General features: G+C 35.4%; 1 protein-coding gene across 1 annotated transcript; it reads right to left on the bottom strand.

The window, feature by feature from the left end:
* Positions 1 to 37,873: 37,873 nt before the first annotated feature.
* Positions 37,874 to 63,617, bottom strand: LOC106668922 (protein ABHD18). Its single transcript, XM_014398116.2, has 10 exons — positions 62,803 to 63,617; positions 58,203 to 58,287; positions 55,924 to 56,106; positions 53,733 to 53,845; positions 49,943 to 50,081; positions 47,266 to 47,355; positions 46,181 to 46,285; positions 45,695 to 45,866; positions 38,765 to 39,014; positions 37,874 to 38,037 (listed from the first exon to the last, which is right to left on the bottom strand). Exons 1-10 carry the CDS (start codon positions 62,895 to 62,897, stop codon positions 37,980 to 37,982), a joined length of 1,290 nt encoding a protein of 429 aa, XP_014253602.1. The 5' UTR covers positions 62,898 to 63,617; the 3' UTR covers positions 37,874 to 37,979.
* Between the last annotated feature and the right edge of the window lie 566 nt (positions 63,618 to 64,183).

Here is a 64,183-nt window from a genome sequence, read left to right as displayed (position 1 = left end):
TTCAATTTTGTTCTTGTAAAGAGACTAAATTATTTACTTATGGTAACTCGTTTAATTGATTAACCCCGGTCTGAACTCGCGAGTCGACTTGGACAGCTTATCACGATGAGAAGTGAAAGAGTTTATAATTGAATGTTGATGGTCCAAAAAGGGGAATGAGCCCCGTAGTGTTGGCACTGGAGGGGAATAGATGAGAGTGGATTAATTTGTTGTTATTGTTGAGTCCAGGCTCACATATGTCCAACTCTTCCTTGCCACCGCCACGTCCCTCCGAGTAACGACCCCATTCCGGCTCCCGCTGTCACAAACTACCATATGATCGTTCGCTCGATATAGTAGTCTCTTGGTGGCTTTAAATCATCTCGCGCTGAAATTTTCTCACGACTTTCACTTCATTGAAATCCAAAAATCTCACAACTATTGACCGATTGACAATACGTATCCATTTTAAGAAGAACTTTGTGCGTCACGGTCAATTTCTAACAGTAATCAATACAAATGGAAAAATATAACTATTTTTGTATAATCGTCAAGTAGTGGTTTGTTAACAGTTAATAACAAACCCAATTTTAACGAATTCTTTGATATGCCGACGATTTCTGCTCGAACGCTGTCCATTTCATTAAATAAAACGGTACTAAAGACAACATATACCATAGAAAACAATCAGAGACAATGTACATATCTAACCGGATAGACAAAAATTTTACATATGTGAATATAATACAAACAATGGTAAGTTTCGTTAAGGTTAATACAAAGTTAATTGCTTGTCCATTTCACTTCGGATTATAAATTTTATTATTATCATTTGGAGATCGTGAGATGCGGTCAGGTGTGACGTAGGTTTTAGAAAAATATTTTCTTTATCGTTCCAACGTTTCGATCTTTATTGAGATCATCTTCAGGGCCAAGGATTTATAAACATTGCTTAAATTTTAAAAATACATGTAGGATGTTGAAAATAAATGAATTTATACAATGCTAGAATTTTTAAATTCAATCAAAGTATTTGTACTCATTCAATACTTTGATTGAATTTAAAAGTATAAATGCATTTTTTTCCACATCCTATATGTTTTTGTAAAATTAAACAATGTTTATAAATCCCAGGCCCTGAAGATGATCTCAATAAAGATCAAAACGTTGGCACGATAAAGAAAATGTTTTTCTAAACCTATGTCACACGAGACCGCATCTCACGATCTCCAAATAATCATTAGCTAACGGTCACTAAACACCACACACTTATTATTATCCCTCACGTGAATATTTATTGTGGTTTTTAAAATTAAATGATATTAAAAATTTATAGCAGATATGCAATCACAGACTCAACTGTACGAGATATGAGATTTCGACATGAGGTCTGCGCGTCGATGAAGTAATTGGCATCTTGACGAGATAAACTATTGACACTCTGCGTGCATTTTAAGAATAGTTAAAATCTACGCCTATCAATAATGTATACAAATGTTAAATTTTTATTCAGTCAAAATGATAGGGTCAGTCAGTAAAAACATTTCCCTCCTCATGGAACATTATGCTAGAAAAAAATATATACACTAATAATAATAAAACAGAAAATGTTTTGGGGCCGTACAATTTCAAATTAATATAAATCCAAGAATAGACCGTTTATAATAACACAACAGTAACAAATGTTAAACTAAAATTTTAATATTTGCATTCCGCAATTTGACGTTTATTAACTCTTTTGATACGATAATCAATGGGATTGTAGGAACTAAGTAATAAACTTATATTTATATCGCCTTTATTGCTATATTGCTATATAAAATACAAACGGTTAATGCGAGCTGGAGGAGTAGTAGGTACAAGGCTCACTCTTACTTTTCCCCAAGTGCTTTTTCATATCAATCGAAGTATCGATAGTAATGAGCGGGTACAGGATAATAAAAAAATCAAACGTTAACACGTATGTACTTTATTACTGGCTGATCCAAGAGTCGATTGCAGACGTTTTCTATGAATATTTAGACAAACAATTATTCTAAAAACAACAACACCTTAGAAAAACTTTAACAGACGCTTACTTGACAAATTATTTCCTTGTTTCAGGATGGTTTGCTCTCTGTCTAGTGTCTTGCTCGTTGACTGTCCGCCCTGATTCTGAACCTTAACTCTCTGGCTGGTTGAGAAGACCTCTCTAGAAAAAAATGGTGGACGGTTATGATATCCGTTTCGATGGTGCAATTAAAATGTGACAGTGGTTAGCGGATACCTGAAAAATGAGTTGAAACGGGACATTCTACAAGAAATATCAAGTTTTAAATGATGTTAAAAAATTATGAGGAACGTATTTTGGAGTTGAAATAGGAAATGGGGAATTCTGTTCCACCACGGCCCAACAAGGGCAGCGCTGAAAAGGTCAGTAGCACCCTCTATTATTAAACCTCTTTTAAGGTAATTATTAGATCGAAAAAAAAAAATATGAACAAGAAACATTTGGATCCTCGATAATTAAAAATGGGTGTTGACGGTATGAAAAACATAGCTAATACCTTAGTGTGCTGTGATGATATCGGGACACTGTGCAACGAAATAAATAAAACATATAGCGAAAATCTAAGAACAGACAAAATAAACAAGCTATTATTTAAATTAGAAATATGTTACATTCCGGAGGAAATTACTATTGACAACGCTTTGGAAACCATTAAATCGCAAAATGAAGGAATTATATAGGATAAAAATACTTTGAACAAAAAATATATTTGGAGAAGCAAAAAGGGGATAATTTTTATTTGTAGAAACAAGTCCCAATTACTTAAACGGATGTTAGCTAGAAGAGTTGGAATAATTATAAAGTGGTTCATCATATATCCATAGTCAAGTGCTTTAATTGCAATATATTCAATCACAAAACCGCACAGTGCAAAAGCGCTACTACACGTCCCCGATGGGCTCAGTCACCAACTCAAGGATTGTAAAGCCACAAAAAATGAATTTAACTGTTCCATTCGCGTACTATTTACAGAAATGCACGGATTCAAAACATATAGTAAACATGAAGCGCGGAGTCTAACCTGCCCAAGCTATGTACGTACACTTTGTAAATAAAAAGAAAAACAATTAACCTTACGGTTCATAACAAAAGTAACACAGTGTCTGAACGGACAACAAATATTCGTTTTGTTCAACTAAATCTTCGAAGCTGTGAGACGAAGCTCATGACAGTCTCGAAAGTTTCATTAACAACAATAATATTGATGTTGCGCTCATACAGGAGCATTACCCGGCTGCTAATAAGATTGCCGCGTTCCCCCGCAATTACCAAATTTTCAAAAAAGGACAAAATAGAATTCAAGCAGCAGAGATAGTAGTAAATAGAATATTGATGCTAGGCTTTGCACCCAGGTAGTAAATTAAGACACAGTAATGGTAGAACTAAGGATTGGTAACTTCGGTTTTTTCGCTGCAAGTGTGTACATGGCTTATGATGGAAATATGGGATCATACCTGGAAGGAATAAATGAAATGCTGGTGTTTTCTTCTAACAGATTAATTATCGGAACGGATAGTAATGGAAGATCTTGAAATTGGTATGATAACACAACCAACGAATTTTATTAGCCTTATTCTGGAGGAATTTATCGCTTCTAAATGAAATTAATAATGTACCAACTTTTGAGACCATCAGAGGCTCTAGCAGCATAGATCACGAGTGGATCCTTTCTCCAGAGGAAAGCCTTTCTGATCACAAGTCTATAACATTTCATTACGTAAATGTTATAAAGGATATGCTTTATCCCCCATTACGCTGTTAAAATTTAATACGAAAAAACTAAATGGGACCTATTTGAAAAAGACATAAAACTCTGTAATTTTCTTAGTGCTACAGAGCAAACGAATCTCACAACTATTGACACCAACTTATCTGATTTCATTCATAATTGCCAAAATTTGTACACAACTATTGATAATGTGCAAATTAGATGAACAAAGCTTTTGAAAAATGTTTACCTTAAACTAAATGAAAGAGAACAAGGGCAAAAAGAACTGCCAGCAAGTGGAGTGAAGAGTTATGCATTTGAGAAAAAAGTTAATGCGAGCATTCGGCTATACCAGCGCATATTTAACATCCAAAATATGCCCCTTATGCAGAGAAAGGTTGCTCGATGTGTCCCACATAATAGAGGCGTGTCATGCCTTGGCTCCATACAGAGAGCGTGTAGGCATGCCGCCGGACTTAAGAAGAGTTCTCGAGCACGGTAGCGAGTTTCAGAGTCCCCTGTTCCGCTTTTTGGGGGAAATTGGGTTTTTTTATTGTATATAGTATGTCTTATGTGTTGTGTGTCTATATGTTTTGTCTGAGTGTATGTATTTATTAGCGTGAAGGGCGAGGGGTGAGGGTGAAATATCACGTTATCATCACCCCTCGAACAATCAGAGCGTAAGAGTGTATGTTCGGGGTCGATGGCGGAATATTTATAAAAGTACCCCATCGACCCCAGTCTAGATTAGTTTGAGTATAGGGTCGGTGGAGGAATATCAAGTACTCCACCGACCAAACGGAATGAGTGTACTGTATGGATGTATTTATGTATTATGTGTATGAATGCATTTATTTGTATGAATGTAGTGTTTGAAAGGGTAAATAGAATATAAACTTAGTTGGGGGCTGAAATGACCTAGATGTCGGAAGCCCCAGTCAAAAAAAAAACCAAAAACTTCGAAACGCCCGGAAGCAGACATATTTTGACTTAAAACGAGGTTTCCTAGATTGTTTAAGAGAATCCAAACTAGAATCGTGGAAGGCCTTCTGCAGCTGCACACCCGCCGGTAACCCCTGGAACTTAGTATGCAAGATGATCGCGGGAAAAATAAGAAAGAGCAGCATTATAGCCACATTATTAAACATGATGGAGAATCTATAGCCAGATTAGAAGAGGCGGTGGATGTGCTTTTAAAAACTTCGTGCCATATGATGATCCGGAACAGGACTTGCCAAGCCACAAGATCAAGAGGATTTTAATAGAGCAGGATCCCAAACTACGGATGATTTTCCTTTTACAAGAGAAGAGGTAGAAAGAGCCCTGAATGGAATGCGTTCAAATAAAGTCCCGGGGGATGGATTGACGAGCGAGATCATGCGAAGGATTTATCGGTTGTATCCGGCAACAGTAACTATTTGTATGTTGAGTGTTTGTTGAAAGATGTGTTCCCGAATAGGTGGAAAATGTCGTTACTTAGAGAAACTCGGAAGTTTTTCCCTCCATGAGTCATCTAGATTCAGGCCGATAAATGTGTAACCAGTGATTGCCAAGGTACTAGAAAAATTGATGATGGAAAGAAACATGCATCGTCTTCTAACCGCCTTTTGTCGGGGTCTCAATTCGGCTGTAGGCCTTAAACATCAACAGTTATCAGCACGCAGTTAAAACTGCTACTAACTTTATTGAGGAATTCTTAAATATGAAATGCAGAATGAAAACTAACCATGGCTTGTGGGGGAGTTATATGCATAGAATTGGAATAAGCACTTCCCTTAACTGCCTAACATGCGACAGTCCATCAAATCCTAGTCATCTAATACTAGAATACCCAGAGTATGATATCGAGAGGAAACAATTATTGGATGATTTGTATAGTGACCACTGTATAGTTGGCCCAATAAGTCTTGAAACGCTGTTGGCGAGTTAAGGTTTTGGATTTAATTTACAATTTCTTAAATCAATTAACATGTCTTTTTATGATCCGGGAGAAGGAAAAAAATTACTAAAATAGTGAAAATAATACTTTAAAAAAATCATATGGCAATACTTCCAAAGGAAAAAGCCAAGGAAAAGAAAAAAGTATGAAATGGGATGTGCTGTTGGTGTCCATGGATGTTCAGAGGCATTCGATGCTGCCTGGTGGCCTGGCATACAAAAAGTGTCCTAGATTCTCTATCGCCTTTCTCGTGACTATTTATCAGATAGAACAGCCAGTTTGAACCTATCTAAGTAAAGAAACACAAGCCACAAAAGGTTGTCCACAAGGATCTTGCTGCGGGCACGGTTTCTGGATTATGATATTTGATTCGCTTCTGAACTTGCTTTTTTCTGGTCGCATTGTAATCATTGCTTTTACCGATGACTTTTTAATGCTGATAGCGGGAAAGAACGGTCTAGAGTTGAGTGCGGATGATAACTCGCCTTAAAAAGCGGGCAACTTGTTAACGTGCTATCTAGGGCTGCTAAAGTTCTCTGGGGAATCAGCACTGAAGCTGTTAACCTAGTCTACAAAGGTGCCTTCTTCCCTACGCTACTTTATGCCGTGATAGTGTGGCACTCTGCATTGAACCAAAAGAAAATTGAAAGGAAACAAAGCTGATTCCTCTTCGGCTTATTAATAGATACCGAACTATCTCTTATAATGCGGCGTGTGTGACTGCGGGTGCAAAGCTGAATTATCTTTTGGCAGAAGAATTGACTCGACTCCATAAGGTACGGAGCAGGGAAGTAATCAAAGGGTTGGAGGCGTGCACACTGGACAGAACCACAAGTTTTAAAAAATGGATGCATCCAGCCTGTTACCCGGTGATCCATATGGAATTGGACGAGCTGTTCGACCTGGAAATATATACTGACGGCGGTAAGGATGAGGAATATGTGGGAGGTGGACAGCAGGTATGCCAAGATATTCGAGCAGAAATTAAAACTAAGTGGCCTTTGTTCAAATAATCAGGTCGAACAACTGGCACGACTAAAGCCCTAGAATGGAGGAACGCCATTGTCATCAGTCGATCAAGGGACGAATCGCGACTGACAGTAGGACTGGACTTCTTAGATAAATATCTATTATCTAAAATACCTCTGAATATGGTGAAATGCTGAAACTCATGTGATAAACCAAAGCAGTGACTGTTATCACCAGAATAATAGGCAAGCACAGAATAGAACCATTCAGCGAACCTTACATTTATAAAAAAAATGTTACTTTTGTTGTTCGCAATAATACTTTGTAAGGAAAATTGAATACGGATAAAACTTTGGTTATTTGTAGTTTTAAAAGACAATATCGTATTAAAAATACTTTATGATTAAAATTTGAAGGGCGTGCAAGTTTGTGACCATAGTATGGCTTTTCTTTTTCTGATTCTGAAGTTGCGACAAAAACATCACCTCGGGCCAAAAGTAAATGAAGGTTGCCATAATTGTTGGATGCCTGTAGAAGGGTCGGAATGTTAATATTTGTCTAAGGGGACAAGACTAAAGCGAGGGCCTCCAACTAAGGTTCCCCCTCTTACTGTTTGCGCCGCTAATGAGTTAAACACAAGCTCGCCAAGGGAACAAATTAGATTAGAAATGAAAATCGAACTCTCTCTCACTCTCTTTCCTACTAAATATCTCACTTCACTGTAAGCTCTTGTTCTGTTAACATGTACATTTCTTGCATGGCGATCTTAAAGAGGTATGGCCCATTTACGGGGACTCCAATGAGAATGTGGCCGTACGTATAACTCGGTAGCCATTTTGGATCGGTCTTCGTAAAATCGCCTGTCTATCGTTTTTTTTTTTTTTTTTTTTTTGAGGTTTGCAGGACTGGAAGGGAAGTTTAAAATACGGGTTCGTAATTTAAAAATAAAAATAAATCTGCTCTCAACAGTCCACAACCCAGCAGGTGCTTCGCTCGGGCCAATTCTGAACCGCATTTACACCTCAGACAACTCAACAACACCTTTGCGGATGACAAATTTGTGCTTTTAACTGAACCCGATCCTTCACTCGCTTCGGAGGAGCTCCAAGAATACGTCAAACGAATATCCGAATTCGTAAACTTTAGAGGATAAAGATTAACGAAAATAAATTCATCCACGTTAAATTTACCCTCCGAGGCAAAACCCCTGACAAAATTTAGAAAAAACAATTAATTAGTTCTCGCATACGAAGGAAAAAAGTGGAATAAATAAAATTGCTTATTTTCTTCTTCGTACCTACCTTCTTTCGTCGTATTAAAATATAAAAATAAATGGAGAAAGGAAAGGGAAAAAATCCACTCCAAACTTACGTTGTTTTTATTTATTGAAAAAATATTAAAAATTACAATGTATATGCTCTGTAAGAAAGGAAGCTGTAATAAAAACCAAACCATCTGCTCGGAAGAACTCGTCCATCTTGTGTATTTGTGCTAAGAATTTCCCTAATCGTGAATTTCGACCAACCAGGCGGACTACGGAAGAAAAATACATTACCGCTGTATCGAGCTCTCTCTCATCTCTCGTTTTTTCTTTTCCTTTTCCTTTAAATTTGACGCCTGTGTTGTACCCTTCTCTCTTGGTACAAAAACAAAAAATTGTTGGGACGAGAGAGAGAGAGAGAGAGAGAGAGAGAGAGAGAGAGAGAGAGAGAGTGAGAGAGAGAATATTCATTATTCAGTAATAATATCATTAAAAACTATTATAATTTTTCCCCTATGGTCAAAATTTTTTTTAGCATGGTGAAAAACTTTTTCCATTGATGTAAAAGTCATAGGAAGTTTACATTTTCAATTTTTAGTAGTGTTCTTGAGCACCAATTTACTAAATTGTATCCCAAGCCCTAATAATGTTATTTATTAAATTTCTTTTTTAAATAAAATAAAATAATGAAAAAGTATTTGTTTCAAAATGTTTCTTTAACCAAACTATAATAAATATTAATCTTTTTATGCAAGGTTTTGGTTGAAATGAAAAAGATAGTGCCACGAGCGGGATTCGAACCCACGACGCCGGGGGACCGCGGTAGCCGAGTGGTTAGCATGAGAGACTCTCACGCCGCGGTCGTGGGTTCGATTCCCACCGTCGCCTCTGGCCCTTTTTTTCCGATAACCCCCAATTGGAACACACAAGAATTCGTACTATGGCTAATATGCAAGATCATCGATCCACTCAGACACTCGTGGCACTAGGTTTTTCATTTCAACCAAAACCTTAAGTAGATACCTTACATAAAATTAATTAATTGTAAGAAGTAATTTTGTCAATAGACCACTAAATGTAATAGATTTAACAAGTAAAACGAATTATAGCTTCACCAACTTCCCCGTGGCCACTTCATATGTCGCCGAGAATTGAATCCTGATTAAACGACATTTTAAAAATGGCAGAAAGGAGGGAAAATTCGAAAGGAAGGTTGAGATGGGAAGTTGGTGCCGAAGAGTTCCTGCCGAGCTCTGACACCGTGCACTTCCTGTCTGTGAAACATTAATGAATTTATATATTTTAACTGTAAATTAAAAACTGAAATTTGGTATGGTGTACATTTGAAGTGATTGCGATATATCTGTGAAGTTTCGGTCATTTCTGTCGAACAGATTTGGAGTGATTTGAAAAATTGTTTCGGCGACGGAAAGAATTGATTAGGAAGAGTTGGCAGGTGTCTTGCCGACCTGGAGTGTGAGAACTCATGCACACGCTAGGCATACTGTTTACTTGTTTTTGAATGGAATCGACGGAACAACACAGTTCTCTTCCTTTGGGTATCTGTTTACGTTTTGTTCTTCTTTAAATAACAGATTACAGGTATTTCGCGTTTTTTGTTGTATAACCCATCTGCTTTATTCGATTATATGAACAGTAAAGAAAGTAAACTGGAAGATTATTTTACACCAAGGGTAAAGAGAGTGAGAAGCCAGTCGTCACAGGAAGGGCTAGAGGAAAATACTGTTAAAAAAAGAAGGAGAATTTTGAACATATGGGTGATAAATCAACAAACAAAGAAATATTAGGCGCAATAAAGTCAAGATATGAGATTTGAAAGCAAGTTGAATTCACTGGCAACCAAGGAAGATATTGAAAGTATTAATAATAATTTTGGCGAAATCCGGAAAGAAATGATATCTGTTAAGGAAAAAGTAAAGTCCCTCAAAAAGGAGAAAAATGAGCTGAGAGAGAAGATCATTGAAATAGCAAAGAGAAGCAGATTTAAGAACTTAATATTTAAAGGAATGCCTACGGGAGTGTCAGGAAAAGACAGCGAAGGAGCTGTGTAACAAAGTTTTAGAGATAGGGGAACCTATTCTCATTAGCAAGGCCTTCAACATCGGTAAGCAGAATGGTACACAAGACTATTAGTTGAGTTCGCACTTGGACATCAAGCTGAGAAAGTCCTTAGGAACGCGAATAATCTGAGGAACACTGGTGTCTCGGTACAAAGAGATTTTCCTTTAGTTATACGAAAACAATGTGTTCTGTATTAAGAAGATTTCTACTAAATAGGAAAATCTATCAAAAAGTGTCGTCAGGGAAGATAAGATGAAAATTGGTGGCTATATTTTTCAGTGGTCAGAGGAAAAGGGTCTTATCCGAAGTAATGAAGATGGGACAACAACACTAGAGGAGATAACTGGAGTGAGAATTGAAAATATTGTGGCGGATCTACTTCAAGGGAAGTATCCAGTGTTTCCGGCGGAGGGGAGAGGAAGACGGGAAACCGATCTTCAGAATGAAACAGCAACAGCATCCGGAGTCGAGGAGAGGAAAAAATAGAATGAGTCCGTCTGTCGTGTAGCTCACAGTAATATTACATTAAACAATATTAATATATTATTTTACAATAGTTGAAGCATTAAAGCAAAAGAAAACAAATTTTTTGATTTACTAAAAAATTTTGATATCTTTTTATTAGCAGAAACTTTTTTGTTAGAAGAAGATCTTTGTTTGTATAAAGATAGGTTTGCCAATTTTGAATTATTTTGTATAGGAGCAGAAAAGAAATCAGCGCTCGGTAGACCGACTGAAGGTTTTTTTTATGGTAATAATAAGAAAAAATTTAATAGAAAGAACATTAAATATGTTGAGTTGAATAGTAGAATATGTATTGAATTAAAGTTAGATAGGGATATAGTTTATTTAGTTCCTGTTTATCTGAATAATGCCACCTGGGATAATGATATAGAGGGTTTGGTTGATTTGGTAGACGGTAATAGGAATGCTGAATTTATATTGATAGGGGACTGGAATGCGCATATAGGTAACCTGCAAGTTTGTCCAACTGAGTTGTTAGAGAATACTAATTTAGTGACAGAAACAAGAAACTCCAAAGATTGTAAAATTGATAATAAAGGTCTAAGAGTAGTAGAATTCTGTGATAATTTCGGTTTGAATGTTTTAAATTGAAGATCAGCAGGAGATGAGGGGGTGAATAGACATTATCTCTCATAAGGGATTGTCGGGACTCAGGCAATTGAAAGAGTTTGTTAAAGTGATGAAATCAGCAGAATCGAAGTGGCTATTCTCTGTCACAAGGAGTGTGATAGGTATGTTAGGTCCAGATTTGAAATCTTTGAAGGAGCGGACATCACCAAATCACTCCCCGAGATAAAATGGTCCAAAATCTTGGGGTTTGTGAACAAGTCCAAGAGATTTATGCAGGATACGTGAGCCGACCAAGTCCCGGACCTTTTAGGGATGGGGTACGAGTCTACCCAGGCATTTAACCCCTCGGGTCTTGGTCGCCCACCCTGCGTAATCTATAAGGGATTGTCGGTGATTGATTTCTGCATGGCATCGTTAAATTGTTTAAAGAGAATTAAATTTTTCAAAGTAGTGTCGCAAACGTTTTCCCACCACCTACCAATTAAACTAATATTAACAGGAGCAGCAGCCGGTTTTGGCGAGGATTCTCTAATACCATTAGTGCCGAAACTACTTTAGAACCAGAATCTTAAAGAAGCATATATACAAAAGTTGAAAACATATATTAATTGGGATGATTTTAAATTAAATGATGGTGATGCGTTAATGGATAGGGTAACTAACCTAAATAAAAAGACAGCAGGTAAACGGGAACAAAAATGTAATCCAATAATTATTAGTTATGAAAAGTTGTTGGTCAGAGAATGTCATAATGCTCGGAAAATACCTTTTAAGTTCCTTAATCTATATAGAAAAACAATGTAGAAAAATTCTGAAATAATTAAGAGGTGGTACTTAAATGCGATTAAAAAATACAAAACTCTGTGCGGTTCAAAAAAGACTGCCTATTGTGATGCTGCCATTGTACGAATAGAATCTGCGAGGATAGTAAAGAATTCTGGGAAGGTGTGAATGTGTTGAAACAAAAAAAAATACATTTGTAGTTCTGGGATATCTGCCAATCAACTTGTAGATTATTTTGAACAACTTCTTAACCCGCCCATTATATCAAGGCCCATACAATACGCAGAACCGTACTTCACCGGTGTTTTGGACAGTGAAATTAATGCATCCGAAATCAGCTACATTATAAATAAAGTAAAAATAACAAAGCCCCAGGGAAGATAGGATTCCGTTTGAATTTTGGAAAAACACCCCTCCCGAGATGGTTAAATTATTAAAGGACCTATTCTATAAGATATGGGTTCAAGAATCTATACCAACAAACTTTAAAAAAAGTATTATCTTCCCTATATTTAACAAAGGGGACCCTCTGGTATTATATTGGAATATCGCTTTTTAATACAATTGCAAAACTCTTTTAAGTTATTTTAGTGGACAGAATGAAACTGGACCAACTGAACCTGAAGTGACCAAATGAAACTGGAAACAAAAAAAATGGACTAATGGACCACAAAATTATCAAAGAATTCCAGGCTGGATTTAGAGCGGGATACAGCACAATGAACAATATTTTAAATTTGTATAACATCATAAATATAAAGCTCTGCCTTGAAGAAAAAGTGTACCTCTTTTTTGTAGATTTTCGGGCAGCATTTGATCGGTAGCCGAGTGGTTAGCATGAGAGACTCTCACGCCGCGGTCGTGTGTTCGATTCCCACCGTCGCCTCTGGCCCTTTTTTCACAATAACCCCCCCAAATTTGAACACACAAATATGAATTGTCACATGGCTAATATGCAAAAAAAAAGATCAATAATATAAAAAGTTATTATGAGGTCTCACATTCCAGAGTTTGGACGAAGAAAGGTTTTACAAACAAGGAGGGAAAATTCAAAAGGTGGGGTTGAGATGGGAAGTTAGTGTCCGAGTGGATCGAGGTCACGATAGCTCAAGTGGTAGAGCAGCGGCGTATCTAGCCGAAGATCGTGGGTTCGAACCCCTCTCGTGCCATTCACTTTTTTATCTTAACTAAAAACCTTAATTATTTGTTTTACAAACAGTTTCCCTTGTGAGAGGAGAGTAAAACAAGTATGCCAACATAGCCCGTTATTGTTTTCTTTTCTGAGCTCGGAGTAAGCAACCGGCCCGATGCCGTTCCTTGAATCTAGATAGCAGATCTAAAAAAAAGAGCTGGCCAATCAGCAAGGTTTTCGTAGGTGGGAGAGGTTACTTTAAATCTCTGAAAGAGCGTAAGCCATTGGGCATACCAGGCGATCTTATTCCTGATGACTTCGATCGCAGTTATTTTTGCCAATTTTATGTAAGGGGAATTCAAAATTTTGAAAATAAATGAAAAGTGAAGTTTTAAGGTGTATATATAAATCAGGTCAGTGGACGTTTCTAAATAAATCATGTAATTTGGGGTAGGGTTAGGAAGAGCAAATAACTTACGAATAAAAAATCTTTGGAATTTCTCGACTTCTTCATATTGTTGGTAGCCCCATATCTGGCAGCCGTAACAGATGATAGACCGACGTACCGAGTTGAATACATTAAATTTCACGTGGATCGGAACCACTTCCTGTTTCATCAATGGGGCCCAGGTTTTACATATGATATTTTCTTTTTCAGATGGTGTGACCAGTGTAGTTGAGGGGCGAGCGTGACTACAAGATATTTGTATTCGTTCACCATCTCAATTCTTTCCCCCTTAAAAAGCCAGCGGTTTGTCGCCTTTATTCTCCCCCCGCTTCTGAAAATCATGATTTTGGACTTTTTGAGATTAACTGTCAGGTTCCACTGGGTGCAATATGATTCGAATATTTTAATATTATTTTGTAGCCCATGCGCGGTATCTGCCAAAATGGCAATATCGTCTGCATAAAGTAGTATTTTTATGCTAACGTTGCCTATTCGGACTCCACATTCGAGAGTCGAGGGGAGATCATCATGAAAGAGAGCGAACAGAACTGGACTGAGTAGGCAACCCTGCCTAACACCACATTTAACCTAAAAAAAATTGGATAAACCTTCACGCCCTCGGACCTCTGATGCTGTTTGTGTGAAAAGGGATTTTAGGATATTCAAAATTTTGGAAGAGAAGCGATAATTACTAATTTTGAACAAAAGTCCTCTACGATCTACACTATCAAATGCGGCTTTTAAGTCCACGAAAATACAAAAAAATTTTTGTTTAGGCCTGGCCAGTTTGATATTAATGATATTTAACAGGACAAGTGGATTATCACTTGTAGAGTAACCTTTACGGAAACCCATTTGACATTCACTCAATAAACCCTTTCTTACTACGAAGGCATCAATGCGGGATAGGACTAGAGCAGAGAAAATTTTAGCGATCGAGTCCAGGCAGGTCTCCTCTATAATTATTTACATCATTGACGTCGCCACTTTTGAATTGGTGGATAATGATTGATTTCGAAAAGGATGGAGGAGGAGTGAGGAAAATATAGAATTAAAAAATTGGAGAAGGTATTCACAAAAGACAGGGGGGGAATTTTTATAGAATTCGTAAGGAATTCTGTCAGGGCCTGGGGATTTATTGTTTTTAAGCCTGGCAAGGATAGATTCTAGCTTTGCAAAGGTAAAGGGGGCATCCAAAATAGGATCAACTATATGTGGTTCAGCGTAGGAGATGAGGGTTTTGTTAGTAATGACAGGATTCAATAGACTTAAAATGTAGCAATGATGCTTCGAGAGAGATATTATTTTCTCAAATACGTCTCTTTGTTTTGAAAGTATTTATAGCTTGCCATAACTCTTTCGAATTTCTAGACAATTTTATTTGTTCAGCTGCTGAAAGGATGTATTCTTTTTTTTTCTATCAGCGCAAAGTTTTCTGTAGGAGGTTTTTGCACGCAGATAGGCTTTTTTAACAATATCAGATCCAGAGTTGCGGAAGAGGTTTAAAAGGGCAAAGGACTTAGCTCTCTCACGGGCACATCGGCTGTTAAACCAAGGCTTTTTGCCTACCATACTGACACTAGATGTTACATGCGGACGAGCAGCTCGAATTGCATCTAGTAAGGACTCGAGAAAGGTTCCAGAAGCGTTCAGGGAAGAGGGAGGTGGATACGACTTCAAAAGCATACTGACTGTTCTTTTGTACGTCTGATTCACTTTCCACCCATTCAAATTGAGGTAAGACAGGCAAAAACGAGTAAGGTTCTGGTGGAATACCTAACGGGATAGAGACAGAATTAGGGAGGTGGTCGGAAAAAGTTTGTGGTAAAACATGAAAATCTGAGACATAATTGATTACTTCACTAGAGATGCATCCCAAATCGTTTACGGAAGTACCCACAGCACTAATAAACGTGAACTCGCCCTCCCTATCACCCGGGGGCCGTCCATTGAGTATTATAAGGTCATTATCTTCACAGAAATTTAAAAAGGCTTTACGGCTTTACCCCGTTTATTTATTTGTAAGTCCTTGGAACGTCTACACTGACTAAAATTGTTTAAATGCGGGCCCACTTCTGAGGGAAGGGATTGGAAATTACTAATCCTGACGTTAAAGTCCCCAATAATTAATAAATTATTAGATTTGTATTCGAGTAGAAAGTGATTCAAAGTTTCAAAGTCTTCATACCAGTTGGTGTTTCCTAGTAGTTTCAACGCCTGAGTAGCTGGTAAAATTAGCTTTGCAACTTAGAATTTTTTAAATCCATAAAGGCACCCCCCCCCCTTTGGGACGACCTATATGAGATTCTTTAATAGCACTTATCTAAAAAATACACTCAAAGAATCAAAACTCTCTTCTGTAACAAATGTCTCTATTAAAATAAAAATATCAACATCATTTATGAAACTAAGGAAATGCTTATTATCTTTTACTTTGGATTTTAAGCCATTGACATTATACGATAGAACATTTAAGTTATTTACAACAGACCTATTTTTATCAAACAAAACCTCACGGCAGACGGGAAATTTTCATAAGTTTGTCTTAACAAATTTTCCGAGACTTAAATTTTGAAGAAAAATCGAAAAATCATAGTCACACAATTCGTTCAGTTTCTTGACACCATCTTCATTTCTATGTTTGAGACCGCTAGCCGAGCACCGTGTGAAGACATCTTTTCCAATCCTGAGAGAGTCCGCAAATACTGCTACTTTGATATTGTCCTTCACTCTGAGAATTTCTCTGCGAAGAGCCAGGAGTTTACCCCTTCTTTCTCTCATGTTCTTAGGGAGATTCTGTTGAATGGGAGTAAAGTACTGGATGTTGCACATTTGTTGAATAATTCAGCTGTTCTAAAAATAAATGCACTGTTACATTTTCATTTTGTATTTGTTGTAAACAATTTAGAAAGAATTAACATTTCCACTTATAATAAAATCATTCAATAACAGCAAAAGGAGGAAGCAAACGAAAAGACAGAAGTACATTGATCACGCCATTGAAACGTTGAGAACTACAAGTATAAAAGTAACTATTGTAAAACAATCTACACTTGCTTTTGTAACGGTGTTCAGAGTGTTAACAAAGTAACTAAAAGCTTAGCAGTCTCCCGAGAAACGACATAAAACCTAATAACGATTTATCTATCGAGATAATCAAAATCAATTTTCACCCTCTTGGTGTTTCTTTGCAAAAGGGTGAAGCTTTTAAAATCATTAAATCTTTTCCACTTCTAATCTATCATTGTGATAATAACATTAAGTTAATTAAATATAATGTTATTAAAGTGAGAATATTTACGAGAAAATAGTATTATATGTGATGCCCATGTTAAAAAAATCAAACCAACAACGCTCTTCGCAAACTAGCAGTAGACTAGAAGTAAGTGATCGACCTAGACCGTCTCAGATTTCGCCAAGAATCGAACCAGCGGAGAAAGGTACATGGATTACACGATCAGAATTTCCTTTTCACCCAGCTTGGACACGGTAAATGTCTAAAAAAAGTCATAAAGTGCTGCAATAAGTTTCGAGGTGATGACATGCTGTATATTTGACGAGTGGTGAGACAAAGCTGAATCTTGCGGGAATGAGAAGGTTGTTGCAATATTCAGAAACTACCTAGGGAGAGAAAACTTCAATCTACTTTTTTTATTCCATCTAAGTCGTTTACTCCCTTTCTCCACACTGACACGACGCTCCTGTTTTCTTTTCCTCCGCCACTCCCACCATCAATATTCATACTTAGAGGGGGGGTCTTGATTCACTGCACCGATTCTGCACGGTTTTCTCCATACGTTAACCTCAACCGACTTGGTAAGTAATGTAATTTTTTGAAATAACATTATCAACCATTAAGCATTGGTCGATAGCGCTAAATTTATCCCACAAGCCGGAAATACCATAGCCGATAGACTCCAAAGCCTTGTCAATGAAAATGTCAAAAACTACCTTAAAATAACAATGAACGAATACATTGTACTTTGAATTTCGTCAACTAAAGCTCAACAAGAATGATAACGATAGTGTAGCATTTATTGCCAGAAAAAAGGAAAGACAAATGAATTACTAGTGCCAGAGAAAACAACATTTTTGAAGAACAGAGGACAAATTATTTATTCAAGTTTGAAGATATAATACCAGGCAACCGGAAAAGTTCATGCTTTTTTTAATGAGTCGTTTTATTACCGAGAATCAACATTTCTATTTACACGGGAAGAATAGGTGTTTACATAACGTAAGAGGATAATACACTAGTTCATAAAGAAAAAAATGTCTTGAACAGTTCACTGTAAAATATAAAATATTTTCATAATACAATATGCGCTCGTGCGTGCTTATTGTATGAAGTACTCAGTACGAGGGCAGCCGAGACAGTTCGTAAAATTTGCACTGCGTTCGGTTATGAAACAGTAAGTGAGCGCACTGCCCAAAAGTGGTTGAAAACGTTTGCTTCTGGGAATGAGGGGATTGAGGAAAAACAACGGTCAGGTCAACCTTCCGGTGGGTGGGCCAGACTCATTTGGTAGCGAATGGTACGACCTCCTGGTGTTACTGTTTCGTACCATTTGACAATGTGGTCAAAAAATTTCTCTACTTTGTACCGAGAAAGCAATGAAAGGAAAATGCTTAAACGTTGAAGCTTGTACCGTCGATCAATTTATGAGGAACCCGTTTGCCCAACTTCCACATCTTCTCAACTCGATGTGAGCTAGAGCGGATGGTTTCATCACTTCCGTAGAACCGGCAAGCTCCTGACATGTTTCACTCCAATCAAGTCGATAGCTTCCCTCAATTCCTTGTCACTCAAAACAGGTCTACCAGACCATGGTTCAGATTCAATGCCTTCCTTTCCAGAAGCAAACTTTTTGAATCACTGTTGAGCGCGCACTTACTGTTTCATCACCAAATGCTGACATGTGTGACAGGAAAAACGAGCGAGAATTTGCAGAACGGGATGACCGGAGGCAATCAAGCTAGTTAACGTTGATATAGACAATTATATTAATTTATTATTTAGAATAATTTATTGACTGAAAATTGCAAAACACCAAATTAAAACTGAAAATTACCCATTTATAAATTTTCAATTTAAACAAAGAATACTAGTTTTTTCAGCCATTACTTTACCAGTTATTCATAATTTATTTCAGCATGTTTTATTTATTTTCATTTCCTTTTAGAGTTGCACTTAAACTTTAAACAATTTTGACTAGTACTCTATTGGAAATACTAAACAATGTGAGAAACAGACCAAATTTACAGTTGGTTCATACGTAAATTAACTTTTTAAATTACTTCAATAAAAAGTAATGGTTATTCAAAGACTCGCGCTCAAATGACCCTCGGCCCCACCATAACGATTTCAAGTCAAACTGCACATGAAATAAACAACAAACAGCTCAAAGGTGGAACAATAATCATTCCTTCAGACAGCCAGGCAGCTCTGCAGACTCTCCAGGCCTACGAGATCAACACGAAAATTGTCTGGAATTGCCGAAATTCCCCGAATAAATGGGATCTTCAAATCGCCTAATGCTCAAATCCCAGGTCATGAGGGAATTACAGGCAAAGAGGTAGCAGATATACTTGCTAAAAAAAAGGAGCCTCGGAACAGCTCATAGGCCCAAATCCAAGTTATGGAATAACCAAACGCCCTTCAGACGTCAGCGGACGTCGGACGTCAGCAAAAAGTCTGGCGGGTCCAGACGGCCGGCCATCATCTTAATCAGCATTTCTTTAAACTAGTATAAAAATCCTAATCCCCAAATATCCTTGCCTTACTCTTATGATAGCCTTCTGCCCGTCACTCTGTCGGTTTAAAATTAAACATTGTACAGTTTTGACAATAAAGTTTCTTCTTTTTTTAAAAAAGTCTTCTTCGAGCGATTACTTAATTTCCATTTGTTGGCATAAATATAGTCACATTAAATTCACTAATTTCGTAATACATTACAATTAATTAAGGTTTTTAGTTGAGATGAAAAAAAGTTAATAGCACGAGCGGGATTCGAACCCACGATCTTCGGCTAGATATGCCTCTGCTCTACCACTTGAGCTATCGTGACCTCGATCCTCTCGGACATCAACTTCCTATCTCAACCCCACCTTATGAGTTTTCCCTCCTTTTTGCCATTTTTCGAATGTCGTGTAATCGGAATGGATTCTCGGCGACAAATGTTCATGTCAGGTCAAATCGAAGTCGATATAATATAACGAATGGGACTGAAACAGACAAAAAATAACTCTTAATTTAATTATAACCTTACGGAAGCTTAGTAAAAAATAAGTTAAAACATAAACCTTTACGAATACGGACATTAATAAAAAATTTCTGTAACTTTTTAGTTTCCAGTCAATATTAGCAGAACTAAGAATATTTTACTTCGTAAAATAATAAAATAAATGTATCAAATGATTTTGTACGTTGTTTGCTTAGGTTACAATAAAATCTTTGTCTCTTTCCATTGATGAAATCAAATTTACAATAGGATTAATATTTTAAGAGATCCGGCGGTTTTATGTAGAAAGGTCGTCAAAGGTTGAATTAACATGCAAAGTGAAATATATCGAATGCAAATTGAGAATCGTGAGAATCAGTCTATGGACAATGTAGACTTTTATACCATTTGACATGCAGACTAATCTCCTGAAGAATGGGCATCAGTTCACAGGACATCCTGCATATTTAGATACATCTTTACCATACTTTACAAATTCTATGTCCAGATTTTTATAATTTTCTTTCACTTTAAATCCACTGATATTTATGTTTTCCTGTATTTACTTAGTGACCTATTTATTTTTACATTGTGGTTATCTTGTCTTCGTCTTGTTAAATTAAGCAGCAAAGTATGTTAGTAATAAATAAATAAAAACTACAATTAGAAAACTGTTTATGTGATTCAGATTTATGTAGCTACTATCATTGCTACATGGATCCAAGAATGAATAGTTCAAGTGCGATAGTCACAAAAACCTCCATTCGCATGAAATCTTAAGAATTAAACTGACATATTTCTGTTTTAAAAGTTAGCGCGGAGAAAAAAGTCCGCAATAATTAATCCCTTCCAAAGTTACATTGCTGTAGAAAGGGACTGTTTATAATTATTTTTAAGATTACTTTTTAAAAAACCTGTTTCAAAGGGCTTCATTAATCAAAAGAGTATGCAATTAAATGAAACAGGAACTGTGTGATAATAAACTTAAATTGCGGCAAGTTGGTAGGCGTTAGTAAATGGACTGAAACGAGGTGGCACCTAGCGGGTGGCCTTACAACTCTTGGTATAATATTACTCTTCTCCCAACTTTACTTCCTACACTGTTTAATTAATTAAAGACTTTCCAACCGTCTTTTTCTTTTAGCTATTTGACTCTTTAATTTATTCACCCGAAGTGGAAGCTGTAGGGGAGAGAGAGAGAGGATGAGTTACCATGAGTTATTTAACCAATTTTCGGATAATTCTGCGCTTCAATCCAAGGCGGTTCCGTGTTGTTATTTCAACTTCCTTATTGGCCTTTGAATTATTACTTTTTTCGTTATTGATAATTTTATTGTATAAAAATAGTTTTAAGATCTAAAAATATGTTGTTCGTTCGAAGAAACTTAAAAAATTAATTCTTGCACCACTGCCATGGGTTTAGTACTTAAGTGTAGAAAAATCGCAAAATAAACGCTTCAAAGTTCGAAAAAATATCAGTACAATGTAAATTCAGCATTTATAATTAAAAGACTTTTTAACTCTAACTTTGGAAATTACAGTAATTTTTCATGACGGAACAAATTCACTAGGAATAATACAAGTATCGAATATGTGGCCACTTCCTTCCCCCCTCTAAATACTTGCAATTGTTATAATTTTTATTTTAATTTTCTGGGTATTTTTAAAGAAAAACATAAGATACAGCTAAATAAAAAAATTAAACTGAGTAAAACAATTTACCAAAAATGTTGCTATGGTAATAATGAAGAAGATTCAATTCAGAACGGTGTATTTCCTCCACTTTGCGTTGATCACCGCTTGCATTCGACGTGACATCGATTTTATGAAGTTTCGAATGTAGTGCCGTGGAATATTTTCATACTCCTCCAACAGCGCCATTCTTAATTCATGCAAATTCTCTGGCATCACTGGGCGACTGACCCTCTTTGACAACTCGTCCAAAAGGTGTTTTATAGGGTTTAATTCGGGACTACATCTAAAATTGAATTAAAACCCGTTCCAACAGGTCACAACGCTTCAAGCTTTGTAGGGCCGGTGACACATCTTCAATGCATTGTGCAGCTGTTAGAGAACCCTCGATGAAGATCAAGTTTGTCACATAGTTTTGTAGCAACTTCTGGAGTCCTTCAAGGGTCGCACTTGAGTCCTTTTTCTAAAATCTATATAAACGGTATCTCTGATTCTCTTCCATCCGTTATGAACCTATTTTTCCCAGATGATTCAAAAATACTCTTAAAAATTAATTCTGTTTCTGACTGCTTACAACTTCATCACGCCTTACTAAAACTTAACACTGGTGTTCTACCAATAATATTCTTCTAAATTCCGAAAAATGCTCAATTATGACTTTTTATAAAAGAAAATCTCCAATCAAATTGAACTGTGCTATATGAGACTCGCTCCTAATTAGAACTGAAACTGATAAGATCTTGGTATCATTATGCCGCTCATATAAACTTTCATATACACATTGGTAAAACTATTGGTAAAGCAAATGAAACTTTAGAATTTATTACACGACATACTAAACATTTCTATTTTCCAGATACACTTAAAAAATTTATATACTTCCAGGCCAATATTAGATTACTGTTAACTCTTTGGGCTTCCTTTCAATCCACTCATACCATTCGCATAGAAGCAGTTCAGAAAAGATTTTTCCATCTGATACATTACAGAACCAGCGGAGAGCAGAGATACTCCATACTCACAGTAAATGTCGGATCTTCAATTGACGACTGTTCTTTACAGATGGAAATTCTATGATTTAACTTTTATGTTCCACCTAATCATTTCAGAAGTCAAATAACGTTCTCCGTTCATTGCCACCGAAATAATTAACCCAAATTCAGTTTATTCCAACAATTAATAAACAACCGGTAACTAAAAAAAACGTTTAAAGAAATTTTTTAATAATTTTAAACAATGTATTATTAATTTTTTTTACGAGGGTTCGCAACAGCAGAGGATATATCAACCCTCAGGGTACCGGTGTTTTTGAAAAAACAGCCCATTTGTAAGTATGTCGGATTGTATTATTGAGGGTTTTGCGATAGTACAGACCAATTTTGATGATGTGATTTTGGAGATTTAGTTTGTTGAAATTTTTTTTTTTTTTGTGAGATTCATCATTGCAAGTGAGCTGATCATTGATGGTAAGATTAGAGGCAGTAATGTTCTTGTATTGTGAGATTGATTAATGCAAGTATCTGAGTAATGTTGGCTGAAGTCGGACCTTTTCACGATTTTTTTTGTTTATAACTCATTATGTTACTTACGTTTTCCGTTTTGTGAATGACAAGTTTTTTTACAGCGAGTATCACAAATCAGTATCACAATCGCAACGCCTCTTTTGTTCTTAATGCATTATTTTAAGCAAAACAATGAAATAAATTATTAGTTAAATTTTATGAGCACAACAATGTAATAAATTGTTAGTTAAATTTAATTATTTTAAATAAAGTTATTCCGGTGTTTTAATATTCTACTTAACCATCATAATTAATTAATTTTTATAAAAACTCATGAATTTTTGATCTCGTTTAATTTGGTTTACATTAAAATAAGCATGTTGTAATTAATATAACGACAAAATTATATATACATAGTTTGAAATAAAGTACAAAAAACATGAGTGTCCGGTTCTGACGCTACTCGACGAAAATGGTGTAATTTTATGAGCAAAACCATGTAATAAATTGTTTGTTAAATTCATTTTATCATATAATGGAACTTGTGTGTTTCGATCAATTTTGTACCAAACCTTAAAACTAATTTTTTTAAAATAAAAACTAGGAACTNTCAGAGCAATCTCGGGGGCGTTCAGGACCAGCCCCTTGGCCAGTCTGTGCTGCGAGCTGGGGGTCTTGCCTCCCGAACTTCGGAGAGAGCAACTTACCCTCGGTTACGCGGCCGGGTTCTTGGCCAAGCCGGAGCACCCCCTCGCTATGAAGATCCTCCACTGCCCGTACGGAGTAGCCTACGACAGGCTTCGCTCGCGGACGCAACCCCTCGGGATTCGCTTCGGTGAGTCCTTAGGGAGGCCGGTTCTTCGGTTGGGCCACCGGCCGACACCCCCCCTGGACCTTTCCGACCGTACTCGTCCCCGACGATCTGGCGAACTTGCCCAAATCGTGTACGCCGCCATATCTCTACAAGGCCAAGTTCCTTGAATTTAGAAATAGATACGCCGGTTTAAGTCTGATTTTTACAGATGGGTCCAAGACCGGCGATGGTGTGGCGTGTGCTGTGTATAGCGAGGAAGTGGCCACCTTCTGGTCGTTGCCCCCTCATTGCAGCATATACACGACAGAGCTGTATGCGATTTGGCACGCTCTCGAGGCGATGCGGACCGGGGAGGGCTCAGCCTTCCTCGTATGTACCGACTCTCTGAGCGCTGTCTGGGCTATGCGCGACAGGTTCTCTGTGGGCCCTCTCGTTGTGCTCTTGTTAGAGAAATACGCGGAGCTGGAGCCTCTCGGAAAAAGGGTGGTTGTTGTCTGGATTCCCGGACACGTCGGCCTGGATGGTAACGAACGCGCGGACGAGGCGGCGAAAGCCGGTACGTCCTACCCTCCGGATCGGTCCATCGCGATCAGGCCCCCTGACGCTAAACACGCAGTAAAAAATATGATAAAAGAAAGAGGGCAGCGTCAGTGGGCGGGGTCGTCGGAGAGGCTCTTGCGAGCCACGAGCACGACCGGTAGATGGCCCTCAGAGAACCTGAGCAGGAGACGAGGGATCGGCCTCACCCGACTGAGGATTTGCGATACGCAGTTGACGCAGGTGCCCCTTATGCAGAGAAAGGTTGCTCGATGTGTCCCACATAATAGAGGCGTGTCATGCCTTGGCTCCATACAGGGAGCGTGTAGGGATGCCGCCGGACTTAAGAAGAGTTCTCGAACACGGTAGCGAGTTTCAGAATCCCCTGTTCCGCTTTTTAGGGGAAATTGGGTTTTTTTTATTGTATATAATATGTCCTATGTGTTGTGTCTATACGTTTTGTCTGAGTGCATGTATTTATTAACGTGAATGGCGAGGGGTGAGACGAGTGAAATATAACGTCATCATCGCCCCTCGAACGTTGAGAGCGTAAGAGTGTGTGTTCGGGGTCGATGGCGGAATATTTATAAAAGTACTCCAACGACCCCAATCTAGATTAGTTTAAGTATAGGTCAGTGGAGGAATCAAGAACTCCACCGACCAAACGGAATGAGTGTACTGTCTGGATGTATTTATGTGTATGAATGTATTTATTTGTATGAATGTAGTGTTTGAAAGGGTAAATAGAATATAGACTTAGTTGGAGGCTGAAATGACCTAGATGTCGGAAGCCCCAGTCAAAAAATGATAATAATAATACATATAGTTTGAAATAAAAATATGAGTGTCCGGTTCTTTTGTCTTCGACTGTACCCGATGCTACTCGACGAAAATCTGGACAGTGGGGAACTTGGCTGCATCGCGTAGCATAGAGTAGGGTAGCGTTGCGTGGCATCAGGCAGATGTGCACGGGGGTAATACAATCTTATGGAAAAATGGACATTGGATTCGAATCTGGTAGCGTCGCGTAGCGTTGCATCGGATAGTGTGTCCCCCCGCTTAATGCTAAGAATAGTATATACGCTAGAAATCTGGACGTTTTACGGGTCCACAAAACGGGCCAAAATTTTGACTGGCAGCAATAGCTGTGGATTGTGATAAATATGCGAACAAAAGGCTAATTAAAGAAATGATACATATAAATAGAGGTGAAAGAGATGTAAATGGAATTGACTTTTTTTCTTTTTTTTTTTGCGAGCATGGATGCAGGGGTGTTTTTAATTGATTACATGGCTAATTGGTGCCGGACTGACAAATGCAATGAGAACAGGGCCAGGATTATCGAGATCCACCAGTGTTGTAGTGTATATAAATGTTGAAGAAATAGGGAAGTGAAGATGTAATAAAATCATACACAAAACTCATGTATAGATTTTAAATGTGCAACTATGATTCTTTCTTGAAAACAAGATAAAAATCAGCTTGTCTTGCAAAGTGTTGTTTTGATTAGGGGATTGGATTTGGAGCGGGAAAGGATGGCATAATTGATTACGCTCTCCGAAAATGAATTTTATCGGTATTTTGGAACAGAAATTGAAATGGATGATTAAGGGATAAATGATAAAATTTGGAGTGCGGCACGGTGCAAACCCCTCGGGCAATAAACAGCGGCCACCGCCGCACACCAAAGAATGACCTGGCGCTTTGAAATATAATGGAAAACAACTGCATATTTCAAAGCAACTCAATTTACGTTTGACTCATAATCAAAACAACTTCCAGGTTCAAATAACTTGCCCAAAACAGTTTGTTTTACCTCTTCCTGTCGGAAATGAATATGAGAATTCTGTACCCTCGCAAGTTTTAATTAGTTCTCGGCATGGGCGGTTGGGTTTTATTTCAGATTATTAATTCTTGTAAAAGCGCACATTCGTAACATTTTACTTTGTTTCCTCATTTATACAAACACATACACACTTTCTGAGGATGAACCCTTCCTACTTGCTCTAACTTTAATACATTTTGTTTAATCATTTCCAGCTAATTTCCTTCTTTATTAGAAACATTGTTTATAATTACGTTCATAATATGATGATTGTTGAGAGTCGTCCGGTACCGTCCAACTATTTTCAATCGTAACTGACTTCTTGAGAAGAAAAAAAGATTAGTTGTACAAAAGATTTGTAACAAATGGTGTGGTAGAAAACAAGTGGTAGAAACACTAAAAAGTTTTAACACAAAAGAATTATGTAGATTAAGTTTTTGTAAATGATGATTCTACTCACAGATTTATCCAAATTTCGAGCATTAAACGCTCATCATCAGGTCGAAGAAATTACAAACATCTAACTCGACGCGTATTTCAAGAGTAACTTGCCAATCCATCGCCAACGCGACGTCCCAACGAGAAGCTGGCTTTTAATACCGCTCAATTTTGAACGTGCAAACAGCTGGAATAGTAAAACAACTAAATATCCTAATAAATGCAAGCAACGAAAACCTAAAGGGTCACTATTTTTGGTGGGGTGACTGTGTCCGATTGTTGCTTCTTTTTCTGTTTTACTAACAACTTATCGATATACAATTCTTGATATCCGTTGTTTTTAGCTATAGTTTTAATTGTTTCTAATTCTTTTTTTTTAAATTAGTGGGTTTTGAATGGGAATTTCAACAAGCGGTCTATGAGCTGAATGAATCAATCCATCAGCTTTATGGGTACATGGATGTTACATACTCCCTTGACCCTTATCTATTGAAACCCTTCACATTCCTCCCATATCATATCTGCACGTGTTCATTACCAAGAAAGCCCCTCCTTCGTTACATCCCTCAAGCCTTGCTAATATTAATATTTTTAATAGAATCCATTCTGGACTTTCATCGAGTTAAGACCGAAGATTCCCTCATTGCTTTTATCGTAGTGTCTGTTGTCGTGGGTTTTCTATATACATTTATTTCAATTAGGTTATTTATTATGGATGTTTTAAGTCTAAAAAATTTAACAACCATATTTATTTATTTCCAATGTAAAATTTATACTAATGTGTAAAGAATTAATAAATTGGAGGAATTCTTTTAGATCCACTAGTGTTCCCGAACACAAAATTATGTTTGCACATAAGAAAATGGAAAATAAATAAATTAATAAATGTAGTGAAAACGAGAAAAGGGGAACGAAGTAGAAATTACTTAAACGCTAAGAACAAACAAAAGAAGGGAACACCTTTAAGAGAGAAAAGGGGAAAGGAAATAAAAATTCTTACCTTTTCGAATGGAGAAATAAGTGGAAGATACGTGCGTTCTCTACCAGACCGGTCAACCCAAGAAAGAAAGCTTTCCAAATCGGAATTTTCCGATCCAGACTCTTCCAAATAGCTATGAAGTACCGTAGAAAATTAAGAGGTAACAAGTCAAGAGAGCAAGATGGTAAAGAAGAGGGATGGCCTGAGTACCGTAAAAAAAAGTTTTGTTGAGCTGGCCAACAGTTGCGGGGCGAGTGAGATTTAGCGAAAAAGATGGCCGAGTAGGGTGGGACGCGTAAGGCTTAGAATAAATTCGTGCACAAACATTACCGCCCACCTAAAAATTGCATAATTTTTACATAAATCAATAAAAATCGTCTACATAGCGCTTCCAAAAAAGAAGAGGTTTAATTAATTCGTTGTTTGATTTGAACAGAATTTTGTCAAAGTGATACTTAGTGTACTACTTACTGAGTGATACTACCATGAATACTTCGGCACAATGTGGAAACCCCATTGGTAACCCTTTCATTTCATAAAATGTATTATTAATGTGTGTTTCGTAATGACCTGTTGTTTCATAATTTGTCGAAGTCTCAAGTTAAGAATGAGGTAGTTTAGAAAAATACCTTTTTCATTTTTTTTTTTTTTTTGCTGCGTTCCGACCTTTATTCGGGTCATCTTCAGGGCCTGGGTAAATGACAAAACTTTGACAAATTCCCTCATTCAATTGAATTGAAAAATTGACTGGGAAAAATGCGATTTAAACATAAATATAAATTTTGAACCAAGTATTTCATACTCACTTTCATACTCATAAAGTATGTTGCTATTCTTGTGGTGTCATATTTGTTTCGTGCGACATGTAGTGAAACGTGAATTTGTATTCTGCAGAGGTTGGGGAACGAGGTAAATCTGGGAAAATTTCTTTGATCATAGACAGTTTTCTTTAAATAAAAGGAGATCGAGAATGGGGATTTTCTGGATTGGATATGTGATTCGGCATTCAATATTCGAAAGGAAGTTAATTATTAAGGAGGATAACGAAGGAAAGGGAAATATAAAAATAAGGTTTAACAGTTTTTTTTTTAAATTTGCTTTACGATGTTGGCGTAGCTACGGCTGAGTTTGCGTGTATCTGTTCTGTAATTAATGCTGTGTATGTTTCTGTTAATATAAACCATTTTGTAGTGGCCACTTGTAGTTACCACGTTACCGCTAGATGCCACTACCACTTATGGAATGTTCTCGTCCTCCACAGCCAATCAGGGTAGATCCCTTCCTAATATAAGCAGGCGCACTGCCCTACTGAAATCAGACTCGTCTGCCCGACGAGGTCTTACAAATCACTAATAGAACACCGTCAAAAACAGCAGGGGTACTATCAGAATTAGTTTCATTCTCGCCTTCTAAACACAGCCGACTTGGCTAATTGCTGTAACGTCAGCTGCTGCTCTCGGCTAATTGCTGCATTCGAGTACCTTCGGCCTCTGTGAAACCGACTCACGGCTCCCGGACCTCAGCCAATGGTTTACTCGGTCACACACCACCACTCACACGGTCTCTACGCTACGAAACAACACCGGCCCTGACACCAGACTCGTACACGACGAGGTCTCACTCATCACTAATGGATAACGACAGCAGACTCGTCAACCCGACGAGCTCTTACAAATCAATAATGGAACACCGTCGAAGACAGCAAGGGTACTCGCAGGATTAGCTTCATTCTCGCCTTCTAAACAAACACAGCCGACCTCGGCTATAAACGTCAACTGCTGCATTCGAGGACCTTCGGCCTCTGTGAAATCAACCGACTCACGGCTCCCGGACGGCGGACCTCAGCCAACGGCACCACTCACGCGGTTTCGGCCTCGATCCATCGTCTCGACGCTACGGAACAACACCGGCCGTTTTCACTAAAATTTCTAAAAAGTTGCGTTTGTATTTGTTTTTTCCGTGTTTAGTATTTGTATTTTGTCGAATTCAAAGTTTTTCAAAGTGGTGTGTGGCCAATGCTGTGGGATTAGTTTTTGGTGTTTACAGTCATAGATGTGTTGTTTTTTCCATTTTTCTAGTTATTGCGATATAATTCCAGTATGTTGCTGGTCAGTTCATACAATTAATTTTGTAAACTACTTCGGATTTGTATGGCCCCCGAAAGGCTCGACACCCTCGAGAACGCCATCATGCTGGCTTACAAAGAAGTATCAGCTGGAGAATCACAGACTGGAACTGAAGTTCAACAAGTGCACACACAAGTGTACTATATGGTCCTAACCTGTGAGATCAAGTTAGTGCTGACTGGCTAAGAGAGAGAGACCTTCCGAACAATGAAGCCATGGGAATGCAGTCCTCGAGACTCTGGTGGGGGACGATATACCCCGACCGATTGCCACACAACCTGTATATCGGAGCCCCTAAACAAAAGGATTCTGGCTAGGCTAAAATCTTCCAGCCCAAAAAACACCCACCATGGACCATCTGGGGAAATACCCGACAGGATAAGGGTACTGTGTGGAATTTCTCCATGGACAACAACTCCTTCCCCTCAGAATGGGAAGAATGTGATTCTGTTGAAAAGGTAAGTGTGAAGAAGACAAAAGTCAAAAGAGTCAACTCACATTTACAACCACGGACGAAGAAGGAGACTCAACAAGGCTGAGGATTACACAAGCCAGCTCAAAAGGATACAAGGCCAACAACTGGTAGGGCGAAAGGAGGAAGATATCCCACATAGGGATACTCAATCAACTTCGGCCCAATGACAGAAGGACAGAGAGGAATAAGGGTTCTCCAAGTCAACCTCCACCGTGCAAAGGCCACATCGGCCACACTGTGCAGGTGGTTTGACAGGGAGTGCCTGTAAGTTGCCCTGGTCCAAGAGCCTTGGGTACTGTGAGAGGCGGAAGGAGTTGTTGGCTCCCACACAATGGGACTGTGAGAGGAATAAAATCCCAACAGACACAGTAATATACTAGAGGTCACCAACAAGGCCCCGGGTTTGTATAGTGTTCAATACAGGAATTAGCTGAACACTAATACCGGAACTACGTTCTGGTGACAGCAATCCTAACAGCAAAGACTGTGAGTGGAGAAAGAAGATGGCTAATCTGCTCAGCCTACTGCCCAAGAGGAATGACAACATAGTGAAGCACACCAGTGAATACAACATAAAACTTGTTCGGGCGCGCCTCCGTCACCGAAGCGCCCGATTTGCGACGTACATTATACCCCTCTATCTACAACCCCTATCTTTTGGAAATCCACAAATCGTAATACACTTCCCTCCTTTTTCCTCAAAAACCCAACCCCTCCAGCCCTCTCGGGCTCTCTTCTCGGAGAGAGTATAAGTCCTATCGCCCTATCTCGCCAAAGTGTTGCGTCATAGGAATTCACCTCCATGTAAGATCGCCGTTTCTTAAAGTTTCCTCGCCACGCGAATCCCCACGGATTCCCTTTCAAATCGCCATACGATCTTCACCTCTGCGTGCGTCCCTTCTCCCGACCGCATGGTCCCCAAACTTATCATCGCCATTTTCCCTTAATATCTCATCTTCCCTTTTCCATCTATCATCATTATAATCCCACGAACGAATCATCCTTCATTATCCCCCGAAGACTCCATCATCTCACTGGCTACTACCTGGATTGCATCGTCTCATTCTCATCGCCACTGGATTGCATCACCCAACATCATCAACGACGCTGCAGGAACCAGGTCGGTACACCGGCCTAATCACCGCTGAACAACGCACGATATCGCATTCTGGAGACCTTCACCACTTCCCGGTCTTCATCGCCTTCAGAGGGATTCATCGCCTTTAGACCGTCATCGCCTTCAGATCTCCAATACGATCATCCGCCATTTTGTAAGCCATAGCAATTTCATTAAACAGTGAGTCTTCAATTACTCCTTTCGTTCATTATTTATTCCTTCATTTAACCATTCCTAAACTAACATCCCCTATTCAATCGGGTATCTTCCATTCCCGTTGGTGCCAAAACAATCTTCTTATTAACTTCAACTCCTCTCTCAGGCGGTGTTCGTCAGCGCCATTTTGAATTTGGCTGCGGGTGAACAAAACTAGTCATGGGATGTGATGCAAATGCCCACCATATTACATGGAGAAGTACTGACATCAACAACCGAGGTGAGTCCTTATCAAATTACCTAACTGGTGAAGGGTTAAACATAGGCACGGAACCTAACTTCATCTCTCGATATAGGCAAGAAGTCTTAGATCTGACCAAGGGGGTGACTATTACATCTTAAATGGGAATGTATGTAGGGAACCATCAAATTCTGATCACAGGTACATCAGATTTGATTTGAACACTTCCTCTCTGATAGAAACAACATACAGGAACCCCAGGAAGACCAATTAGATAGGTTACAAAAGATCCTTCCAACAATCCTTACAAGGGCTAAATAAGAAATTTAGAGACAGGGAGAGCCTAGAAATTTCTGTGCAGGAGGTAACTAATGCCATACTAACCTCCTACAACGAAAACTGCATGGAAAAAAGAAGGCTAAATAAACATAAAACAGTCTGGTGCAACAAACATCTAGAATGACTGAGAGCTGAAACTTTATTAAACCAAGCGAAGGCCCATAATGAGTGGGATACCTCAATGTGCCTGCATACATAGGACCGTAGCCACGGATGGTACAGAGAGGCAGATAAGCTTCCTCACTAAGACACATGGAAGCTTCACACAAAAGGAAGAAGAACACTCTCTCTATTGATGGAAAATAACTTCCCAGGAGCAGAAATAATCCACAAAGAAATACTCCTTGAGTACTTAGAACAAAACAAAAACCACAAAAGAAGACTGGAAGGAGGTGGCAGCTAAAAGACACCTAAAGCCATAAGCGGGCACTTGAGAAGTATAGCACATACAAGGCGCCAGGAATAGATGGAAACTACCCAGTGCTACTACAAAAAGGTCAAGAGATTCTCATGCCTTATTTAGTAAGACTATTCAGAGCCTGACAAGTGTGGAGCTACATTTCCAAACGATGGCGAGAAATACGTGTGGTATACATACCAAAAGTAGGACGACCTGTCGACTAAAAGCCTAACTCGTACAGACCTATCAGTCTTACTGATGATGATTCATGTTAAACACATTAAAAAAGACTGGTAGAGAACCACATTCGTGAGACAGTACTGAGGAACATACCTCTCAGTGAGTGACAATTTGCATACCAACCAGGGAGATCCACAGAGCTAGTCCTGGATGACCTGTGAAAAAGCCTAACCAAGTCCATAAACGACAAGTAGATAGCTGTTATACTTTTTATAGATATAGAGGGAGGTTTTAACAAGGCATCCATACCCGACTCCTCTATGTAGAGCAATTAAAAACAGAGGAGTCTCAGAAAAGAATGGGAAGAAATGGGTGGAAGCAGGCCTAAGGAACAAGATAATCACATCCACCTTAGGCTGTGCGACCATCCGGGCTAAGACAGCTAGGGGATGCCCACAAGGGGGGTGTTCTCTCACCTTTACTGTGGATGACGCAAGTAGACAAACTCCTAAAAATGCAGGAACAAGAAGGGTTCTACTGTCTAGGCTAGGAGGAGGAGGTCGTCCTACCAGCAGTAAAGGGCCGCCGCCATACAGAGATTGTGATAGATCATATACACAGGTGCAAAAGGGAGGAGCTATTTATTAACCCCCACAAAACCATAATGATTCCATTCGCAAGGAAGAGGACAATAGGAAGCCTAAAAACTCCAAGTCTAAATGGGACCCTGATCCCATTTTCCAAGGAGGCCAAATACAGTAGACCAGCGGCTCACATGGAATCCACATTTGGCTAAAACCACCAGAGAATGGGTTTAAACCTCAAAATGACCCATTGGCTATACACCTCTGTTGTAAGACCAATGTTGACATATGGGTTCGTGATGTGGTGGACCAAGACTCTGCAGGCCAAAGCAATCAGGTTATTAAATGGTGCATAAAGACAAGCCTGTCTTAGTGTCCCTGGAGCCATGAGCGTTAAACCTCCCACCACTTCATATTTTAACCCAAGGAGAAGCGAGAGCAGCACCCCACAGGCTCGTTCATAAATGGACAACCATGTGCAAGGATAGGCCATGTAAATAAACAATGGAAACTGAGGGAGGAGATACAGGCAGATGCCATATTAGGCATGCCAATCGATGCCACTACTCCAAAACACAGTTTTATTCAAAAGTACAAGGTACTGGTACTAGAACAAGAAGAATGGGCCACCGGTAAAGGCAAACTCCTACTGTTTCAGTGACGGCTCTAAAACCAACAAAGGCATGGGACCTGGAGTCTTCGGGATAAATACAAAAACCTAGGTAAATATGCTACAGTTTTCCCATCTAAAACTATAGCAATTTGGAACACTTTGCCAGGGAAATAAAAAGGCTAGGAATACATTCCTGGAAGATAGCCATCTTCTCTGACAGCCAGGCAGCGCTAATGGCCTTAGCCTTATGTGAAGTTTTGGCAAAGATAACAAAAAGGTTGACATGTCGGCCAACATGGACTCTCTGGGTCCTGAACCCTACTGTGGCTTAGCATCCTGCTAGAAAAGAGGATACATCTTAAAATGGATCCTTAATGAATCCAAAACCTGGTGGAACAATACCACAGGTATGAGGCACACGATGAGATTCATAGAAGGACCATCTGCAAAACTTAAAAAAGAATTACTGGAAGGCAACCACAACCAAACCAAGATTCTGGTCTTTCAGGGCAATGCCACTTAAGAAATCTCATGCACAGACAGAAGAAACGCTGTGCTGATTCTGCCAGGAAGAAGAAGAGACCGCAGAACACATTTGATCTATGTAGGTGCAGGTTCTTGCAACTAGAACAAGAAAAACCGCAAGCATTATCCTACACTAATGAGCTGCTGGCAAAGCTATGGTGGCTGATTAACAACCTGAAGTTGGCCAAGGAGTTTTGAAAAACAGGGGAGCGCAATATATCAATAAATGCAAAGGGCCTAGTGGCCGCCTCTTTTATCCCTATCCCTTTCCGCTTCTTTATATTTTATATATGCATTTATTGTTTAATATGGTTTTCTGGGATTTACGTTGTAAGAGAGTTGAACAGTTCTTTTTATTTAATTCAGCAAAAATCGAATTGTGGGGTGAAGTTTAATTTCAAGCATTGGGAATTGGACCAGGTTGGTGTGTTGATTTTCGAGCCTGAAAGCCTTAATTGATAATAAAGTTTTAAAAGTTCTTGTTTACTGGTTGATTTTAAATAAGTGGAGGTAGTGTTGTTAATTGTGTTATATAATCCATTAAAAGCTTTGACTATCAAATTAATAGAAATGATGAGCGTTTAATGCTTGCATAATTGTAAACAACAAATCTGTAAGTTGAATCGTCTTTTACAAAAAGAGAAAAATTTTCTCTTTAAGGAGTCAGACTGTTCGACCCCGCCATCAAACTTGCCCCCAATGTGGTCTTCTTCCTTTGCTGCAAGCTGAACTGTGGAAGAAGTTGTGTACTATTTATATTATGATCTCTTTTATATTTTTTACTTAGTCAAATTAACTTTTCTGTACTGAGTTACTTGATAAGGCATAATAGACTTTTTCATATTTCCTACCATTCTACAAGTATAGTAAAAATACTCCTATTGACAGAATGATGTGTTCAGCCAATAACTTTCCACATCTTACAATTTTAATTCTTCTTTTTCTTAATTCTACAGTCAAGTGTGCAGACAAGTTAAACCTTGAATTATTATTAATATTTTAAGTTAAATAACCTTTCGTTATCTTTGTAACAATAAAATATTTTTCATATAAATTATTTAAATTGCACTTCTCTATGTGTGTGTATGTATGTATACATTTCTATATTTAACTTTAATTTCTAATTAAAATTTTTAACTGAATCTAATTTAATTATGCACAAAACATTCCTATTTTTACTTACTTAATCATCATATTTTTATGTAATTGTTTTCTATTTTAAAATATGTTATATTAATTTACAATGACAATTTTATATATATATATATATGTGTGTGTGTGTGTGTGTTTTTCCCTAAGGGTGATTGTTACAATGTAGGAAAATTATTAGTTACATATCATAGCAGTGTGGAAATGTGGGGTCGTTTTCCTGCCTAATGTAGATACATGCTTTTAGATGATTCTCGTGAACTATCTGCCAATTTTGACCTCATTGCTTAGGTTCGGACTTCTTAAAAATTATCCAAGAATTGATGATGGGTTTTAGTCTGCGAGATGGTTCAACTTGAAATAGTCCAAAGCTTATAAAACTTTACCTACCGGAAAACCATTAGGCGTCACCAGCTGATGACCAAAAGCCAAAAGCTGTTTGACAAAGTGTGATAGTAAATTTACCAGAGTATGGTGAAACTTTTCTATTTCCTTCCGGGTGATATTTCATTCACACCAAATAATTTTTCAAATCTCATTTATTAAAATATTTAAAATTTGTGCCCTGATCGCTCGGGATGTATTCCAGTGCTTGACAATAATTGCGGTCTCGGCTGTTCAACCTCTGCAAATTGGGGTGATTTATACAGGTTAAGGGTTATTTGATGTCGGCCTTTTTGGTGATGGGTTCTACGATATAACAATTCAAACATATGAGGGAACAAGATTCTTTCAGTGGGGCTCTGTTTTGTGGGTGATGGCCCTCCAGTGGCTTTCACATCTCGTTGCAATAGTTGCCAAAAATAAATTGCTTCTACTGGTTCTCTGGTTCACCCCCCCCCCCAATAGATTGGGGCATCAAAATACGGTTGGAACAATAGCTCTTTTAACTCCTTTTATATGCCATAGTCATCTTCTACTATGTTCTTTTATATTTGACATACCTGTTTGCAGACGGAGTCATCCCTTTGGTTTTTATTTGCGAGATCTCTCATCCACTCGTGTACACCTGAGCTATGAATTGGTGCCCACATGGGCATTCATCTTTCCCTGGCCGTCGATTTTAACTGCTATGAGTTGCTTTTTACTGGTACTGTATGTATATAGGTAACTTCCTCGTCGAATCAGGTCAGGTTTTACACCGTCTATAGCTCCAACATGACAAATACATAATAACATTTGATCCTTTGCAAATTGTCACTTTTACGTTGTCGAATCTTTGTTACCGAGCAAAAACAAAACATTTTCTTCACACAAGGGGTTCATTCATTTGACTCTCGAAGGCTTCTTGATGTTCTTGTCTCCAAGCATATTCTTCCTTCTTTTAGTTAATTCAGAGTGGGGTTGGACCATATTTTGTTTCCCTCTGTTTGTGACTTAGTGTAGTTTAGTTTTTGTGTGTGTGTTATTTTGAAGCTCGTGCCTGTGATGTACCTGTTATTGCGTTTAATGGTATTTATTAGTTTTTGTAGGGTTTGCATTTTTATTTTGTCAGTGGTACTATTTTTAATTTTTCATGTGTATTAGTGCCGTTATTTAGTCTCGGTTTGTATTATATTTCTGGTCGTTTTGTACATGCCGAATTGTTTGTGGTAAGTTTCAGTCATTGTTAGAACTAGGAAATCTCTAGTTCTCTCTTTCTTTTGTGAATTTTGTGTTTTTGTTAAGACATTCTGGTCAGTAGTAAGTGTTAGTTTGGTTACCCTAGTCCTAATCCATTTTTCAAGTTTTTTCAGTGTTTGTGTAGTGTATGTTGTATTACCTTACTGGAGTCAATTGATGTAAGTTTGTTATGTCAAATTATGTTAATTTATTGATAGTAGTTGTAATTTTTGTTTTAATATTTTTTTTGGTATAGTTGGGTTGTGTGAATTTATATCTGAGATGATATAAATATTTCTATTGCTATTGTTGATATTAATATACAGATATTGCCAGGAAGAAGAAAAGACAGCAGAGCATGTTGTTGGTGCAAAGGCTTATGTAGGCTGACATTCCAACTCTGAAAAAGTTTTGATTTCTGGTTAAAAAAAAAAGCTTATTAAGGAGCTCTAGACAGTGGATTTTGGACATAGACCAACACTGGTTGCAGTGTGCAGCAGCTGTGATGCTGTATGTGGGTGTACACGAGCCGGATGGAGTTACAGCCGATGCCAATGAGCTCATGTTTCTGGCAGCCACATTGGCTGTTGAGAGTAACGTTTAATCAAAATTTGTGCAATCGCAATATTTGGGGTTATAACTAGATTTTTTTTTTTTGGGGGGGGGTTTATTATAATGAATTTTATAACATAAGATTTCTTTTATTTCGTTTTTTTAGAACTCTCCTTTCTTTGAAATCCTTTTATAATTATGTGTTAACAGGATCATTGGTTGAGACCTGGTTCAAGCTCTCCTCTGAACCCCTTTATTAAATATAGTCTTCCTTAGGAGCTGGAGAAATGGACTATTAACATAACACATGTTCACTCATACAAATCAACAGTCAAGAGGCCACAGTACATAAATAAACAATTACTATATAAATATATGTAATTAACAATTGTTTTATGTATACGTTATTCAATCTTGTCAAAACTAATAATGAGCATTTCTTATCACAGGTATGCTTTCAGACTTGTTACATATATGAAGGGTATTTTGTTCTGCAACGTTCGAAGGCATCAATTATGGCTTCTCTGAAACACACAATTCGAACACGGATAAGTATAAGTAGATACAAGCAAATTAAATTGTTAGTAACTATGTAATAATAAGATCGATGGGGGAATATCGTGTACCTATCGGTCATAAGTAAGTGAGGGTTCAAATGATTTCACTGTTGGTAGTCCCCTATAAGTAAATATATAAAAGGGTGGTACATTATATATATATATATACAGGGTGAATTGCTACTCGTGCTACAAACTTCTCCAGTAGATTCTTCACCCTAAAATGAACAAAAAAGTTCATATTGTCCATGGTCCGATTCTCAACCATTTCAGAGTAATTTCGCTTTTTATCGATTTTGAAAGATATCACGTCCTGNTATATATATACATAATAAGGTGTTGACACGGTGCTCATCACTTGAGGTAAAGGTACCGTGGGAAAGAGAAAGGGAGGGAGGGAAACAGAGAGTGAGAGAGAGGAGAGGAGAGTGGAGAGAGAGAGAAGTGGAGGATATTTTTTTAGAGATTACAGAAAGTACTGATCTACTTTATTTATTTTTCTTAGGCACAAGCAGAAACAGCTATGAGATTTTTTTTAAATATTTGTTAAAATTGTGTATTTATAGTTATTGTCATTTGAGATTAAAAAAAAAAAATATTCCCAATCAAAATTTTAAAAAATTTCATTTGATTTTTGTCAAACAAGTCTAACTTGTACTTATAAGGTAAAAAGAGTTTTAATCCATTTTTTTACCTAAACACTTTTTGGTGTAGAATAAATGCTGATACATGGCCAGCTTCTAAGTAACGAACTTCAGCACCAGGCCAAATATCTGTTATATTCGTTACACCTTCCCTAGGTACGTAACCGTCGTCACGGGCGCAAACAATGATTATTAAAGAGGTATCAACAGGCTTCGAGAAGTTGGCTATGTGGGTGCACTCATCCATTATTCCTTTCATAAAATGAATCACTTCCAGCTGTTGATTAGGGACAGGTACATCTGAAAAACACCAAATAATGTATTTGATTATTTTTAAATAGTGAGTAAATATTGACATGAAAAAAATAGCAAATATTTTGAGAAAACCTTAAACCTTAGAATTCCCAAATTTATTTTAAAACTGTGATTTAACATTTACTGTAACCAGTGAAGAAAATAAATAGAAAGATTTCCTCTTTTTATTTAATTTAATTTCTATAATTAATAAGTAGGGAATATAATTATGGTAATTAAATTTAAACTAAAATGCATTAATTAAAGTAAAATTAATATTGATAAATTAAAAACTAGTTAAGTAAATATATGAATAAAACTAAATAAAAATATTAATCTTGGGAAATGAAAATGCCAACGAGGTGTCTAAGGCCGAGACGTCCCAACCTTTGGACGCATGACACTAAAAATGTAAGGACAATCAAAAGAAAGTAGCAGCACCAATGAACTTGATTGACAGAGAAGCTCTTATGTCTCAAGAGCACTGTCAATAGGTGGCCGTCGGAGGATCTGACCCGTAGACGAGGGATCATCCCCACCCAATTAACAATAGGCCATGTAAAGATTTAGAGACTGCATGCATTGGGAGCTGGAATGGCCTAGTTGTTGATTGACCCTGGAGCCCAGCCTTGGCGCCGGACGGATAAGACAGGTCTGATCCCGAACTGGCAAAACCGGGGTGGGTGATTCTCGAGGCCTGCCAGTAATTTATTGTAAATTACAAAAGCTGGAAGAAGTGAGAATTGATAGGCAACGCTCTGCACCCATGTGTATGTATGTACATCCATGTGCAGAGTTGGGCATAAGCAAAAACAAATTGTATTTTTTGCAATGGCATTTGTGACTGGGGTCTGAACCTGTAGTTTGATCGTTTACAATCAATCGGGTCTGCTAATCCTCGCTGATTTAACAGTAACAGACCTGAATATTGGAAAAAGCTGACAGACCAAACCAGAGAATAGGCTAAATGACTGGAAACAACCAAACTATAAGACCATAAGGGTAAAAGCACATAAGAGTTGTTCAGGTCTTATGTTCATGGCAAATGTAGGAGGAAAATCATAATTTTTACTCTTTTACTACTACTCTTACATGCTTTCAATCATGAAAATAAATCATGCTGAATGGTAGACTAATAAGAAGTTAATTTAAATTGTTAATTCATATTGGGCTGTTTAATAGGAAGTCATAAAAATATGAAACTAAAACATCACGCTTTATCAATAAATATATTAGCAATACCAAAAAGATTAATTTAGAGGGGGATTGTTTTTATTTTCAAAAAATTAAAAATGAACTATGAATGAAATTAAAGGTAGAATTGGTTTCAATCCTGATGGTCAGGCAATAAATTTGGAACTTTATTCACAAGTTTACGTTTGGAGTGTGAATAATTTTCTAAACAAAAAAAGCACCCAAATGGTAAATCATAAAAAATATTCCACTGCATCCTGGCAACCAAAGGCAAACAGTTTGTTAATCAAGTCATACCACACCTTGCTCCTTCAGAATGCCAACTCTCATTTGCAGGGCATTGGAGATTTAAGAAGTTGAGTTTCAATTTTGTGACTGTAAAGGCCCATCGTGGTACTGGAGTGGTAATAAATTACTGACACAAGCAGGTTTGGACGATTGACAATATCGATCTATATTTAGTGGAATGGGTATCATTACATTAATTTATTTTTTTTTTTTAAATAGATACAAAACACATATAATTTTTTGTACTATCTAGTATATCTGTATCAAGATGTGAATGAATGAATGAATGAAATAAGTACTCTATTAAATAAACAAAATAAAAATAACTTTTTACAGTGTAACCATAATATAATACAAAGCACATCCTGCCAATGGTTTACAACCGTCTGCCGGAGAACAGACTGTAAGGTTTAAAAACAAACAGAACACTAGAATTTGTTATTTTACAAAAATAAAAATAGAAGATGTCCAGGGTTTATGTGTATATATATATTTAACATTTAATAATTGGAATAAAAAAGTTCTTTCCTGTAGTACTTCCTTCACAAAATGTACTAATTTAAACGATGAGGGTTATTTGAAGAAGAAATTAGATGTTCTCTTGTCATCATGGGTAAGCTTACATGACGATCTCTGAATTCTGACAACACTGAACACTCTTGTAGAAATGTGTGGTGTTTAGTGACCGTTAGTTAATAATTATTTGGAGATCGTGAGATGCAGCCTGGGTGATATAGATTTTAAAAAAACATTTTCCTTGTTCCACCGTTTCAATCTTTATTGTGATCATCTTCAGGGCTCAAAGTGTCTGTTTTCTGTGTAGATGTGTCATTCTTGTGGGCCAGTGTGATATTGATGTTTTATGTTTTTATACATTGAATTTTGACGGGGTGGGGAAGGAAGTCTGTTTAGAAAGACATTTTTATGAGTAGTCAGCTTCTTTAAGGTGAAAGGACCCGACAGTGGGAAAAATGGGTAATGGTCAGCCTGATTATCCTTTCAGGATTATATAGATAATTAGGGGATAATTAGGGAAATGAAAGCCAAATTGTTGAAGAATTAGACTATGTAGAAACGTTTGATGTGTGGAATGTAATGATTGTTTTATATGTTATATGTTTTGTGTGATGTGATGATGATATATGTATGTTATTGATATTAAATTTGATTAGCTGGACACTGTTGAAAATTGAAATAAATCTTCTTTAGTTGGTCAGTTGCATAAGGAGCATAGATCGCAACATTTATCTCTTGTAGGGCTGTAGTTAAGATAAAACAACTTGCACCTAATTTTGAAAAACAGCGAGCCAACAGAATGGATTTGATTTTAGAATTTTGTGACATATGAAAAACAGCTTGGTTAATATTGGGATCTTTATACACGAAAATCTGAAGGAATTTTGAGCATGAAACGGACATCTCTCTGTGTGAGAGGTTTGGATATTGCTTACCAATTTAGAATGTAAAAATGACCAATCTTTAAAATTGTCCAGCTAAAAATGGCATTAAGATGAAATTGTTGAGCCAAGGTATTTCAGAAAGAGAGCCGCCGTGATATTTTGTTCCTAATAATCTCTAACACAGTAATACTTGGAAGGTGGTGTTTAGGAAGGTTTTGGACCTTGCAGATATAGTAGGTGTGTAAATTTAATGTAAATTAAAATATGAAGTCAATTGAGGTTTTGATGTATATCATATAAGGATGGAAAAAGGGATGTGATAAACTTTACGGATGAAATAGCATTGTAGAGATTCAATTACATCATATCGTTAAAGCTCAAAGCTTAGGAAGGGTAGCACATAGATAGAGCGGCAAACAGATAAACAGCTTGTATTTACTACAAACTAGGATGAGAGCATTAGAAAAAAGTTTGACTAAATTGAATTATCGCATATTTTGGAGTGAATTTTCCGTTTGAGATTGGCATTGAATATAGTTTAGGTATTAAAATTAAGCCTAAATATTTGTACTTGTTGACTTTAGTAATTCTAACAGACTCTAAAAAAAATATTAATGTCTTACAGACCTATTATAATAATTGGAATCTTTCAGTTAACCTAAAAAAATCCAAAATTATGGTTTTTTTGTAGGGGAGGCTGACAAGCACTGGTATTTTAAGAGTTCTTGCAGTGAAATAGTCAATGGTTCAAGATGTTTTACTGTAGTAATGCACAAATTTTCACCCTATACTGTCTAGTTCTTTGTTTATTTATTTATTTTTTTTTTTTTTGTGTGGAAGGGATTTGATTTTTGTATGTTTGAATTACTCAAAGGTGCTTGTGGAAAGTCAACATAATTGTTTTGACAATTGTCTTATTTATTTATTTCAAGAAGTGTACTCCAGCTGCAAACAACCTGATCTAATCAATGAAAATATTACGAACAAGAATGAAATAATCTCATCTAGACAGCCTTCTAGGAATACTGATTTTTGTTGACACTGCCGCCAGGGAAAGCTCACAACAGGCAAAATATGAAAAACTTTCCCTAACATGAATGGTCTTATAATACACAATTACATTGCAATTCATAATTATTATGTTTACTTGATAGGGGCGTTTCTGTGAACAACGGAATTTTGGATAAACAAATTCTTCTCTAACTTCTTTAACCAAGAACTAATTTATTTATTTATAGTGTTATTGATAGTTAATTACTTCCCTATGGTACTGGAAGAAAATTTTTGCAACAATTTCTTCAAATAACATTGATTAACAGGATGTTCAAGATGTAGCTCATGCAAGCATGATTCAGCCTTGTGCAAATTGTATTACACTTTTCCTAACTTTGCAGCACCAAAATTTTCCATGGTTCACCCAATTTCTTAAACCCGACAAACCACACCACCTCTGAATTCCTACCATCCCATCAGTATATTCTAATTCTCTAATATACTCCCAACCATCAATTTGGATTTAGGTCACCATTCCACTGTTCAACATTGCCATCCTTTGAGAAGAAAGGATGCTTCTGTAGAACAGCTTTCGATTGAGTCTGGCACAGTGGCACCTAGGTTTGCTCTGGAAACGCCGGGGCATCCTACCCTCTGCCTATGTCCTCACCCTTAAATCCTGCCAAGGTGACAGGTACTTAGTATGAGTCAGATCCTCACACTTTCCTTTGTAAAGGGTGAATGCAGGAATCCCTCAAGGTTGTGTTCTTGACCCACTACTGTACTCTATATGTGGTGATATACATTCCGATCCTGCCATCACTTCCTAACACACACTGAATGACACTATCCTCTAACTCTGACCGTGTACCTCTGTAGCTCACAGAGCCCTTCAAACACACCTATAATCTGTTAAATAATGGTTCGAAAAATGATGAATCAAACTTAACATCACAAGTCCCAAAACATAACCTTTAAGCCGGTAACACACTTACCCGATGCAATGCCATGCGACACTATTCGATGCTACCCGACGCCTTGCCCCGTTTTGGTAGGGTGTGCACATCTATGTGAAGTCAAGCATATGTCACGTACAGTCCACAGCGTTTATCACAATAATCACTATCACAATCGCAACTCCTCTTTTGTTCTTAATGCACTATTTTGAGCAAAACCTTGTAATAAATTGTTTGTTAAACTTAATTGTTTTAAATAAAGTTATTCCTGTGTTTTGATAAATTTTCTGCCTTACCATCATAATTAAATAACTTTTATAAAAACTTATGAATTTTTGATCTCGTTTTATTTGGTTTACATTAAAATAGGAATGTTGTGATTAATATAACGGCAAAATTATATATAATTAGTTTGAAATAAAGTACAAAAAATATGAGTGTCCTGTTCTGAAGCTACTCAACGACAATGGTGTAATTTTATGAGCAAAACCATGAAATAAATTGTATGAGTAAAACCGTGTAATAAATTCTTAGTCAAATTCATTATATCAAAAAATGGTATTCTGGTGTTTTGATCAATTTTCTACCAAACCATTAAAATTAAATTTTTTAAAATAAAAACTAATGAATTTTTGTTCTCGGTTAATTTGGTTTATATTAAAATAAGTAATAATACATGTAGTTGGAAAAAAATATGAGTGTCTGGTTCTTTTGTCTTTGACTGTACTTGATGCGACCCGACGAAAATCTGGACAGTGGGGATCGCAAAGCATAGAGTAGGTGTAGCATAGCATCGGGCAGATGTGCACGGGGATAATACAATCTTATGGAAAAATGGACTTTGGATTTGCATCAGGTAGCGTCACATGGCGTTGCACCGGGTAAGTGTTTTCCCTTTCATTGCATCACTCTACCTTTAAAATATTATAACCTCACCCTCTTCCCACTGAAAATGGTTACTGCTGTATCTAGACAAATGACTTACCTTGAATCCCAATACCTGAATTAAAAGGATTGAACTGAACCAACGATACAAATTAGTTAAAACGCTACTACAACAGAACTAAACTCTCCCTTTACAACAAAATACTTGAATACTTGATATTGAAACCAATATGAACATACAGCATAGAACTATGTGGTTCAACCAAATCTTCCAATCTCTGCAGAATACAGACCGTACAATCACGAATCCTTAGATCTATCATCAATGCCCGGTTCTAAGTTTCTAATAATGACCTAAATGCTCCCACCTTTTTAATGAAGCTGCAAATCCAGCTACAAAAAATTCCACACTAACCTCCAATCCCACTCTACTCCCTGTGTACAACCACTTTCCTTGTCGCCATCAGAGAGAGCAAGTGATTAAGTGATGATTTCTGCTTTAAGAGTGCAATCACTGGATAGCTTCTCCACTCATTGTATTTTTACTGCCCTCCCACTTATCTTGTTATTTATGTAAATTATTGCACTTTGGCAGATTGTTGCACAATTAATTTAAAAATATTTTAAATCTCAATTTAAAAAAAAGTTCAGCAAATAAAACATTGCAATTTCTATGCCAAAATAGGCAGGAACACACTGAACATTTTCACCATGGCCAAGCACATCATTGCTTTTAATCATGAGAAGGATGTTTAAGTCACTTTATGTAATGTGCAATCATGTTAATTTATTATACATTATTTATATAATTTTATACACTATTGCCATATTGCCAATAGAAATAGTGGAAAACTTGAAGTAAATTGAGTACTATGTGGCAATTACATCTGTATTTAATAAACTAATCTAGATTATATTATATAAAATATATAATATAAAGTAAAAACTTCCGTCCTAGTTTTGATTTTACCTTGCTTTGAGCTAGAAATCCTAGAGGAAAATGATTGGATTAAATTTTTCCTGTTAACTGTCTGGACATTAGCAATTTTACTATCATTTGAATCTTGATGGCGTTTATTCATAATGTTAGTAATACTTGTTGGGAAGGCTTTAGCAAATTGCCGTCCAGCAACAAAAGCATCCTAAAAACATAATAAATTTTTAAAATAATATCGGCTCAATGATGAAATGAAGCACCCAAATTTAACATTTAACAAATAAGGGATCTTATTAGTAAAGTTACCAAATTAAACAACAGAACACAAGGATAATAAACTATTCCTAATACACCACAATATAAACAACTCAGCAATATCATGATCGTTCAACCAATCACTCAGACCTAGCTATGTTACCGAACATTAAAATGCAATGTGTGTCAATCTTTGTTAGTAAATAAGCTGCTGAAATCTACTTTGTGCATGCATTATATTATGTAATGATGTGGAAAACTCACATGTTCCATGTAATCAACCATACTTGCAATATCGCTTCTAAGAACCTCATTTTCTGTGTACTGGGTTTCCAAAAGACTCCAATTTATTGCCTTGCTTATAACACCCTTAAAAATTAACAATTAAATGAAAATTAAAACAAAATGAAGATAAAATAAACAGATTCATAGAAATCATTTATAGTCATGATTAGAGCCGGACTTGTGTGCAATTACATATTCTTTTTTATAACACTTACAAAAGCAGTGATCATATATTAATCCAAAGCATACCTCCGTGGTATATTGGTTCAAATGTTACTCTGCATAGAATAATGCAAATTTGAATTTTTTTTATTGTTTAAAACACTAAAAATAAATTATAATCTGGTTTGGGATGTTATTGGGTATGTGGTCCTTCAATGAATCATACACTGTATTATACAGTTGCCTGATTCATTGAAGGACCACATACCCAAACATCCCAAACCAGATTATAATCAAAGTTGGTCGATAACTGAACAACCTCAAAAATAAATTAGGCAACTAAGAACATGAGAGGAAAAAACAAGTCTATAATTTGTAGTTGACATTGCAAATTCTTTTTCAAGGTACAATTATTTTTTAAGCTGCATTACATGCTGTACTTTTACAAAAACACTAACTTTGTAATGTATCTCTTCTCCAATTTTAATTCAAATAATGAATTTAATTAAGCTTAATTATTTATTTTATATTATAGAATTATGATTTTTTGTGATTTTTCTGTCATATTTCTTTACAGTATTAATAAATACTAGACCAAAAAGAAAAAAGGTCTAGGTAAAAAAAGTTAATTATTAGTCAGGTGAAGTCTTTGACATTCGTGCTAAATAATTTAACATTTTTAGTGTGAATTCTATGACATATTTGAGTATTTTTATTGCATATGAATCCTGGCTCTAGTCATCATGGTTGTAACTTGCATAGAATTATGATGTATGTGTTACAATAAACAATTAAAAACCACTTTACTTATCCAATAATTCAGAACCTAAACACATATATCCAACACTCTTCTGTAATCAACATGTGTTGGGAAAATTGTTTAAATAAGAAATATACATTACCTCTGTGAAAACACCCGATGCTGTAGACCAGGATAAACAAGGGACTAAAACTAAAGGGTATGGCCAATTTGTTGCTGCTAGTGATGCCATCTGAAAATCATTAATTGGAATATAGTTAAAAATTATCTCCGTAAATGATTTATTATTTACATTATAATATAATTACCCTTATTAGAAACTGTCAAATTCATACAGTGTACCAGTACTTTGTGCTGGTTGGCTCTAATACTAGTTGTGTTTTATTTAATCATTCAGTTAAAAAAAAATCTTACAATATAAACTAGTGTAATTTTATAGTAAAGATCTGTGATAAGGCCAATTTCAAAGAAAACCCTGATTTCATTATTTTTTCTTCAACTTTCAAGGAATGTATGTATCCACAGTGCATATCTAACCAATCATGGTATCACTTTATCCCAAAAACATAGAATTTTGACAATATTTGGTTATTTGCTATTATATTACAAGTAAGTTTTAAAGGATTACTTGCTACTTGATTACTTCTTATCTCATTTTGTCCAAGTGTAAACAACATTTTTTTTTTCTAACTCCAAATATGTTTAATTTTGTGCCAACAAAACTCAATAGTGGGTCATCGATTGCTGTGTGAGACTTATAGGGGCCATGCTCCATCAATTTGAAGTTGCGAGTACTAGTTTAGATGGTACAAAAGTGGTGATTTTGACACGAAGGAACATGTGAAAGAAAGCAAGACAACTTTCAAGATGCACAATTGGAAGCATTATTAAACAAAAACTCGTGTCAAACGCAAGAAGACCTTGCACAATTTTTGGAAATGACCCAACAAGCAATTTCATTACATCTTAAAGCCATGGATTCAAAAGTAAAGAAATTGGTTGTCTTATGAACTGAAGCCAAGAGATGTGAAAAGAAAAATTTTTAATTGTGAAAAGCTGCTCCAAAGGCAAAAACAGAATAGTTTTTTGCATCGAATCATAACTGGTGATGAAAAGTGGATTCATTGCAACAATTCAAAGCATGAGAAATGTGGGATAAGCAAGGCCATGCATCACCTTCAACAGCGAAGCCAAATATTTGTGGATCAAAGCTCATACTCTATATTTGTAGGATCAGCTGGGTGAAGTATATTATGGGCTGCTAAAATCAAATGAAACCATCAAGGGAGATAGCTACTGACAGCAATTTATGCATTTGAGCTGAGCAGCAGCTAACAAACGGCCAGAATATGAACAGAGCAAAGTGATTTAGCAGCACTACATGTTGCAGTGCCAGTCAAAAACAACTTGGAAACGCGGGATTATCCTACCCCACCCTCCCTACCCTATCTTCCAGACATTGCTTCCGATGACCATATGCTTCAATCAATGACTCATGTCCAATCTGAGTACTTCCATTCTTAATGGGTTGAATCTTTCATTGCCTCAAAAGACCAGTCGTTCTTTCAATGCGGAATTTGTACAATGCCAGAAAGATGGTGAAAAGAGTACAGCAATGGGCAATACTTTGAGTAATCCATTTGTTATCATTTTTCCACAATTAAGCCCCAATTTTCACAAAAATCCTTGAAAACTTACTAGCACTCTCAATAAGCCAACAGTCAAGAACTCTTCACGGATATTCACGGATTTGATGTGTTAATGACAAGTATTCATATTCTGTCTGACTTTTAGATTTGATTAGTTCAATTTTAAAGAAAGTTAGTAGATGTATAATTCCCCCATTTTTGTTTTTCACTCCTTAAAGATAGTACAGGTTAAGTATGCCATAAATTTATTTAGTTACTTTATTATATACAGTATAAATTGTTTATAATGAATTTCAGGAGAAAATTTTGTATGTTATAAGCGGTATTCATTATAAACAATATATCGCTTATAGTGAACAGTTCGTTATATCTGAAATTTCATCCAATTGATAGGCGTGTACATTTATATGTATATTTATTTATAAAAGAAATGATATAATTAGTCAATATATAATTCATCCAGGTTTATGAGGAAGTACAAAACACATACTAACCTAATAAAGTAATTTATTTACATAAATGTTTTTAAAACATTAATACATATATGTATGTATATGTACAAATGTGAATGGAGTTATCTCACTACACTATCATTGTAGTATGTAATCTGTTATCTTTTTTGGCAGTACTTTTTTAACTTTATGGTACTTATTAATTTATTTTAATTTTATTATTATTTATTTTATTTTATTATTATTATTATTTATTTTATTATTATTATTTTTTTATAAGGCATTTAGAGTTAAAAAAAAAGGGGGAAGAATCTTTTAATCATTAGGCAGCTTGGGGTAACTTTTGCATGCTGTCCACTATAACTGATACTGAATGGCTTCAAGGATTCCAAAATATGTTCGTTATAAATGGTTCCCTGTTTTTGTCTTATGGCATTTTACGGTATTGGTGATTGTGCATGTTATTAAAGGTCATTCCTTATAACTGGTCTCATTATAAACAGTTCTACTGTATATATATTTTTTTACCTCAGCTTTCCATAATATTTAATCCCAAAATCCTAAATAATCTCAGAAAACCAAAACTTTTTTAAAATAAGAAATTAGCCATAATTTTTAATGTTGTGTACCAAACTTAATATAGTAATAAACGTAAGTATTCACTAACCGCTTACTAAAATAAAGACTAACTATAAATAATTGAATGAAAAATTCTTACATGACCTCCCATTGACATGCCTGTAACACCAAGAGGGCCATATCCTTTTCGCCGACACCAGTGAAGGAGTACCAATGCTTCAAGGATTAGACAACCGCCCATTACGAAAATGTCAGAAACATTGTGTAAAACAGATCTTCTAAAAATGTAAAAACTATTTTAATGTTTCTATTATTTATTTAAAAAAAATTTAAATCAACAATTTATACTATAGCATAGTATCTCTCTCTTTCCTCTGTGCCACAGTACATCTCCCTCAAAGAGGTAGAGCAGTATTGTATGAGAAAATGGATTAATTTGCTCAACTTTAAGGGGTGGTTAACAAGTGTGTACACATGGCTTAAAATCTGCTTTATGTTTAAGTGTTAAGATATGTCGCGCTGGGTTGTTGATCTTGTGGGGCTCCCCTTTTGTTGATGAACTCCAACAGGTCTCAGACAATTGATCTTGTGCTAAACTGACTTCTGATAACCTTCACACTAACTTCCCGACTGACTATTGATGGACTTCTCTCTCTTCTATCCACCTTCTCTCATTCTCCACTTCTGTCCCTGATACTGACCAGCATTATATCCTGGCTCAGCCATGAGTGGCCTTGGGTTGAGCACCTTAGGTGGTAAGGCCACAGAGGCCGGAGATCCCAGATCTTAGCTGATGAGGCCTCGTGCGGTCGTGCAACAACACTATCAACTTTAATTTGGTTATTTTTACAATACATTTCATTTGTTAAAACTGGTCTAAATAACCATCTGTTAATACTACACTGGCTAATAAATATAATAATAAATACTCATTAGTGTCAATTTAACTAGCTGAGATAACCTAATTTTTTAAACACTATCTCAAAAAGCTTGGTCCTCTTCAGGACTTCAGGTTTGGGGTCTTAAAATGTGTTGAAAGTGGAGCAGGCTGCTGACCTCAGTGTTTGAGTGGCCTTAAAGACATAGAAAGTACTTATATATGTAGATGTAATACTTCGCCCTTTGAGAGCTATTGTATCCCCAGTTCTGAATGTTGGCTGTTTAAAAGCAGTGGCAATAAATAAATCCTGGCATCAACTTCAAATGTAAGAAAGTATCCCACTGAGAGGGAAATGAGGAGTATTTACTGCAGTCTGTCGCATGACAGTTATGAATGTCAGGTTTAGGGTTACCAACAATTTGATACTGTTGAAAGGTGCTTTTTTTTACCTTTTCAGGTCAAGGTCTTTTGCCTACCAGCAGCCACTCCAAATTATTTAATTTAGTTGGAAACCTCATGTGAACTTCTTTTTATTTACACCTTGAAAGTGTAAACTTTTCATTCGTTTTTAAAACCTTTACATCTTCAGTTGTAAATCTCTCCAGGTAATGGCTATCTCGATTATTAAAAAGAAATTGTATTGGTTTGCTCACTGGCATACACTGTTCTGGAAAAATGAAATAATGTTTTCTCCCTCTTTACAAAATATTTTAGAGTCATTAATAAAATTTCCAACATTCATAGTGAGAGTTGCTATTTAAATATATTTATTATAGTTTATTATTTAAAATATTTATTCAGCTACATATTTATCACTATGTAAAGAACTTAATCTTTCTGTTGCCTTATTCCATTTTTATAAAGATAATTTAAATGGTTACTCCACAAATGATTTGCATTGGCTATTTAAAATGCAGTGCGAGCTATTACATCTAAATTCAGTTCTGCGAGTTGTTCTTTCTGTAGCTCAGGTCAATGGAAAATATTACTCATTTTCTAGCTGGGTGTTAATCCTGGGCGAAATCCGTCGACTCCATTTGGGCAATTTCTATTTGCCCAGAAATACTTTTATTAATTACTTGAATGGTACAAAAAACTCAAAAGAACTGATCCAATATGCCCATCATGCCTGGAATTACAGATATGAAATAGTTCATGAACTTCATATTTCACTTAATGCTTTTTGTTTTCTGTATAGATTTCATGTTATTATTTTTTAAATAAGAATTGGTGGGTTATTTCTTAGAATTTGTTAAATTTTTCTGTTAATTTCATTTATTCTCATGTAAATCAATTTCCATATTTTTCTTATCGGTATTGTTACCCATTTTAGTCATAACGAATATTTATCTTATATCTTCTTTTTTCTATTTTTTCTTCACATTTTCCTGTTTTTTGTTTTTTTATTCCTTTATTCTCATTAATTTTTATTTTATCCTTTATTAAGTTAATTTTCATATCCAGTTTCTGTTTTCTTAATTTTATTTATTTATTTTTACATGTTTCTGTTATTAGGCCCAGTTTCAGTGGTTGAATTTCTTCTTGAATTTACTCGTACTGCAATTTCGTACTGCAGGCAAGGGTAAGCTCCGCAGTTTGTTAGAACATTTTCTGCTTCCTTGCAGAATCTATAGGTACCATGTTGGATTATACCAATCTTCTTCAAATGCCCATTCAGCCAGCAGTGTCCTGTTAAGAATCCTTCAAGGATTTGAAATTTATTCCTGCTTATTTTATGCATTCTGTTTTTTTTTTTTTTCTCTCTCTTATCATGTTTTATAGTAATTTATTTTGAAACCACTGAATTAGAGTAGTATTACATGGTTCTTTTGACACAACTCCATAATTGTGTAAACACATCCACATAGTTTTGAATATATTATTGTAAATCATGATTTTATTTTTCCACTGAAAAGAGGAGGCTATGCACGAGGGATAACCAATTTTAACAAAACATTGTTTGGTGATACATACTTTTAAAAAAATGAGTTTCTTCTATTGTAGACTATTTTTAAAAAATTAAATTCTTTAATTTTAAAAAATCATAATTCGATCAATTTTTATTTTTTAAATTAAATAAATTAAATTAAACCTTTTTCCCCAATAAAACTACTAGCAAACTTAAATTCTTTAATTTTAAAAAATCATAATTCAATCAATTTTTATTTTTTTAAATTAAATAAATTAAATTAAACCTTTTTCCCCAATAAAACTACTAGCAAACTATGGTGTACACACAGTAGTGTTTTGGGACATACAACGTAACCGTAGAAGAGAAAAGAGATTCAATCACTGAAACCCCGAGCCTACTAATCAAGTTCCTCGATGAACTAGGTCATATTGGTGTGCTTTAAGTACAGAATGCGGGATACAATAGCTCTTAAAGGGCGCAGTATAATATCCACCCTGACTAATACATCTATCTATCTAAAAAAAAAAAAAAAACAAGTAATGAAAATATAAAGAATTATAAATTATGGAAATTAAATAAAATGTGCAATTCTTTTCATGCAAATTAATGTGTTGGTTAATATCAGACAAAATTCCCTGTAGTTTGTTTTAATAATAAAGTAAAGACTTTAGTAACATTTACTTTGGATTTACACCCATTAACAGCAATCTTGTATAGTATTAGAATAATAATTAATAATTTACTATATCCATGTTGCATTTTAAGATATGGCAATCTTGCATCTGTAATTTAAAATTATTTTTATACATTTTTGTATTATTTTTAAGTAATATTTAAAAGAAATTTGACAAAACAGAACTACTTCATTGTTTAAAAAATAAAGTTCATGGAAATTTGGTCTGAAATGGAAATTAACCAATACATTTGAATAAGACTGATTAGACTTAATAATTCCCTGTTGAAAATAAAACAATAATACAGCACATTAATTAATTTCTGCTTGTTTAAAAAATAAGTCAGTCAGTGCCATATTATAAAAAGGTAGAAATTAATTATGGTTTACAAAAGTACAGACTAAAGATGATGGCTGATGAACAAATTTACTCTAATGACTGCTACCAACAAAAATACGCTTACATTTGATATTTTGGTTTACGCATTCCATAAAATGGGTTCTCAAGAAGTATCGAAGCGATTCCACCTTCTTTCAACAATGGTTTGGCCATTATATGTCTCCTCCGCCAAAAATACTGAAAAAATTATCAAAAATAATGTGAAATTTGGTATTCAAGTTATTGGGTTGTCTGGAAAATAATGTTGGTTTATAGTTATAAAATAAAAACAATTAAAGTAATTATTTTAATCATTTTTTATTAATTAAAATACCCTCCATCACTCTCACTACACTTCTCCCAATGTGATGGCAACTTCTTTATACCCTCTAAATAGAATTTTGACTCTTTATTATTAACAAATTTTGTAAACACATTTTTTTTACGATTTTTTATCAATCATTTTTTTATGTTGTAAACGTTCCAGGTATCTGAAAAAATGGTAGTCGGTAGGCGTGAGGTCTGAAGAATAAGGAGGGTAAGGCAAAACCTCATAACCAAGATCCAACAGTTTTGTGTTGTCTCATGTGAGACATGTGGCCAAGGGTTGTCGTGCAACAGAATCGGCCTTTTCCGATTGAAGGAAGATGGTTTCAATAATGCCAATTTCTGGTGCATTGTATCAATTTGAGAGCATTGATTTTTTTGCCAGGATTCAAGAAGTAAGTAAATCAGCCCACCAAAGAGTCACCATAACCTTCTTTTTATGAGCTGGGGGCTTTGGAAAATGTAGTGTTACTTCTCCTTTGTTGAATCCCTGCCCAGAACATCTGCTCTTATCGTAGAGAACAAGAGAGCTACATAGCAATATAAATAACCTCTAAAGTTATAAACCTTAAAACTGGATGGCCAAAACTCAACAAAAACTGCTAATAAAAAACTGACCAAAGCTTATAAACTATCATTATGATTGTGTCTTGAAAAAGGAAAAAGGAGAAATAATAATAAAGGCAGGCAAATTTGCTTCGTTTTTATACCTGACCAAACACCCATCCAAACCTTCAATACAAGTAATTTCAAGGCATAATTTTTGAGATCCTATCCAAAATTCACCTCCTTAAAATTAAAACAAATTAAAATGGCATGGGTTAGAGCTATCAGTATTGCCCATAATGAAAAAGGGGATGATTTGGTCAAACTATTATCATCCACAGGACAGGATTTAACGTTCCTTCTTAATTATACAGAATTAATAAAATATGTTAAAAGGAATCATATCCTGAAATGGAAATCAAGATACTTACTTACAATTGGAAAAAACAGCAAAACACTGCAGCCAACAGTGGAAATTAGTTGGTTCAAAAATCAACAAGTTAGAAAAGACCTATGTAAGAGCAGAAGTAGACTTAGATCTAACCATGCCATCTGCAAGCATTACTTGAGAAAGATAAATAGATCAGAGACCCTGTGATTGTTGTTTGGGCACAAAGTCAATGGAACATGTAATAATGATTTGTTCAAAATTCTACAACCAAAGAAAACAATTTTTCAATTAAGTAAACCATTATCTTGAACTTCCATCATTTATGGCGTGATGTTGTCCTCAAGAAATATAAACATTTATAAATTAATTTACAATTTTTTGAAAAAATTAAACATGATGCCTAATGAGTAATTTGTACTGTATTTGGGCACCCATGGCTATGACCATAGTGCTAAAAAAAAAAAAATTAAAATTAACAAAAAAATACGGTTCAGAATTACACAAAATCACTTGTTTAGTCAGCAGTTTACCAGAATCGAATAGTTTTTATCAAAATGCTGTCAATTTATTTATTTAGTTTTGCCAATTTTCTGACCTTATTATGCACACTTGTTTGAAGAGGAGGAAAATTCAAATATCAAGTTTTGTTTTCTAAATTAGACTTTAATCTAGGACATTAAAGAATAACTTATAAATCCAAATGTAAAAAAAGAAATACAGTCTAAACGAGGCTAGTATGAATGGTAAAAAATATTTGGATTTTCAATTGTTTAAAAATGTATTAGAACAAAAGATAAGAGAATATACAAGTATTCAGTTTTTGGTTGTATTCAAATAAGGATAAATGATCATAGATTTAAAAATATAGTCATTATATTGCAACAGTTGAAGAATAAGTTGTTATAAGAAAACTATTCTAAACTAAAAATTGTATATCCACAACTGAATTATATAATATAAACCTAGTAAAAGACAATATTATAAAATAGTCATAATCATAGTAAAAAATTACATGATCTCCTGTCCCAGCCATGTGTATACAAACTGGCTTGTAATATTCAGATTTCCAGGTTTTAGGTAGTATGAACTGAAAATAAGCTAGCTTGGATTCCTCTGGTAAAAGTCCTGGCAAGTAAAGTTCCAACGGTGAACGAAAAGATCCTTCAATAATTCGTTCTCCATTTGAATATGTGTCCTAGAGTAAAAGAAAACAAACATTAGAATTAATATGAAGACATGTGATGTTTACAAACATTTAAAGGTGTGCTTCATTCGTTTAATATATAGATGGATAGATAAACAGTGCTTATTGACAAATTAATATTTCACATGGCTGTCATGCTTCATTTATTACAAGGGGGAAGGGGATTCTAGCATTGGCAAGACATTCATATAGAAATGGTGAATGATGGAGTGAGTGTGGTGTTCAATCCTTTTTTAAAAAAGATAGTTCCTACTCACAATAAGTATTTATTATATATTTGGATGGGAATAAGTATTTATTGTGAGTAGGAATCCTTTTAAAAAAATTTAAAAAACATTCATATATGCTTAGATAATATTTTACTCTCTCTTTTGCAGAGGATTCAACATGATTAACACAATTCTCTGTCAGAGAAATTGTCTTTACACAATTCTCTGTCTCATCTCTAATCAGAGAAAGATTAATAAAAATCCCTCTCAAAAGTGTCAAATATGTATAAGGATGTATCTAACGCCTATCTTGTTTGTTAGGTACTCTTTGAACACAAGAAAAGCAAAAATGCCATGTTTTACATTATAGACATCTATCCTGCCAGACATACAGGCAGTATCTGATGTACTTGAGTTGCTATGGCCATGCACGGGACTGGTCGATATAAAATTAAATATGTGCACCTGACCTACTCTTTGTAATCTTAAATAGTGTGTTTGTAGGTCGTATGTTTGGATGGGAATCTTGTGAAATATGTAAGTGTGTTGGTGTTGCCTTTGAAGGATTAAGTATGGGTTTTTCAGTTTGTTCCAGCCATTGTGATCATCAGCCCTTTATGAAATTTTTCATGTACATACTGTTTTTTAAGTAGTTTTTTTTAGTTTTTTAAGTAGGTCCAATTTCCGTACGTTTATACACTATGTAGTAATATTTATTTTATTAATAATTGTTTGTCCTTTGTTATTGTTGGCTAATATTAGATAGATAGATTATTAGATGTATCAACCACTTTTTTACTTGTGAATAATCTGGTTCTCAGTATGGTCAAAAGGATTAAAAATAAATTTGATTGTTATCTGCCAGCTTTCAANATATTAGTGGGTTTGTTTTGTCATTGTTTCCTAATTTTTTTGTGGTCTTTATTGCAGATTTCTGTCAAATGTACTAAATAGATTGGCTACTGTTTACTTTTTCATTATTATGTATTTCATTTATTTCGTTTTGTATGTTTTTGTATACTAGTTTATCGGTTGTGTCTTTTTGTAGCCATTATATGTGCCAGTTTTTTTGTGTTATTTTAACACTTGTTTATACTTAGCTTTTATAATGTTGTCTGTGGCTATTGGTCTTTTGTATATGCAGAACTGGGGTTTATTATCATTTTATGTATTAATTAAGTCTAGAATGATAATACTGTTGTTATCCAGTAGAAATAATACTTGGAATGCAGACATTCTAAGAAAATAAATATACCTTCATTCTTATCTCACTGCATTGCCCACCAACCAAAATTCGAGTACGATAATAACGACAAAGGGAAAACGTATAGTGCCAAAAATCACCATAATGTCAAACTACACTAATATGAAACATTTTTTATTGGCCACACAATAATGATTTAAAACCAAAGAAGTCAACAAAAAGAACAAGAGTTCAACAAGCCACAATCAACATACCAATCTTAACCATCTCATATCATGGTAACTCACAATTTAAACACATATTATTATATTTCACAATATATTACATATATAATATTATTATATATTAGATTTAAATATATATTTTTTATGGTAATTTAATAGTATAAAGAAAAAAAAATCATTTTGAGTTACAATCAAGCACCACTGAATCAATTAATATACAACAGTTAAAATAGTATTTCACTTGGTCATTTTAGTTAGTACTTTAGCACATTTTAATTAAATTTAGAATTAACGGCACAGCTGAATTTCATCTGCTTTTTTTATTTTTAGTTTATTTGGGATGGTTATTTCCATTTTATAAATCAGAAAGTAGCCTAATACTTATTTTTAAATAGCGACTTTTTGCATAGTTTATATTTACTGTTAATTGGTTCAGTCTTTTATATTTACCTTAGTTATTTTTAGAGGGTAATCTGGGGGAACCAACTTAAAGCACTCTTCACGTCGAGATACTATCCTTCTGAATTTAAGTAACCTGAAAACATAATTTCTATGTACTTGGTTTTTTACTTTTAGATATGATGAACAATTAAAATATATCAGTTGGTAGGTTGATCCCAGCAAGGAAGAACTCGTCGATTTTTTTAAAACTTTTATGGACATTTTATGATAGAGGTTTTAATCTGGTTAGCAGGTGTTTCCCTATTAGAAAAAAATACCACCGATGGTTTATCAACAATGATCTTAAACTGAACTTTTAATACACTATCTAATCTACAATGTAATAAAATACTGGATGTTTTGTACTACATTATACAGGTCAAAGAACTAAACTATTCTAGTGAGCACCAAATTATGATTATAACATATATGTAAAGTAAAATTTATATATTGCTAACTTAAAAAATTTAATATTATTACACATTGTCGATACATAAAAATTTGCAACATTTATGTTAAAGTAGATTTCTACTTGTACTGTACCTCACGTACTATGACATGAATCTATGTCAGTACAAGACAGTTGTAAAGTGAAAGATCTCAAGTCATAATTTCGAGTATTGTTATATATGTTAAATATTTAACTCATTAGTAATAGAGCCAAATCCTCTCAATGGAACTGAGAAGGGGACAACCAGGTTGGCGTGACATGGATTTGGACCAAACTTTTTTGGTGATTCTACCCTCCAAAATATTGGACATGTATCCATCACTTCATGTGAATATGCCTGTGATTTTGCAAAAAAAAGTTTAAAAAAAGGTTTAAATTTTACATTTTTAAATATTTGTGTTTCCCTGTTCTACTTCCTCAAATCAACTATGTGATATATCATTTTACAGCAGTGATTATGTAAATTGTAATACAGATGTAGTAAAAGCTATCAAACTTTAAAAATAGCCAACAAAATTTTAAAAACCAAATATTTTACTAACTAAAAGTAAACTAGGTCATAGATTGTTTTTTCATTAAACTGATATGAAATTTCGTTTTAGCATCTCGAGAGAACCCTAAATATAAATTTTTGTTTGAATTTAAATTTATATATTTTTTTTTACTCCTAAATTTTTTCCGATTTTTAAGAAATCAAAGTCTGTAAGCAAAGTAGGTCAGAAAATAGTCAACACTTGGATTTGACCTCATTCTCGTGATTCTATAAAACCCTTAGATTATTGGTCTTTTCTTTCAAATGGTTGGTGGTACAAATGGTTCAAATGGTATGTTTGACATGTAAGAGGCGAAAAAATGAATTTATACAATGATACAAACTTTAGATTCAATCAAAGTATTTGTACACACGTGTACACATTTTGAGTGAGTACAAATACTTTTATGAATCTAAAATTTCTAAAATTGTATAAATTTATTTTTTCATATCTTTCATGTATTTGTATAATTTAAAAAAATGTTTATAAACCCAAGGGCCTGAAGATGATCTCAATAAATATCAAAACGATGGCACAATAAAGAAAATGTTTTTCTAAACCTACCTCACACCTGACCGCATCTCACAATCTCCAATACATAAATAAATACATATATTTGTGTGTGTGTGTGTGTGTGTGTGTGTGTATGTGTGTGTGTGTAACAATGTACCGTTGTCATAATCGTGTGAGAATCTGATATTGTGGAGGCAAGGTCAGATAAGATATGAAATATGAACATTACCGGAGAAAGTTAATAATGTTAAATAGTGAACAAATGTAAATAAAGTACTTAAAAAAATCTATTAATTTGCAGGTATATTTTTGTATGTAAACAACATAAGCATATATTGTATATTATAAAACTAATTCTGTAAATAAATGAACATTTTCAGGAATACATTGATTTTGTCCATATCTAAATCCAGTGACATAAGCAATCGATTTTAATTTCCAAAATGCCACTAGATGAGGATAATATGTATGGTTTTCGTCTCATATATGATAAATTTGCTCTAGATGATATTTTAATTTTTTCAAAAACATTTGAAGAACATTTAAAATATATAGATTTTTTGCTTCATGTTATCCAAGAAGAGGGTTTAAAACTAAAATTAGAGAAACATTGCTTTTCAAAGAACTTTGTACAAATATTTAGGCCTTGTATTGAAAAAAATAAAAAAATGAAATCAGTCCACTCAATAACAATCTGAAAGCTCAGAAATCAAAAAAGAATCCTTTTTAAAAAAGATGGTTCCTACTCACATTAAATTAATTAATTAAAACTTAATGTGAGTAGGAACCTTCTTTTTTAAAAAAGGATTGAACTCACACTCACCCCATCATTTATAATTTCTATCAAAAAAGAATGTATGCCAGTTCTTAGGACACATTAATTTTTATTACAAATATTTGGAAATGCAGTAAAAGTACTTGAACCATTATATGATTTATTAAGGAAAAATGTTTCTTTCTGTTGGTCAGATTCTTGTGCGAAAGCATTCCAAACTGAATAACAGATTTATGTTCTACTCTTATATTTGAAATATACAACTTTAAGAAGCCAGTATATATCTTCACTGATTCTACTGGTGAAGGATTTGGAGCTGTGTTGAACAACCAAAAGATAATAATCAAACTAAAACCTGCTCAAAATAAAAAAGGCATTCATTTAGAGCGTTTAGCCATTAAAGAAGCTATATATATTGGCAATATTGTTTGATAGGAAGAGAGTTGTGTGATTAAAGACCATAAACCTTTACAGAACCTTTAAATTAAAGCTAGAACAAATGAAGAATGAGGGGATCTTGTGCATTATCTGTCACAATACAACAAACTAATGTACCATTCAGGAAAAGAAAATGTGGAAGCTGACTTCCTATTCAGGAGTGAGAAAAACAATGAAGATGTATTACAAGTTGTAAATTTCATGACAATGCATGAAATTTGGGCTGACCAACAAGAACATGAAGAAATACTAAGAGACCAGCATACAGAAAAGAAAGGAGAAATATTTTTCAAGAACCTTCACGGCAATCAACGAATTTTTCTTTCTCAGATGTTAGGCCAAAAATTGATTGAGAAAATCCATAAGTAATTTGGATATATGGGGGCCTAACTCACATTATCAGTTTTGAACACATTACTACTTTTTAAATTTGGTTAAAATGGTAACAAATTGCAATTCATGCCAAATATTTAGGAAAAATAAAATAAGAACAATCAGGTTAGGTTGCTTTCCCATTTGGATCCGACAAGTACACCATACAAAATTATGTCAATCGACACATTTGTGGATTTGGTGACAATAGTTCATCGAAACGATATCTCCATATATTAGTTGACCACTTCAACAATCGCGTTTATATCTATCTCAAGTGGACAAAATGCAATATATTTTATAAGTCTTGTGATCCGGTACTCAAGAAGAATAAGATTAAAATACTACTGGCCGACCAATAAGTAGCAAGTAAGTTTACAAGTTTCAAGAATATTGCTTCAAAAGGTGTTTCCCTACTTTTTACTTCAGTAAATTGTCTACAGTCTAATGGACTTAATGAAAGACTTCATCAGACATTAGTATATTGTATATATTGAATATGTTTACTACGTTACTGAATACATTACATGAATCGGACATTGGAAGATTTATTTAAATTCTCTTTGCAGATGAGGTGAAAGTTGGCCTCAGATCTTCAGATGGGCGTATTTTCATATGGAGATGCTCAGGATTAAGGTACGCCCCATATTGTATGGTTCCTCAGGTGGCAATCGAGGATGAATCATTGATGTTCTAGGGTGGCAATTTTTTTAGACAACCACACCAAATGTTGTGTGAGGAGGAAGAGCTCCAACTACACAAAGTTCTTTCAACACATAATCGAAGAACATGTAGTGCCATTACCCCGCACTTCGATGACTACCTGAATGAGGTTGGAATTGAGTGAATTGGTGTGGTCAGCTCGGAGTCCAGATTTGAACCAAATCGAACACATTTGGGACCATCTTGCACGAGTACAACGGCGAAACCCTGGTCCTAACACCCTAGACAAGTTGGAAACGGCTGTTCTTGATGAATGGGAAAGAATTCATCAGGATTTTATCAGTAGTATTTTCAAAGAAATGCAAAGGCGTTTCAACAGATGTGATTCATGCCAGAAGTGAAAATAGTAGTATTAAAGGGGATAAAAAAGTTTTTTCTTTACTTTCTTATTAGTTTTTGAACTTTCTGTTTTTTGTTCTTAATTCAATTTTTTTAGAACTAATAATTTTTTGTTTTCAAATTCTTATTTTTATAATCAAACCTATTTTTGCTATGCAAATATGTATAAACGTAAATACATTAAAATGTAAAAGTGGTGCATTTATTTTGTCCTCGGTGTATTAATAAAAAATTATGAAATTTAATAGACAAATAATTAATTATTATCTAATAATTCTAATGCATTGAAATAGAAGAAATGAATTTTTTTACAAGAAAATGGCACATTTCTCATTGTTTTTAAACTGTTTGTTGTCGTCTTGTAAAGCGGCCAAATAAATTAAAATATCGCCTGCCTTTTTCTTTGTTTTCTTCCTGTTTATATATAGGATAGAAGCTAAAAATAAAATATTGTATTGTATTTACCTCTTGAGATCCGTCGGAGAACCCCAGCCCTTGATGAAATATTTAGATAGAAGAATGCTCCTGTATATTTTGTCGAGGCTACTCAAGTGGACCATTATTTTAGCGAATAATGTAAAAACATGCTATTTAATCGGACGGTTTCATTAATTTATTTGGAAATTTCAAGGTATGCTTAGTCTTAACAACGGGACAACAAGCATTGTCAAACCTTCCGGCCTTCAGAACCAGCACGCATAGACCGTCTGAGCGCGCAAGTCACGCTGTAGACTCGACGAAACCAAATTTGTCACAACGTCACTTTGGATAACTACAGCAAAAACGCGCACTTTAATCACCAAGTAGGAATGAAGAAAGGTAGTTTTGAAAATCGTTTTTTTGAATTTTATTAAATACTCGTAAGTTTTGGCAGGCTATTAAAACTGAATCCAGGAATATAAACGCGCATAAATGTGAACGTAAAATCGTGCCTAATGAAATCTGCAAAACTGTCTAAACTATAATTAAAATATTAATTTATGAACATATGTATTTTGAACTATTACTATGGAAAAAATCAATTAATTGTGTTGTAAATTACTATAATATTTTAGTAACGTAAAGACAGTGAGCGAGTGCTGACGTTTTTTCTCGCTCTCCTTCTGATAAAATACTTTTTAAAAATCTAAAAATAGAGTTGAAAACATAAAGAAACTCTCTCATAAAGAAACTAAATATGGAAAATTTAACAGCAGACGCAAAAACCGACTATTCGTTATGCAAAGCCGCATTAAAAAATTTTCTAAAACCTACATCACACCAGCCCGCATCTCACGATCTCCAAATATTCATTGACTAACGGTCACTAAACACGACACATTAAAATTAAATAAACTTATCATCCAAATTCCCCCACTTAGAAAAAAAAGGCTCATGAACAAGAGATAATAAAGATAAATGTGTCTTTCTTAAGTGACCTGTTAATTTGTTCAAATGGTGAGGAGCGGACAAGAGTGAGGTAGTTTAGATAAACACCTTTTTCATATTTTTGCCGACGTTTCGACCTTTATTGGGGGCATCTTCATAAATTACATCGGATTTGTAGGCTGTTGGTGTTGGGTCTTTGATTATCGAAGAAAGTGTATGTACTGTTTTATGGTTTTTAAAAGCTATTTTAATGTGATCTCTCCTCAAAATGAGTTAAATAAAACCGCCTATGATCAAAGTAATTTTCCCAGATTTACTCCCACTCTGTCACAATCATTTAAAAACAGCAGAATTCAAATTCATATTTCACAATTTCACACGAAGCAAATATGACACCACAAGAATAGCAACACACTTTATGTGAGCATAAAATACTTGGTTCAAAATTTATATTTACATCTTAAATTGTATTTTTTCC

This window comes from Cimex lectularius, unplaced genomic scaffold (genome assembly GCF_000648675.2).
Source record: "Cimex lectularius strain Harlan isolate CLEC.00 unplaced genomic scaffold, Clec_2.1 scaffold376, whole genome shotgun sequence".
NCBI lineage: Eukaryota > Metazoa > Arthropoda > Insecta > Hemiptera > Cimicidae > Cimex > Cimex lectularius.
Note: the sequence above shows the minus strand (reverse complement) of the source record. Positions and strands in the feature narration are given on the sequence as shown.

Bases quoted from the DNA above. Each gene is read 5' to 3' on its own strand.
- LOC106668922 (XM_014398116.2), bottom strand. From the start codon at position 62,897: ATGGTCCACTTGAGTAGCCTCGACAAAATATACAGGAGCATTCTTCTA. The intron at 58,288-62,802 runs GTAAATACAATA...TTATGTTTTCAG, and splicing joins TCTCCGACGGATCTCAAGAG to GTTACTTAAATTCAGAAGGA. The intron at 50,082-53,732 runs GTAAGCGTATTT...TTACATTTTTAG, and splicing joins CGTAAACCAAAATATCAAAT to AAGATCTGTTTTACACAATG.